This window comes from the organism of the source record quoted next, unplaced genomic scaffold (genome assembly GCF_019419815.1).
Source record: "Pyrus x bretschneideri cultivar Hongxiangsu unplaced genomic scaffold, Pyrus_bretschneideri_v1 Contig31, whole genome shotgun sequence".
Taxonomy (NCBI): Eukaryota; Viridiplantae; Streptophyta; class Magnoliopsida; order Rosales; family Rosaceae; genus Pyrus; species Pyrus x bretschneideri.
Genome location: NW_025999624.1, coordinates 1,712,796 through 1,784,148, shown reverse-complemented (window position 1 = coordinate 1,784,148; position 71,353 = coordinate 1,712,796). Strand labels below are relative to the sequence as shown.

Genomic DNA, 71,353 nt, shown 5'->3' with positions numbered 1-71,353 from the left:
GCCCACCTCACGATGATACGATATCGGCTAGCATTAATAATAATGAGAGAGTACGCTTACTCATTTGCATCTCTTGCAAGTACCCATCTTATTTGGCCTCTAGAGAATGTTGCCTCACAATGATATGATATCGGCGCCATTGCACTTAGTTAAGTTATTCCCACCATGCTTAGTTCATGAAGGGGTTCAAGAATAGCCTCACAATGATATGATGTTGGCCATCCTCGTTGCCTACACTCACCTCATCATATGCGTATAGACTCCTCCTGAGTGTAAGCATGCACTTTGTACTCCCCCATGATAGGGTGAAGCCGGTGTACAAGTCACAAACGATTGGAGCCTACCACGGTGGAAGGCCACGAAGAGATATTCAAAGCATCTCTCGCTTATCAACTTAATAATGGTTTGGTTGAGGGTTTTAGGTCTCATCACATAAATATTCATTTTAATCTAATTAAAACAATTTTGGTCCTATTACAACTATTGGTCCATTTGATTGATTTAGTTGTATATAATACTCCCACTAAGCTTTTAAAACGGTTTTTAAAGCAAGAGTATATGATACTACTAACATAAGGTTTGCATTCATTGATGGACTATATAGTTGCCTTAGGGTCTTAGGATGACTATGAACCTTTAATTCGATTCAACACGAGCCTAGTGTTGAATCTCGGTCTAGGGATGGTGATTGATTTTAGTTACGTGTTTAATCACATTAAGGCGTGTTGTCTTATTGGGCGTTGGACCCAACTACTCCAATTTCATGCATATCGAATAAAACAAGAAAGGAGTACTTCAAAGTAAATAAGAGCTTATGCTCTTTTACAACAATTGATCAAATCAAATTACTTTAAAGTAAAGAAGAGCTTATGCTCTTTTACAACAATTGATCATATCAAATTACAACCAAAATTTAATCTACACATTCCCATGGTTCAAACAAATTTGAAACGGCCATTCACATAGCTCAATTATCGTAGGCTAAGGTTCATAATCACCCTTTCTTTAATTAATTAACGCTTTAACTAATTAAACTTGAATGCAACATTTTCATTTGGTTTTTGTATCCATAGAATTGATTTAAATGGAGCTAAATGAAATGAAAATCCAATTCTCATTTAAAGAGACAAAACAATTTTGTTCTCTACCTAATTTGGGCCAAAATGCTATGACCTCAACTTTTGGGCCATTTTGCAAAACTTAAACTTTTGGGGTCACTTTGTAAAAACACAAAAGTCCACTACTTCATGTAATTACAACTAGAACCCAAAAATTTCCACAAAAGCTAAAACTTCATTAAAGGAGCAAAACAATTTGTCCTTTTAGTGATTTTGGACCTTTACGTAAAAACGTAATCTTTTGGGTCAAAGTACAAATACACAAAAGTATCAAAACTTTATGTAATTGCATAAAAGCCCCACAAGGACCCTAATTGAGTAGGGTGGCCGGTTTTGAAGCAAAGTAATAAAAAAAATTTCAAAGTTTTTGTAAGTGGGGTGTGTGAAATGGAATAAATCATTACACACCTACCCACTAAAATTTCTTTAATTTTTCAAAACAAATATCTAATATATTTAAACATAAGAAATATTTCAAAACAAAACTTTATGAAATAAATCAAAACTTTGAATCAAAACACCAAACCTTTTGTTCTTGGCAAGAACATATCAAGAACAATGAAGAACATCCATGAAAACCCATAAGAGCTCCATGAACATTCTTCACCCAAAAACATACCAAAACCACTCAAACTTAAGGGAAATAACATACAACCATACTAGGGTACATAGGGGTTCCAAAAGTCACTTTAAAACACTTTTAACAAGTCAAACAAGAACCCAAAAATCCACCCTTTGGATTTGGCCGAATTTCCCCAAAAACATGGCACCAAATTTTAGCTCCAAAATTCATGCTCATATGAACTACATCTACAACATTTGAGATGGCAAATTTTCTAACAAAATTTACATTCAAAGAAGCAAGAATAAAGCTTGTAACAATTACAACATTCAAATCACAAACTATGAACTACAAAATCCAAAAGGATTCACCAACTACTAGACTTAGGCTCTGATACCACTTGAAGGAAGATTTGTGAAAAACATGTTCATTTAAGCAACATCAATAGCATGCAATTAACAATTAAAAGGCGGAATCATGCTTGTATGCACTTAAAAACAAAACATTTACCCATGAAATTCAAAGCCTAGTAGATAGGTGAACCAAGACTCAACTCAAAACAAAGTGAGTTGAGAAATCAATACCTTTGTAGATTCCTCTTTGCATAAGCAAAGGCTAATCACCCAAAGAGAGGGCCTTCATTCCTTGCATCTTAGATCCATGGATTTGGATGGATGAAAAGGTTTCTCCAAGTTCCCAAAATTGAGAACCTCTAATGATTCATCACCAAGGCATAATGAAGAAGAAATGAGTGACCTTGGAGGAGTTTGATTGCTAGATGATCCCTCCAAGGTGGCCGAAATTTTAGAGAGAAAGGAGAGCTTGTGTTCTCATCCTTTCCCCAAAAATAACCCTTAGTAAATTTTAGGCTATAAAGTCCTTTATATAGTCCCTTCAAATAAGTGACCTAATGGACCAAAAGCCCTATTCTTTTACACATGGCCGGCCTATAGGTTTATTGGGCTTTCAAGCCCTTTGTTTATTCAAGTTGTCATACAACTTGAGTTAATGGGCTTGACATTCAAATCCCATTGGGCCTTGCGGCCCAAAACTAACCCGAGGTTTTTAACGAACTTATTCGTTTGATTAATTAACATATTAATTAATCCTAGCCTTAGATAAATAATTAAACCATTTAATTATTCTTACTCATCTCCGTTGTTTCTTCAAACTCTACCTTACTCGGTGAACGATCCATTAGGTTCCTTTTAGCGAGGCAGTGGGCGATTAAAACTCTTTCTAATCGATTGTGAATTGAAACTTACTTTCAATTCTCCCGTTAGTGATAATACACTTTTAGGGCTTCCACAAACCATGGTTGACGCCTAGCAGCATGTCATGGTTACCCAAGCTAATCAGAAGAGGTGGAGAACCTATTCAGTTTTAGGATTACAAATGCAATACGGTCTTTCTCTAATACAATACTCTTGACCACATTGTTTGGTTTGATAGTTTATTCATGTCTACTATCCAATGTGAGTCTTGTGCTTATATGATTACCTTGAATGTGATTTGGAACACATTCCTAAATCTCATTCATACTTTGGCCAAAGATTCTCAATCATATCATAGAGTATTCTCCCTCAAACAGTTTGAAGGTTAGAGATCCCTTGTTGCGCATTCACTTGCCTCCATGGCTAAGTGGCTTAACCCCAACGATGCCATGGACACCCTCCTGATGGAGTGACTTTGACATAATCAAAGATTAAGGACCTAACCACAAGACAACTGTGATGCCTCAGGTCAAAAGACTAATTTGCATTATCCCAACCATGAGTTCTCATGTGACATGAATATGAGAACTCTTCGTTGATCGTGTTCAGTGAACTCATTCTCTATTGAGCACCTACGTACTTGTCTTGATGTCACACACACCAATGACTCGAGACTAGTCACTCTCCCTGAGAGAAGACATAACACGTACTGATCTTAACGGACTGTCAATGCCCAATTGACAATCCTATGATCAGGAACGTTTAGGATGTGTCAACGAAAGAATGGTCTCATGAATCTAACTTCTTTAGATCGCATTCTTCCAATCACATATTCCTTGGACTTATCGTTTAAGCATATAACATTTATATGAGACGGCTCAAACAATAATCTTTGCCCTTTACATTTAAACTACATTAGTTTGAAATGTCCGTAAAGTATCATCATATGATTGGTTTTAGGGCACATTTCCAACAATCCTGCCCGGGGCCCCCACCACATCCTGGGCTCAACTCCACCGTAGCACGATATTGTTCACTTTGGGCCTTGACCACGCTCTTACGGTTTTGTTTCAAGGAACTCACACAAGAACTTCCCAGTGGGTCACCCATCCTGGGAATGTTTTCGCTCAAACTCGCTTAACTTCGGAATTCTAATGGAACCCGAAGCAAGTGAGCTCCCAAAAAGCCTCATGCTAGGTAGAGATGAGAATATACATATAAGGCTTACATGATCCACTCCCTTGGGCGATGTGGGATGTTACAATTCACCCCCTTAGGGGCCCAATGTCCTCGTCGGCACACTTCCAGCCAGGAATTGGCTTTAATACCAAATTGTCACATCCTGGCCCGGGCTCCCATCACATCCCGGGTTCGACTCGACCGTAGCACGATATTGACCGCTTTGGGCCCCGACCATGCCCTCACAGTTTTGTTTATGGGAACTCACACGAGAACTTTCCAGTGGGTCACCTATCATAGGAATGCTCTCATCCGAACTCGCTTAACTTCGGAGTTCCGATGGAAATCAAAGCCATTGCGCTACAAAAGGCCTCGTGCTAGGTAGAGATGGGAATATACATATAAGGCTTACAGGATCCACTCCCCTGGGTAATGTGGGATGTCACAAATTCGGCATGTATACATATCAATTTAGTAAGCATACATTTTAATTCGGGATGAATAAGTTTTAATTTTGCATGGGTACGTTTCAATTTGAGAATAAATTGTGTTGGTACATGTCAATTTTTTTATTTTAAAGAACGATAGTACACTTTAATTCAATCGTACCTGAATTTCTAGAAACGAAAATAAAGAGTAAGAAAGAACTATCAACAACAATAATTATAGACTTACCGTAATGAAGCAAAAAGTTACAAACAATTTTTGTATAAAACAAAGTTACAAATAATTTTTTGAAATAAAGTGACAAATAATTTATGTGACAGCCCGTCCCGGAAATTTTAAAAACGTACGAGTGAAAAGACGATTTTGCCCCTAGCGTGATTTTCGTTGTGTGGTTGTTCTTTTTGGTTTGGTGTGGCTGGTTTTGGGCCACACATATTCCCCCACACACTCACCCTCACCATTTCATGTTCCCTCACCCCTGTCCCGTGCCATTTCCCTTCCCATTCTCCCTATAACGTACGGACACACACACAAACCACCCAAATCGTCACAGATCGAAGTAACAAAGTACATATCCATGCTCGTGAGGCTTGTAGGAGTCCAACCATACCCATTTCAGGTAAGGTTACCTTCGTTTTCACGTCGAACTCGTGATGTCCGATTTGAGGTATTGTTCATGCACACGTGATTTCTCATGGTTTAGGGAATTTCAAGCTTGTAGAAAGCTTGGTGAGGTGCCTAGGAGGCTCGGGGTGGTTCGTTTAAAGGTTTTGGACGTCGGGATAGTGAGTTTCAAGGTTGGCTGGAATTGGAGGAGTTTTCCAGGTGAGATTTCGTGGATTTTAGCACTTGAAAGTGGTATGATTTTGTTCCTCGTGTTGTAAGCTTCAATTTGGTACCAATTTTGTGAAATTTGGTTGAAAAACGAAGAAGATATCGCGATTTGAAATTTTCCCGATTTTCCGGCGCCGGAGAAGACGACGGAATATTCCGTCAAATCTGACGGAATATTCCTGACGCCATTGACGGTTACCGTTAGGGATAACGGAATATTCCTGACGGCGTCAACTGACGCCGTCAGCATGCCAGGCACGTGCCTGCGCGTGGCCGATGCGTGCGGCGGTGGAAAATTTTTCTAAAAATATGGGGGTGTTCCTGAGGTTGAGTAGATCACGTTGGTGTATTCATACACCCCATTTGAGCAATGTATGAGAAGTTATTTCTAAAGTTTGGTTATGTGCTTTAAAAGTAACGTTTTTATAGTTGTTTCGCATATAAGTGAGACGTATCCCGAGGACGAGCGTGGTCACTCGAGGCAGGGGGGTTACGACCCTTCTACTTACCAATGAGTGGGCTTTTGGTTTTCCGTATATACCTATATACTTATATGTTTCCCAGAAAATGAAATAAAAAATGTTTTTACATTATTATGCCATGGTTATTGGTTGCCATTCGTTTATGCATTATTGGTTATATATATATATATATATATATATATATACACATGTGTATTGGTGCCGTGGATGCACAGGTAAGTGCCAGGTGAGTATAATTTATATTTACGTTCAGTAGTGATCCTAGAGACTTAGAGAGCTCGTAACCTGCACCCCAGTGTTAGTGCTCCCGCCCAGAGTAGGGCACAATCCTTCACGTGATGTTCACCTCCCGCACCACACGCTCATCTTGGATCCAAGTTAGGTGCACAGGCTTGTCGTACAGACCACTTTAGGTGATTCCGACTCGTAGGTGACCCGCGATTATTCGCCCAGCCTTCACGTGATCGTAGCACTAGAGCGTACTTAGATTACACCCAGACCTGTCGTACAGACCACCTTAGGTGGTTCCGACTCGTGTGCAGGTATAGTTAGTGAGACGGAGATTCGAGCTCTAGATTCAGCCGTACAGGTCACGTTAGGTGACTCCAGCTGACAGTTACATAGTATTGATCTGATGTTTCCTGAGCACTAGCATATTACTTCGAGACATGTTACATGGCACGTTTTTCGAGCATGACTTATATATATATATATATACTATTTTCTGGGAAGTATACAGGTTTTACGGCGAGGGGTTAGAACTTATTTATTAAATTGGTTTTCGAAAAGCTTTGTTTTTGCCCACTCACGTTTTTGTTTTGCGCCCCTCCAAGTTCTAGTTGGCTAGCATGTTTGGTGGCTTCCCTGAGGATTTTCCCGGCATATCTGACAGACCACCACCAGCGTAGGACCACCTTCGGGTGTGCTTTTGTGTCGTCATTCCCCTTTGGACTGCATTAGACTTTATGCTCTGAACTTAGTGTCGCACTTACGCTTGTACTTGTTTTTATTACTTGGTGTAAAGCTAGTTTTTATTTATTCGTACCATTTATATTACTATTTTATTAGCTTCCGCACTGTGCACATGGTTCCGTCACTTTCACGTGACGGCCAGCATGCCCTGATCTCGATCGGGGTGTGTCAATTTAGATATATTGAAATTTCTTAAACCATTTAGATATATAATTGAATCCTTAAATTAAGAAAACGGATGAGATTCCATAAAACAAAAAAAAAAATGAATTTAGGAAACACTTAAATAAGAATATACATGAAATATAGGGTTTAATCAAAATGAAAATATTTTAATTTGAAGTTGGAAAGTAACAAATATTTAATCTAGAAAGTCTAAAAAGAGGCATCTCATTCTAAATGTTTTTATTTTTATATTAAAATAAATCAAACGATCTTGTCAAATCGAATCAAACTGATTCGAATCCACTAAGTGCAACTCCAGCATTGCAAAGGCCTCCTAAGGCAACTTACTATTAAACACAGTGAACAGTAACTGCCTTTAATAAATAGTAACTGTCTTTTGCATCTCTACCCTTAAACTAAATAGCCATGACAATAGGCAATAAAATATTAGTATTTTTTTTTTTATAAAATAATAAAGAATAATTTTATTTCAAATTTTGGATATGATTTTTAATTGGTCTCGTTGTACCACGTTTCATTAAATAAGAAATTACAACCCAAAGTATTTGAGAAAATATAAAATTGTGGTGTAAGGTGGAAGATAATGATAAGATAGTTATAGAAAAATTAAATCTTTCTTTTTATAATTTTTTTAAAAAAAATTGGATTTTTTATTAATTGTTTAAATTTTTTTTAATTAATTTTTTATTGCTTTTTTACATTTTAATTAATTTTTTACTTTTTTTTAATTAATTAATTTTATAATGTGGCTGACGTCAGGATGGCCTCAGGCTCTCGGGTCACCAATTTGAGCTGGGCCTTTCACTCAGCCCTCCCCTAAGCCCCATTGCTCCCATGGGCTGGAGCAGATTGTTGGGGCTATTAGGTCATTTTTGTCGCTGGTCCATTGGGCTCCAGCTCCAGCTGGAGTTGCTCTAAGAGCAAGTCCACCCCTAAAAAACATGCACCAGCATCCAGCCTATTTAATCCACTCAGTGAACAGTGATAAACCCTAATGAACAGTAATAGACCAAATGCATTTCCACCCCTAAAACTAAATAGCCTAGTCAATTTTATTAATAATTTAATTTTTAATTTCTAACTTTATAGTTTCTGAACTCCCCAAAAATGCTCCTCCAATGAAGCAGAATAGAGCACGCCAACCCACCACCAATGCCGTCAATCCCCACTCCTTTCTATGACGAAACGACCCTTCTCCTCCCTTACCACCGCCACCTTCATCATCATGACCGCCACCATCCTCTTCGCCATTATACCACCACCAGCTCATGCCTTAGGTTCCGGCTCCACCCTTACCGTTTTCTCCACCTCCAGCACTGTTTGCGGTGTCGTGTCTCAAAAGCTGACAAATGATGCGATAATTATACGCACACAAATTAAACCCTCTTTTTATCAATTGTAGTAAGTATGTAAGTAGGGATCGTTCTGGACCGGGGATTAGGAGGGATTGTTAATCACTTGGATTTCACTCAAAAACGTAAAAACACAATATAAAACACTCTACTAGACTCAAAGAACGCAAAACTAAACTTTAAAACACTAAAACAAACCAAAAGACTCAAAACAGCACCAAAACACTCAAAACTGCCTTAAAAACACTTTCTGGGCAGTTTTGAGCACTTTGAGTACTTTGGACGAATTTGGGTAACAAATTGAATCAAAACACTTATAAACACAAACTAAAACACTTTCTAACTAATTTGAACAATACAAAGACTCAAAGGACTCAAAACAAGTTCAAAAGACTCAAAACTGCCTAAAAACACTAACTAGGCAGTTTCTGACCTTAAACCCAAATTTGGACGAAATTAAGTTGTAACTTGACTCAAGACTCTTAAAAACACAAACTAAATTGATTTCTAACTAATTTGGACATTAAAGTAAGGGGGGATTGAGTTTTGGACGAAATTAAACTAATTGCACAGATTCTAATTAAAAACAGAATGTAAATATGAATGTGATGGATTTGAATGGATGGGATGAAAAGCTAGCTAAGGGGTTCATCTCCACATATGTTACACTTGCATATAAAACGATTTCCAATTGCATTTCAAAAAACCATGAATTCTCAACACCCCAAGTTAACCGTGATGCACTAATTAACCTTCAAATCTTCCTAACGTTATTGAATTGGATGATTGCATACGACAACCCAAAACATTCCCCACAAGTCCCCTACATGATTGCATAATAGAGATACAAGCAAGAATCATTACGCTCTATGAAAATTATAAGTGTTGACGAGGCATTCGTTACTATGATTGCATGAAACTTATGCCAAGAATTCGTTTAACGCGATTGTTTATAAGCAACCTCCACTACTTGTGAATATAAGTTCGTAACTATTAGGTGAAACTCACTTATATTCTAGCGTCATATTCATGCATGAAAATTAAGCGTATACTCTCAATAAACATACATAAATAAGTTATCAATCAAACAGTTAAACAAATTGAATCCACAACTTATGAAACGCAATTAGAAGTAATCAAATCAAAATGCAAGCATAAACATATATTTCGAATCCCCCCCTAGCCAAGGGGGGGTTTAGTTCCTCATACGTACAAAACAAAGAGAATTGAAATTAAACATTGGAATCGAGGAAAAGAAACACCTAAACATTCCAACAACTCAAACTTGAATTGTATGAACGTTTAGGCACTCTTCTCCTCCTCTTCGTTGTAGCACAAGGTCTAAGGATAGGTTTGGAGGGATGGGGAGTTATGGATGGTGTAGAATGATGTGTTTAGGATAGGGATGGATGTAGGGGACCTCAAGGCTTCTTTTTGGGCAGAAAATATGAAGAATGGTGAAGTATGGATGTGTTATAGAGAGGGGATGAATTTCTGGCGTGAATGGTGAATGAATTGTGTATGAATGGGAATGAATGAATTGTGGCTGCAATGGATGCTTATTTATAGGTGAAAAGGAGGGAATATGACAGCTAGGAACTTGGTGGAAATCTGGAATGGTGATGGGAGATGCATGTGGCTGATTTATGCATGTGATTAAAGGGTAATGACAGCTAGGTTATGATGATGAATGCATGTGCAAAGTTGGTTGAATGATTATGGGTGCATGTGGCTGATTTATGGTGCAATGATGAAAGGCAAAGTGCATGTGGCTGATTTGTGAAGGGAATGCATGTGGAATGAATGTGTGAATGATGGCAGATTGTGTATGTGAATGATTAGGGTGAATGTGCATGTGCTTTGACAGCTAGGTTGAATAAATTAAAGGGAGTGCATGTGGCTTGGCTAGAATGATTGGAATGCAATCTGAAATGGGATGTGTTGGTGTGAATTTCTGGTACAAAGGGCCTCCTTTGGTCTTCAATTTCGTCCATCTACTTGGCTTCAAGTATATGCAATCCATTTAACGCCCCAAACTACTCCAAAATGCACCAAAATGCACCATTTTGCATACTTTGCCCTTAGAACCTGAAAACACACAAAAGAAGCATAAAGGACTAAAATAACTAAAGAAACATAACGTAAATGCACGAGAACAAGCCATTTAAGTCGCATGAATATGCTCCTATCAAATACCCCCACACTTATCTTTTGCTAGTCCTCAAGCAAAACAGAAAGAAAAACAAAACAAAACGAAACGAAACAAAACAAGTAAAACACAACCTAAACCTTCCAACAATCGTCTTAGGGATTTCCAATGCACATGACATGTTAAAAATCATCATTCCCACAGATTTTAGTCATCTTCACACTTAATTACATTCTTAATCACAGTCACCACATACTATTTCACAATTAAGCATTTAAAACCATGTTTTGAATGTAGTAACATGCCTTAGAGAATTTGCTCAATTCCTCACAAGATATGCACTCAATTTTTACTCAGATTTTCTGACTACACACCCTACACTAAGTATATGTGAGAAGATTGATGTAAACATGAAACCGAACACTCAAATATATGTATCACAAAGAACGCAATTTCTGGAGTTAATAAGCATGTTTAGATATGATCTCATGAATGGAATGCTACTACTTAGACGCGAGAACCAGTGACACCATATGCTCATACCAAGTTCAAACTCCACAAATTGAAACACATAACACTCAAGATTGAAGTCACGGGTTGTAATGGGGTTCGGGGCGTGTGGATAACAAAGAAGGGATATGGAAAACAAAGGTTCTTAAAGAAATAGTGAGCAAAGCACTTGAATCAACTTAGAATTCACTTTTGAATGAAAACTCAACTTTTGAACAAAAAGGGAGAATTTAGACAATTTACGGCCAGAATTGGTGTTTTGGACCCTTTCTTCAATCACTCATTCTTTCATTTTTTTTTTAAGTTTTTGTTTTTCTTTCTTTCTTTCTTTTCTTTTTTTTTTTCTTTTCTTTTGAATCTCAAAACATACATAAACACTTAAACATTCTCTCCCCCACACTCATTTTCTTTCATAATGTAACTCAAAAGGAATTCAATTAAGTCATGCTCACTATCTTTTAAGAACAAGGGTGGGGATTGTCCTAAACTAGGCTAGGTGAAGAAAATGTGGGTAAACAAAGAATAAAGGCTAAACAAGGCTCAACGGGGTTAAAACTTACAACATATACGAAATATGGGAAGTAAGGCTATTTGGCTATGGTGGTGGTCACTACACAACTTCTTCTTGAATATGTGTTATGCAAATCAATAACATGCTTTGAATGAAATGGGCATGAGTTCTAGCATTTGGAACTATATGATGAAACGCCTTCTAAGTAGTAACCAAGCAAAGAATAATGAGATCATGCAACGACTTTAGAAAACAAGAAATCACAGATTATACTCTCCAAAGAACGTTATAGGCTCAAGTCTCTCAGGGTTGTAGCGTTTGTTTGAGTTCCTTCCTTCAGGCATGTTACAAAAACTAATTTTTCTTTTATGATTGCATGTGAAGTCATACATTATAACCATAACCAAGCATATACCAAGAGTAAATCAAACTTTTCTCTATGTTTATAACTCTTTTTAACAGTCATGCAATTAAAAACCAAATCCTGAGGCAAGTGTTGGAAGGTACCTACGACACAAAAACGACTCAAAACACTCTTTTTAGGCTTTTCAAAACATGTTTTTCAAATTTTTATGTGATTTTCGGAGTTATAACACAAAACACACTAAAACACTCCAAATCAGTTTAAAAACATTTTAAAACAGCAAGGAACAACACTAGAAGTTATGGGTGATAAAATCCCGCGAATTTGCATCAAATATACTTAGTTACCCCCCCACACTTAAATCAAACATTGTCCTCAATGTTTTAAGCTTAAAACACACCAAACAAAAGTAAACACATAAACAGCAACTAAACATACTAAACATGGCAGAATGTATCTAACAAAGAGAAGAGTTTAAAGATGCAAATCTGGTTATGAAATGTTCGTTCCATCTTCTCCTTGGTGATTGCAGTGAGGCTTGGATCTTTTGTGATTCCACAGGCTTACTCTTGAACTGCGCTGCTCCCATCGTTGATTTTCCTTTGTGCTACTCTTGAACTGGGCAGCAGGCTTCCTTTGGTCTCCCCCGAAGGTCTGAGCTTCCTCCTCTTATCTGTTTCTTTGTTCAATCTCTCCAATTCGTATTGAAGAGGGTTAGAGGATAGCTCAGCAAAGCTAGGTAAGCAACCAGGGAATAGAGTCCAGATAGACTCCAAGTGCCGGCTGATTGCTTCTTTAACTTTGCCATGCAAGTAATATCAAGGACAAAGGAAAAGACAGGGAAAGAGCATGATATGAGATACCTTTGCTTTTGCCTTTGATGATATGAGATACCTTTGCTTTTGAAGAAGCGGTGAATGAATCAGCACATGTATTTGTGGTGCTGTTTCCTCCTGGGTCATCTGTACTCCAGGCATCTGGTATCATCTTTGGGGAAGAAGAAAGAATGGAGTATTTCGAAAGGCTTTGCTGGGAGTGCGCCCTCAGAGGTGAGAAAGAGTTGGGCATTTTCTTCAGTTCTGTCTTGCCAAAAAAAAAATGAAGGTCGACATATATAGGGAATTCAATAGCAAGTGGTGATACTGTTCTTTTACTGTTGTCGACAAACATTTTGATCCCGCAAATCCGGCATTTTGGAATAGTGACGACTCTTCGATCTTTGAAGACGCCTCTTCGATAAAGCTGCACGCGTTTTCTGAAAAGCAGATAAAGCGTCGCCGAACTTTGCGCTTGTCGGCTAAAGACGTGTAGTTGCGATGATGGCCTCCACGTGTTGAACGCGTTTTCTGAAAAGCCGAGGCTTTTTGAATCGGTGGACGCGTTGCCTTGGCTTTTTATAGAGCTATCGATCACCGCCAACTTACACACTCTGAAGATTTTCCATTCTTGAAACTCGTCTCCGGCCCTTTGAAAATCTACTCCGTCCACCCCTTCTCTTTTAACTTCGTGAACAATGGCTAGCTCATCCAACCCATCGAACCTTTGCTTAGATTTGAGTCTAAGCAGTGATCCGGTTGCGTCTCGTCAGGGTAAGGTATGGTGCCCGTCTTTCTTATCTTCCCATGGCCCTCTTACAGATGAGGACTCTGTGATGACGGATCCCACAACGGCTACGATAGTGGCTCGGAACCTCCTCACTCCCAAAGACAGTCAGCTGCTTTCAGGACGGTCCGATGAGTTGGCCGTTCAAGAATCCCTGGCTCTGAGTGTTCAGTGCGCTGGCTCTGTGTCCAACATGGGCCAACGCCTTCTTGCTCGCTCCCGACAGGTTGAATCCTTGATGGCGGAGGTGGAGAACCTGAAACAAGAGATCAAACAACTTAAGTACGAGAATAGAACTTTGCATGTGCTTGCCAATAACTATTCGTCGGGCATGAAGAGGAAGCTTGATGAGATGCAAGAATCTCAAGGTCGGATGCAAAGTGACCGTCAACGGCTTGCGTCTTTCTTCCAGGGGCACCTCTTTCCTGGGTCATCCAGCGTTCCGCCAAGTATTGGGGCCTGGAATGCTCTATATCCTATGCCTCCCGCTCCTATGCCTCTTGCTCCGATGCCTCTTGCTCCGATGCCTCTTGCTCCGATGCCTCCTGCTTCGATGCCTTCTGCTTCTAGAGTTTTGCCTCGTGGTGGGTCTTCACGCAAACAAAAACAAAAACAACCTTTGTGAAGCTCCATTTGTTAGATACATTTGTAATTTCTCGAAAATTAATGAAAAAGCTTTGTTTTATTCACTGTATTGGGTTGCCTCCCAAGTAGCGCTTTCTTTTACGTCTTGTAGCCGGACGAAGAACATAATCATGCCTTAATGGAACCCACGGCATGGAGTTGATCATTGAATGGATGATGATACTTGAAATGTTCCGGCAATGGTTGAATTTCAAGAGTGGGTGCCCTAATCATTGACATCAACAACATATTAGTCAAAAACGACTTTGGATTTTGAGTTGGTGGCTTACCTACATGCTCCAATAAGAATTTAAGTACATCCTCCACGAAATGCTTCTCAAAACATTCAAGAATTGGATCTTTGTATGGAGTGGAATAGAGATCTGTCCTAAGATCCATGTAAACTCTTTCACCAAATTGGATTTGAGTAGGTGCCTGCAATGAAGAATGTAACACACGATTAATTGAAGTGGGAATTGGAATTTGAGTTGGTGGCTTACCTATGGGCTGCAATATTGGCTCTAAAGTCGCAGCACATTCAACAAATGCACAAGGGATGTTTTCATTCAGATTGGACATTCTGAAGGTTGTGGCTGTGTGATCCACTCCAATTTCCTCCTTGATGAATTCAAGATGCTCCTCAACCACTTTTTCCTCGTGAATTGTTGGAAAGGTGTCCAAGATGTCTTTCTTCCCCTCATCTTTCATGGATTGCATGAACCTGCCAGGGAAGGGTGCATTTGGGGGAACAAAGTTAGAAATAATTAAATTTGGAACAACCTTACTTGAATGGGGTGGTGTAGGAATATTGGGAGGTTGCGGCAAGGGTTGTTCTTCCCTTGCCGTGCCTTGTGCATCCTCCTCCTCTTCGAGCAGTAGCAATTCATCCATGGGCTCATCTTCAACCATTTGTTCTTGAATTTGTTCCATGCATTCTGCATTCTGCCTAAATTGACTGTTCCACTCAGCCAACTTTTTTGCTTGATAGAAATCCTCAATTGGTCGCCAAAATGCGTCTTGTTGAAATGGTTGAGCTTCCCTGCCCTGCTCCACAGAATTCAGTTGTTGAATAACTTCCTTATAATAATTTGATATACCTGAATTTGGATGTGAAGATTGAGGGGAAGGCTGTGGTGGTGCATATGAATCCTCATATGGTTGCCAATATGTTTCTTGGTGAGTCTCCTTAGCTTGATTTTGTGAACCCTGCACCAAAGAGTTTAATTCATTAAGAATTTGATTATAATCTATTGACGAACCTGAGTTTGGTTGGGCATATTGAATATGAGGTTGTGGTGGATGCATAGACGTTGAATAGAACTCCTTATAAGGCTGCCAATATCCTTCTTGTTGAATATGTTGAGGTTCCCACCATATAGAGTTTGAATGATCACTCCAATCGGAATTGTAAGTATTGGAAAACACGTCGTTCCTTGATTGATTATGATCAAATGTACCAACTCTTTGCGTTTGGTACTCTTCCATAAGCTGTGACAAAAGAGAAGCACTATCAAGTGCCATGTCTTGCTTCTAAAATCAATAAAACTAAAAATATATACACACAAACGAAAAATAAAACAATCCAAGAGATTAGCAAAGTTGCTAATCCCCGGCAACGGCGCCAAAATTTGATGCGATAATTATACGCACACAAATTAAACCCTCTTTTTATCAATTGTAGTAAGTATGTAAGTAGGGATCGTTCTGGACCGGGGATTAGGAGGGATTGTTAATCACTTGGATTTCACTCAAAAACGTAAAAACACAATATAAAACACTCTACTAGACTCAAAGAACGCAAAACTAAACTTTAAAACACTAAAACAAACCAAAAGACTCAAAACAGCACCAAAACACTCAAAACTGCCTTAAAAACACTTTCTGGGCAGTTTTGAGCACTTTGAGTACTTTGGACGAATTTGGGTAACAAATTGAATCAAAACACTTATAAACACAAACTAAAACACTTTCTAACTAATTTGAACAATACAAAGACTCAAAGGACTCAAAACAAGTTCAAAAGACTCAAAACTGCCTAAAAACACTAACTAGGCAGTTTCTGACCTTAAACCCAAATTTGGACGAAATTAAGTTGTAACTTGACTCAAGACTCTTAAAAACACAAACTAAATTGATTTCTAACTAATTTGGACATTAAAGTAAGGGGGGATTGAGTTTTGGACGAAATTAAACTAATTGCACAGATTCTAATTAAAAACAGAATGTAAATATGAATGTGATGGATTTGAATGGATGGGATGAAAAGCTAGCTAAGGGGTTCATCTCCACATATGTTACACTTGCATATAAAACGATTTCCAATTGCATTTCAAAAAACCATGAATTCTCAACACCCCAAGTTAACCGTGATGCACTAATTAACCTTCAAATCTTCCTAACGTTATTGAATTGGATGATTGCATACGACAACCCAAAACATTCCCCACAAGTCCCCTACATGATTGCATAATAGAGATACAAGCAAGAATCATTACGCTCTATGAAAATTATAAGTGTTGACGAGGCATTCGTTACTATGATTGCATGAAACTTATGCCAAGAATTCGTTTAACGCGATTGTTTATAAGCAACCTCCACTACTTGTGAATATAAGTTCGTAACTATTAGGTGAAACTCACTTATATTCTAGCGTCATATTCATGCATGAAAATTAAGCGTATACTCTCAATAAACATACATAAATAAGTTATCAATCAAACAGTTAAACAAATTGAATCCACAACTTATGAAACGCAATTAGAAGTAATCAAATCAAAATGCAAGCATAAACATATATTTCGAATCCCCCCCTAGCCAAGGGGGGGTTTAGTTCCTCATACGTACAAAACAAAGAGAATTGAAATTAAACATTGGAATCGAGGAAAAGAAACACCTAAACATTCCAACAACTCAAACTTGAATTGTATGAACGTTTAGGCACTCTTCTCCTCCTCTTCGTTGTAGCACAAGGTCTAAGGATAGGTTTGGAGGGATGGGGAGTTATGGATGGTGTAGAATGATGTGTTTAGGATAGGGATGGATGTAGGGGACCTCAAGGCTTCTTTTTGGGCAGAAAATATGAAGAATGGTGAAGTATGGATGTGTTATAGAGAGGGGATGAATTTCTGGCGTGAATGGTGAATGAATTGTGTATGAATGGGAATGAATGAATTGTGGCTGCAATGGATGCTTATTTATAGGTGAAAAGGAGGGAATATGACAGCTAGGAACTTGGTGGAAATCTGGAATGGTGATGGGAGATGCATGTGGCTGATTTATGCATGTGATTAAAGGGTAATGACAGCTAGGTTATGATGATGAATGCATGTGCAAAGTTGGTTGAATGATTATGGGTGCATGTGGCTGATTTATGGTGCAATGATGAAAGGCAAAGTGCATGTGGCTGATTTGTGAAGGGAATGCATGTGGAATGAATGTGTGAATGATGGCAGATTGTGTATGTGAATGATTAGGGTGAATGTGCATGTGCTTTGACAGCTAGGTTGAATAAATTAAAGGGAGTGCATGTGGCTTGGCTAGAATGATTGGAATGCAATCTGAAATGGGATGTGTTGGTGTGAATTTCTGGTACAAAGGGCCTCCTTTGGTCTTCAATTTCGTCCATCTACTTGGCTTCAAGTATATGCAATCCATTTAACGCCCCAAACTACTCCAAAATGCACCAAAATGCACCATTTTGCATACTTTGCCCTTAGAACCTGAAAACACACAAAAGAAGCATAAAGGACTAAAATAACTAAAGAAACATAACGTAAATGCACGAGAACAAGCCATTTAAGTCGCATGAATATGCTCCTATCAACAAACTTATTCACTCTTTTGAGCAGCTGCTTCTTTTTCATTCCCTATACCAAACCACCTTTTCAATTGTATGCTTCTCAATTCAATTCATATTCTACCTGAAACACTTACTCTTTCGATGTCTCGAGCCTCCAACCTCGATTCAAAAGGCGTTTGGATTGGAAATTCTAGTAGGTTGGAAGATCAATCGGAGGTCGTGGCAAAGACTGTAGCAGCCCATCGTCTGCTACTGTTGTGGACAAATAGTCGTAGTCGAGCCCAACATCTCCTTCTCTGCCATCTCCGACGAACGAACCTCTGTTAGGACCTGGCGTAAAAGAAAGATTTTAGATCATGACGTCAGCTTGACGTCATGTAGGCTAGTCTCTAGCTCAGCCCATTTTGGGCCAGCCTATTAGGCTGGGCTGGAGCAAATTAACTGGGTGCCGGCCTAATGGCTCCCGATGGACTTGCTCTAAGTAGACGAACCTTAAAATAGACCCATCTGTAAAAGTAACGCCGTTAATTCCACGGAACAATTGCGAGTGGTCAAGCCACCCTCGCTCGCTCTGCTTCCTGCGGAGACAAAAACGCCTAAAAAGGGAGCCTGAACCCTTCTCTCTCTCCCCCTCTCCCTCTCTCCCTCTCTGCTGCTGCTCCGATGGATTTCCAAGTGGTAGTCTTAGCCGGTGGCACCTCAAAGAAACTTGTCCCTCTAGTCTCCAAGGTCCCCCTCTTTTTCTACGCTCTTTGGTTCTCCGGAATCCCATTCGATTTATATCTCCAATTTTTGTTATGATTTCTTACTCTTTTTTATTTATTTATTTTTTTAATTTTTTTTTATGAATTGGAATGGCAGGAGGTCCCAAAGGCTCTGCTTCCGGTGGCGAACCGTCCGGTTATCTCCTACGTTCTGGAGCTCTTAGAACTCAGTAACCTTAAGAACCTCATAGTTGTACGACTTCTTCTCCTCTCTCTCTCTTCCTTAAGGACCTCATAGTAACTCTTATGCTCTCTGCTTGGTGAATGGTTGCTCATGAGTAAAGGGTTTTCTTGTTTACACTTGTCCTGGCTTTGTTGGGTTTAATGTGATGCCAATTTTTCGTTTCCCCAGTAACCAAACAGGGCTAACTGTGGATTTTCTAGGTTGTTGAAGGGCAAGATGCAGCCGTACTCGTTGGAAGTTGGATTTCAGGGGCTTATGTCGATCGTTTACATGTTGAGGTACTTACCCTACTTTCATTTCTTCTATATTTGTTTTGATTGTTAATGTTTTGAATTTCATGCTACTTATTTTGTTTCTGTTCCAAGGATCTAGTGTAGTTATATAATTAGTAGTTCATTTATATATGTGTTGCGTTGGGGGACACTTTATGCATATGACGCTTGTCAATGTTGTACTCTCTAGTCTCAGTACGTGTACACTTGGATTTATAACAATTTGAAACGATAGCATCGGTGTAAGTAAGTAGACATCACAAGTATTTGGGGAGCAACCCAGGGACCATTACCTTTTGGGATGCAATTATAGAAAATGTGAAGAGGGAGGCTAGAAGATTGGAGGAAGGCATTTTCGTAGAGAAGGGGAAGGTTGGCATGAATCCAATCGTTTTTGGCCTCTGTGCAGGAATCCTAACATTGTTGCTTGGAGGTTTGATGAGGAATTTTCTGTAGGAGGTGATGGTGTGGTAGTGGAGGGGGAAAAGGGCCATTTTGTAACATTTGGTGAATTGAAGCATAAATTGGAGAATGGTTATGAAGGTTGTCAGTTATTGAGGAATTGCCTTTGGCATCGTGTTATTAGGTGCATTAAAATGGGTGGGGTTCTAACCTTGTGCTCGCAGGTTCAAGTCAATGCCCCTGAAATGCATCTCTCGTAGTCTTAATTCTTTCCTCTTATTACAGTTTCGATTGGGGTGGGAAATGAGGAAAGGTGAGGTTTTGGGAGGAGGGTTTGTTAGGAGTGCATTTCATTTAGGCACGTGTGCATGTAAACTGAGGTCGTTAGTATATAGTTTTATAGCCACCGTGATACAGAGCAGTCTTTCTAATCAACTCCACGAATGGGTCTTTTATCTAAGAATTTCATGTAGAGATGCATTGCATAATTCGGCATAGTGCAGGTTGCGGCAGTCCCTGAGGATGTTGGAACAGCTGGTGCACTTCGGGCCATTGCACACCACTTGACTGCAAAAGACATTTTGGTTAGCATCTATATATTCTTTCTAGTATTCTGGCTTCTCAAAAGTTTCTTCGATTAGCCTTCAACTCCTTGCGTTGCTGCAGGTTGTGAGTGGTGATATTGTCTCTGATGTTTCTCCTGGTGCTGTAGCTGCTGCTCATAGACGTCATGATGCAGTATTAACTGCAATGCTTTGTTCTGCTCCTGTAAGTGGACCTTCAGATTCAGGATCCTCTGTTGGAAAAGACAAAGCCAAGAAACCAGGGCACTACAATATCATTGGGCTGGATCCGACAAAGCAGTTTTTACTGTACATAGCAACAGGTTAGTTCTTTTAATTTTCCCTTTCTGTAGCATGTAATCTTTTAAATTCCTCATCTATCTTTTGGTCCTTGCTAGGAGCGGAACTTGAGAAAGATATTCGAATTCAGAAGAGCATACTCCGTGCAGTTGGCCAGGTAATTGGTTTGCCCCTGAATAATTTTGTTTCTTTTAGTCGACACTTTCCAGTAGTAAACAACTACTGGACTGGTGAATTTCATTGAGATATGCTTGGCACTCAACTACAACCTCACATAACATCTGAAACCATTCTCTTAATTTGGACAGTATCATATAAAAATTTAAAGTTACTATTTTAGTTCGTGCTGTTCACTACTAAATTTGAAATTCATTCATGGATTTGATTAGGTGCTTTTCAGGATAGCATTCTAGCTTTAACAATCATGGATTCTTAATAATTTTTCTTGTTTGAAGAAATTATACCAATGCTCTTGATCTTTTAGGATGTTAAGATTGACCCCCTAATCTTTTTCTTTTTTCAGTGTACTCTCTTGGTTATGCATGTATGGTAATTTGGGTTCTCTGTCCAATTAAATTCTTTGTTTCTTATTAAAAAATAAAAGAGACAATTAAGTGTTGGTCTCCATTCAGTTCCATCCAATAATCTGTTAAGGGCATTTGGTCATTCTTTTTAAACTCTCTCTCTCTCTCTCTCTCTCTCTCTCTCTCTCTCCTCTCTCCTCTCTCTGTGCTTATGCTTGCGTGAGTTAATCGGATTTAGGGATTGGCGTTTCAGTGGGTTTGGGTGCTAATGGCCACTGGGTTTGGTAGTGGGCTGGGGTGGTTTTGATAGGTTGTTGGGGTTTCCGGGGATCTTTTGGCTGGTGCCAGCTGAGTGTCTGTTGAGTTGGTTTTGGTGTTGATGCTTTATATTTCAATTGGGGGTTTCTTTTATATGTCAGTGTGAGCTGAGTACTTGATTATTTTATTTATTTGTTGTTTTACTCATCGAAATTTTGTTTGATCAGGTTAGAATAGACGGTTGGTGGCGGGGTGGGATTTGTGGTTTCATAATGGGCGGAGAAAGAAGAGAGAACCAGGGAGAGAAGAGAGAAGCAGGGTGAGGCAGTGAAAGTGAAGACATAAATAAAATTAAGAAAACCGCATAAAAAAGCAAGTCTTCTGCACAGAACATGCCAAATTTAACAGAAAAATGAATGGTAGTTGGTAGAACCTCACATTAACATTCGGTGCATAATCTAGGGGGTAAACTTTTTTTAGGGGGATATAAATGTCATTAACCGTGATATAAGGTTTATAGGTTTCTGTTTATTCTTACACTTGTATTTTCCTTGTAGATGGAAATTCGATCTGATCTCATGGATGCTCATTTATATGCGTTCAAGAGGTTATACATCTTTCCGTTTTGCTGTCAAATGATGTTTGTCATATACAAATTGATCTTTATACATGCAGTATATTTTTCCATTCCCTCCTAGGTCTGTTCTACAAGAAGTTTTGGATCAAAAGGATACCTTTCAAAGTTTAAAGCGCGATGTATTGCCTTATCTTGTTCGTCGCCAGCTGGTTAGTCCAGTGCAGTTCCTTGCTAGATTCCTTTAACATGCAGGCCTTTCTAAAACATCTGACTTATTCATATTTCTGTGTTTGAACATTAGAATTCAGACGTGTCAAATGGTGCACCACAACCAGAAGAAAATGGAAATGAGAAGGCTAGTTCTCAGAGCAACCAACTAGTGATATCTCGAATCCTGGCTAATTCATCCACTCCAAGCTTCCATGAGCTCTATGCACGAGGTTGTAATGGCTCTACTCCTGCACAAAGAACCCATAAATGCTGTGTTTATATTGCTGGAAACAGCAAGTACTGTGTGAGGTTAAATTCCATTCAAGCATTCAGTGACATTAATCGAGATGTGAGTTCACGGTTGAGAGCTTTAGTTTGCCATTTTTCCGTGAAAATTCTCTTCTGCATTCATTATGCGGATAGTTTTAACATTTCGCAAATTCTATCAGGTCATAGGAGATGCTAGCCATTTGTCAGGGTATTCATTCTCTGCACAAAATAACATCATCCATCCATCAGCAGAACTTGGATCTAAAACGACTGTAAGTCAAATTGTTTACAAACCAAAACGATTGATTGTCAATTCAGCAATAAATCTTAGGGCTTTTCTGACAGTTTGCGAAGGTCTAGGCCATTATGCTGGGTAGCTTCATTTTAAGGTCATTACTTTTCTTCTATTTAGGTCGGACCACATTGTATGCTTGGGGAAGGTTCACAGATGGGTGACAAATGTAGTGTTAAACGATCTGTTATTGGTCGTCACTGCCGGATAGGTTCTAATGTGAAGGTAAGATAATTTGTTTATCATAAAACGTTGGAAGCTAAAATATAGTATAAATGCCTTTTTATTTATTGAAATATGAATTGATTCCTGAATGAATAGAAAAACTGAGATTTAGAACTCAGATAATAGTCAATTCCTTTTTTTTTTTTTTTCCGCAGGTTGTGAATTCAGTTGTTATGAATCATGTTACCATTGGCGATGGTTGCTCAGTCCAGAATTCAGTTATTTGCAGTAACGTACAGCTCCAAGATCGTGTTGTACTTAAAGATTGTCAAGTAAGCATGATCCCTCATTTCTCTTGTTGCCCCCTTCCTCTTCTGTCCCATTCAGTGCACCGTATCCCATTATTTACATTTTGTTGGCTTCCAGGTCGGTGCAGGTTTCGTGGTTCCTGCTGGAAGTGAGTGCAAAGGGGAGGCATTTGCTAAGAAAGAGAAATGATTAAGACACAGTCCGTGGCTAGAAATGGAAGGTCGGCAAGTTTTCGTTTCTGCCCTGTGCTTCAATAGATTGGAATAGATTTTGTCAATTGAGAGGAGACTAGGTTAGTTTTCTGAAATAGTTGCTCATCTCGGAACAAGTTGCGGAATAGAAAGCCTCGTTGTATTCTAAGCTTTGATTTTTATCGACTCTACTTTTATAATACAATTTTAACAATCTGCTGTACAGAAACTGGACTGAGTGTTTTGGCCAACAGGAGGTTAGAGTCTAAAGCCTAAACCAAAAGAGGCCTAAGGGTCTGATTTTCGACCTCCAACTCGACTATGTGACATTGTGACTAGTCACTAGTGTGGTGATGAGAAATTCTCTCTTGCCCGTGTGGGTTGTGCGCATGACCTGTATTGATAGTATATTGACAACATATTTTTATTGTATTGATAGCATATACATAGTGTATCGTTGTTATACTGTCAATATGGCGAGGATATGTTGTCGTTAGGAGTAATGGGCGATCATGCACACAACGCACATGAATGAGAGAATTACTGGTGTGGTGATGGGTGATACAATCAACCATCTGTTTTTTCTCTTGTCTAGCGAAAGAACTCTTTGGGCCCATTTGACATACTCGTCCTCAAGCATGGTTTCGCTCATCTATTTCCGAGAGAAGCTTCTACAATGAGGGGGCTTTTCTATGGGGGAGAGATTTATAAGTGTGTCGGGAATATGGCTCTGTACATCAAGTGACACACCCTGACCGAAATCAGGGCATGCTGGCCGTCACGTGAGGGTGACGTAGCCATGTGCACAGTGCGGAAGCAAAATATAATAGTAAAAGTATGAAAAATAAAAACTAACTACAAAACAGAGTAGTTAACATACAAGTGCAAGTGTAAGGGTGAAAAACAATATTCAGAGCATAGAAAGCCTAGTGCAGTTCAGAGGAACAATACTAACTAAACACACCCAAAAGTGGTCCTACACTGGTGATAATGTGTCAGATATGCCGTGGATTCCTCGTAAGCCACCAAAAGAGCAACCCAAACTAGAACCTGGAAGGGCGCAAAACAGAAAGTGTGAGTGGGCAAAAATAAAGCTTTTCAAAATCATTTCATTATCAAAAGTTCTAACCCCTCGCCGTAAAACCTGTATAGTTCCCAGAAAATAGAATATACACATATATCGAAAACATGCTCAGAAATATGTCATGTCAAATGCCTCCACGTAAAATGTAAGTAACCCAGGTAATGTCAATCAATGCAAGTAACATGTCAGCCGGAGTCACCTAACATGACCTGTACGGCTGAATCTAGAGCTCAAATCCCCAACTCATTAACTATACCTGCATAAGAGTCGGAACCACCTAAAGTGGTCTGTACGACAGGACTGGGTGTAAATAAATACGCTCAAGTGCTACGATCACGTGAAGACTGGGCGAATAATCGCGGGTCACCTACGAGTCGGAACCACCTATAGTGATCTGTAAGACAGGACTGTGCACCTAACTTGGATCCAAGATGAGCGTGTGGTGCGGGAGGTGAACATCACGTGAAGGACTGTGCCCTACTCTGGGTGGGAGCACTAACACCGGGGTGTAGGTTATGAGCTCTCAATGCATCTCATGTAACCATAATTCGCAATCATAAACCATAAACTTACCTGGCACTTACATGTGCGTCCGCAGCACCAAACATACATATATATGCAACCACTAATGCATAACTAAATAGGCAGACGCTATGCATGGCATTTAAAACATATAAACATTCTATATCATTTTCTGGGAAAAACCACAAGTATATAGGTATATATAGAAAACCAAAAGCCCACTCACTGGTATGTGGAAGGGTCGTAACCCCCTTGCCTCGAGTGACTGCGCTCATCCTTGGGATAGGTCTCACCTATATGCGAAACAACTATAAAAACGTCAATTTAAAGCACATAACCAAAACTAGGTAATAACTTCTCATACAATGCTCAAATGGGGTGTGTGAATACACCAACGTGATCTACTCAACCTCACGACCATCCCCATATTTTTAAAAAAAAATTTTAACGTCTCACGCACCCCCAAGCACCGGCCACGGGCAGGCACATGCCTGGCACACGGACGAAATCCCTAACGGCGTTAGGGAATATTCCGTCCAAAAGCAAGCATATTCCGTTAAAACTAACCTGACGCCGTTAAGAATATTCCGTTAAGTTTAAGAATATTTCGTTAACTAAACGGAATATTGTGACATCCCACATCGCCCAGGGGAGTGATCCTTATATGTATATTCCCATCCCTACCTAGCACGAGGCCTTTTGGGAGCTCACTGGCTTCGGGTTCCGTAGGAACTCCGAAGTTAAGCGAGTAGCGCGTGAGAGCAATCCCATGATGGGTGACTCACTGGGAAGTTGCTCTTGAGTTCCCAAAAACAAAACCGTGAGGGAATGGTAAGCCCAAAGCGGACAATATCGTGATACGGCGATGGAGCGGGCTCGGGTTGTGGTGGAGGTCCGGGCTGAGATGTGACAATTTGGTATCAGAGCCTAACCCTGGTCGTGGTGTGCCGACGAAGACTTCGGGCCCCTAAGGGGGGTGGATTGTGACATCCCACATCGCCTAGGGGAGTGATCCTTATGTGTATATTCCCATCCTTACCTAGCACGAGGCCTTTTGGGAGCTCACTGGCTTCGGGTTTCGTAGGAACTTCGAAGTTAAGCGAGAAAGGGGCTAGAGCAATCCCATGATGGATAACTCACTGGGAAGTTGCTTGTGAGTTCCCACAAACAAAACCGTGAGGGAATGGTAAGCCCAAAGTGGACAATATCGTGCTACGGCGGTGGAGTGGGCTCGGGTTGTGGTGGGGGCCTGAGCTGAGATGTGACAATTTGGTATCAGAGCCTGACCTTGGTCGTGGTGTGTCGACGAGGACTTCGGGCCCTTAAAGGGGGTGGATTGTGACATCCCACATCGCCCAGGAGAGTGATCCTTATATGTATATTCTCATCCCTACCTAGCACGAGGCCTTTTGGGAGCTCACTGGCTTCGGGTTTCGTAGGAACTCTGAAGCTAAGCGAGAAAGGGGCTAAAGTAATCCCATGATGGATAACCCACTGGGAAGTTGCTCGTGAGTTCCCACAAACAAAACTGTGAGGGAATGGTAAGCCCAAAGCAGACAATATCGTGCTACGGTGGTGGAGCGGGCCCGGGAAGTGATCCGCCTCAGGCGGGGATGGATTGTGACATCCCACATCGCTCAGGGGAGTGATCCTTCTATGTATATTCTCATCCCTACCTAGCACGAGGCCTTTTGGGAGCTCATTGGCTTCAGGTTCTGTAGGAACTCCGAAGTTAAGCGAGAAAGGGGCTAGAGCAATCCCATGATGGGTAACCCACTGGGAAGTTGCTCGTGAGTTCCCAAAACAAAATTGTGAGGGAATGGTAAACCCAAAGCGGACAATATCGTGCTACGGTGGTGGAGCGAGCCTGGGAAGTGATCCGCCCCGGGCTGGGATGTGACAAATATTACTTTGTCTTCTCCAGTGAGTTCGCCGGCCGCCGCCGTCTGCGTTGCCGGAAACTGGAAAATTTTCAAAACTTCATATCTTCTTCATTTCTCAACCAAATTCCATGAAATTGGTACCAAATTGAAGCTTACAACAAGTAGAACAAAACCTTACCACTTTGAAGCCCTAAAACCAACGGAATCTCGCCGAAAAAACCCAGGATATTCCGACCAAACCTGCAACTCACTAAAACTGGGCTTCCCGACGTCCAAAACGCTTCAACTTTCTTCCCCGAGATTCGTGAGAGTGATCTAAAACTTCCTAAGACCTTAGAAACTTCTAAAAACTTCACGATCACGTGTGCATGAACATTGCACAAAATTGGGATTCCCTGGTTCTCGGGTTTTCGAGGGTTTCACGTCCAACAATTGGTATGGATGAGTTCCTGAGCTTGCTAAAAGTCCAAAACCCACCTTCAAACCTTCGATCCGTGCGTAGATAGTTGTCTTCGAAATGGTCCATACACCTTGTAAAGAAAATGGAAGAAGTCCGAGAGAGAAGAGAGAGAAAGGTCACGGGAGTGTGGTATGGGTGTGTGTGTGTGTGTCTTGTAGAGTCAACCACCAAAAAGAACAAAACAACACCCCACAACACCAATTAACGAACAAGGGCATTTTAGTCTTTTCACACATACGGTACAAATAATCCGAGACGGGCTCTCACACCAAGTGTAATAACACAATTGGTTGGAAAATTGAACAAAAAAATTTTGACCAATTGTATGATAACAACATTAATTAAATATGGAGACTTCTGCCAATACTCGAGGCGACAAACAAGTAGCAAGTATTGGCGGAGCCACATTTAGATTTTCGAATGTAGTCCACCATATATTTAGTCACTAATTTGAATTCTCTCGGTTTAATTATATAAAATTATATAATACAGTTTACAAACCGTCTCCTTTTCTTACATCCTTTTTCTCATCGTTTTTTTTTTGTACATGTACAAGTTTGAATTTGTTTGAATTTTAGCACGTATTTGTTTAATAATGAAAATTCTTGGCTCACCTTGTAATGCTAGTTGATACTGTGAAAAATGCAACATAAAGTTTCTTTGTTTATAAAGATTTAAATCTTTTAGCTAGCCCATCCGATGAAAAATTATTAGCTCCGCCATTGGTAGCAAGTTGATATTCTCTTTCTGCAGATGGTGGAATTTTGTATAGAGGTTAAACTCATAGTTTTGTTGATTGGAATGTCTCAAGTTTTTTATTGGGTAAATTACATTTACATACATCAGGTTTGAGACCTATTTCAATTTCTTACAACATCTTCAAAATATTTTACTTTCATACCTTAAGTACTATTTTATTTCAAAATAATATATCTGTTACATTTTCCATCCATGGATCCGTTAAGTGCTGACGTGACTGTCACATATATGCCATGTGGCTGCCAAATGTGTGCCAAGTGGCAAATTTATTTATTTTAATTTTAAAAAAAAGCCTGAATTTTCTCAAAAAAAAAAAAAAGAGAAAGGTGAATTACACTTTACCACCTCAGGTTTTGGGTCAATTTCAATTCCTTACAACATCTTTAAAACACTTCACTTTCATACCTCAAGTACTATTTTATTTTAATATAATACATCTGTTAAATTTTCCATCCATTGGTCTGTTAAGAGCTGACGTGGTAGCCATATTTGTGTCACGTGGCAAATTTTTTTATTTTTTTTATATACATTAAACAATAATTAATTAAAGAAAAGTTTATAAAAACAAAAACAAAAACGCAGAAACCCATCCCTTTCCCCGCAACCCCCACTCCTCTCTTCCACTCTGTTCACCTCCCCCAACCAATCCATGCCGTTGACTTCCCACTCTTCAAACCCTACGCCCCCAAATCCTCAAAACCCTCAAAAAACCCTATTTCCGCCGCACCCTCTGCCCCTGACCTCCAAATCGAAATATCCACAAATCCTAACCCCGACTCTGCCGCCACATTCACCCTGAAATCCTAGCAGGCCTGGACGTGCTGGGCATCGGCTAGACCGGCAGTGGCAAGATGACGGCGTTCGATCTGCCGATTCTGCAGCGATTATCTGAGAACCCTTTTGGGGTTTTTGAGATCTCCCTTCTCTCTCCACGCCCGACGCCCAGAAGAACTCACACCCAAATCCCACAGAAGAACTCACGCCTGACCCCACCGTATGCGTCGCTCTATCGGAGGCGCGCATGTGCGCTAGATTGACCAAGGCGGCGGAAGATGGGTTTTTGGAGATCATTTGAGCTGATGCGGCGAGGCTGAGGCACCCCGGGGTGGTGCACGTGGTGCAGGCTCTGGATGAGAACAAGAATGCCATGGCAATGGTGATTGCTGGATCTGAGCCGATCGAATCTGTTTATGGGGTGCAGGTGTTCGTGACGGAGGCGAAATCGTCGGTTCTGAAGCACTAGGTGAGGGGTGCGCATGATAAGGGGTGGGGTGGGGGGGGTTGGGAGGTGGGGGTGGGGTAGGATGTGGGGGTTTGGGTTGCGAGGAAGGGGAACGGATTGGTTAGGGGAGGAGATGGGGGTTGAGATGGTTTTCTGGGGGGTTTTTGTTTTTTGTTTGTTTTTTTTTATTTTTTAATTAAATGCATAAATTTTTTATTTTGCCATGTGGCACAAATTTAGCAGCCACGTCAGCACAAATGTGGGTCTCATATTTGCCACGTCATCACTTAACAAATGTAAGAAATTGAAATAAAATGATAGTAAATGTATGAAATTGAAATGCTTTAAAGATGTTGTAAGGAATTGAAATCGAGCCCAAACCTGAGGGGGTAAAATGTAATTTATCCTTTTTTTTTTTTCAATTTTTTTTTCTTTTTTTGAGAAAATTCAGGTTTTTTTAAAAAAAATTAAAAATATATTTTATTTGCCACGTGACAAACATTTGGTAGCCACGTGGCATATATGTGGCAGCCACGTCAACATTTAACAGATCAATGGATGGAAAATGTAACGGAGATATTATTTTGAAATAAAATAGTACTTAAGGTATGAAAGTGAAATGTTCTAAAGATGTTGTAAGGAATTGAAATAGATCCCAAACCTGAGGTATGAAAATGTAATTTACCCTTTTTATTTTATATGTTATACAACAATATTAAGGTTAAGGTGGGTAAATAAATTTGTATAAAACTTGCCATTTACAAGATTCTCACTTTATTTTTATTTTTATTTTTTATGTACAACTGAAGAAAAAATATCATTAAAACATAATATTAAATGACAATGACAACTTAAAAGTTTTAGAAAGAAGAAACAAACACTTATAGAGGTTGGCTGATGAACAAAAGGGCTTTTTATTTGTTATTTTTGTATTTTATGTAAAAGTGATTGGGTTTGAAGTAAGTTTCATATTTTCAAATTTATCAAACTGCGTCTATGTGATACGTTCATCAACTAATCTAGATGCATATCAACAACAACGAAGAACAGTACAGTTTGATTTTTTTTTACCTTAATTCAGAATTTAACAAATTTAATACTCAATTATTATGAAGTTTTAACGAAAAACCCATGGTATTGTTCACTTTAACGAAAAATCACATTTTTACACTAAAAAGTCAATCATGATACTATTCATTTTATCCTTTATTTTGTCCTTAACATTAAAACTCAAAATTTTCAAACCACTTTTATTAATTTTCCTTAATTATTATAGCTAACATGTTACGTTGCGCTAAGTCCAAGTGCTCTGCACCTTAAAAATACTATTGATTTATTTTCCTAAAATTGCTAAGCCACGTATGCGTAGTAGTTACAAGTTACAATTCTTGGACATTTCAGACAGGACAAGGAGCAGTAGCAAAATCTGTGCTGAAATTGATCCCTTTTCGTTCCTTAATAAGTAGCGGGTACAGGAAAGCCCGGACACTGAAAGCTTCAAGCTTGAGGCCCTTTGCTCTTGAAATATGACCATGGCCATTGCTTCCTCTCGTTTGCTCTGCCAGAACCCTCCTCCTACCTTCCTCCACCATTCCCCCAATTTTGTCGGAAATAGCAGCAGTAGCAGCAGCCTCAGGCTCTCTTGGCTCAGGTCACAGTCGCATAGGTGCTCTTTTTCTCACTCAAAGTCTGGAAATCAAAGGACCCCCAAATTTGCCAGAAAACAAGTAGAGGTTGGTTGTCCTGCAATCTAAAGTCCTCAATAATTATGGTTTAAATTTTATATGTTTTGAACTTGTTTGTTAATTGTTTGGTTTGGTTTGGTTTGGTTGGTACTAGATAGTGTATGATCCTGATGAAAGGATAAACAAGTTGGCAGATGAGGTTGAAGAGAAGGCCGCTCCGGTTTCAAGGCTCACCCTTTTCTCCCCTTGCAAGGTAGTAACTGCATTATCTCATATGCCAATTGGGTTTTCCATTTTGTTTGATTATTTATTTTTGGTTGGAATATAACTTGAATTTGTTGCAGATAAATGTTTTCTTGAGAATAACTGGCAAGAGGGAAGATGGGTTTCACGATTTGGCATCTCTCTTTCATGTCTGTTCACTTCACTCATCGTGTTTATATTTAGGCCTCAAACATATACAAAATATCTCTTACTCCCCAAATGTGTCCTGGAATTTTGATGATTTTTCTGCAACTAGGTAATAAGTCTTGGAGATGTAATTAAGTTCTCTTTGTCACCCTCAAAAACTAAAGATCGTCTTTCGACCAATGTGTCTGGGGTGCCCCTTGATGATAGAAATTTGGTAAGCCACCAACTCTTATCTTCGTTTTGCCTGCAACTTGTTATTAATCTTGGCTGGCACATTGTGATTGGGAACTTTGTTTCTGCAGATTATTAAGGCCCTTAATCTCTACAGGAAGAAGACGGGTAGCAACAATTTCTTTTGGGTAAGGATTTGTACTTGGCTGATTTAGGACATTTTGAGTTTTCTTTGAATTTGATCAACTTGACGTTCCACACATTTTGGGGCAGATTCATCTTGACAAGAAAGTGCCAACAGGAGCAGGGCTTGGTGGTGGAAGCAGCAATGCTGCAACTGCGCTATGGGCAGCAAATCAATTTAGTGGTCTTCTTGCCACTGAGAAGGAACTCCAAGAATGGTCGAGTGAGATTGGTTCAGATGTTCCCTTCTTTTTCTCTCAAGGAGCAGCCTATTGTACTGGTCGGGGTGAGGTATGTCTGTGTTACAGCATAAATTTTGGTCGGTTTTTTATTATCTAATTCTACACAATTTCACATGACGGGTCTGCAATATGTTACAAATGATTTTCCACCCCTATAACGTGTACGAAATAGTTATCTCTAACATGCACAGAACAATTTTGACTTTCGTGAGGTGCATTTTGTACCATATAAGAGATTATGTCCTCAAATTATATGATACTGCCATTAAAATACTTGGAGAAGTGTTTGTGCTTCATATCATGGTTCATAATCTGTAAGAGTTCACATTTTAGTTCTGCTTTTGATGTCCAGGTTGTTCAAAATATTAGTCCAGCCTTACCATTGGACATTCCAATGGTTCTTATAAAGCCCCAACAGGCATGTTCGACAGCTGAAGTTTACAAGGTATTGCACATTTAAAACTTTTGACAGGATTATTATCTACAATATATTTCCTCATCTTCTCTAAGAGAACTTTTTTATTTTATTTTTCAGTGCCTCCAATTGGATAAAACTAATAAGGTTGATCCTTTAACACTGCTGGAGAGAATCTCAAGGCATGGAATATCACAAGATGTTTGCATAAATGATTTAGGTATGTATTAATGAAGATAGTAAGATACATTGTTTGTTTGTTATAAAGCTATTATTAGCCCATGTCCTAATAGATTAAGCTTTTCGAATAGGAACTAAGAGAGTTTAACATTTGATTAGAGTGGGAGAGAGATCTTGTGTTCAAATTCATGCAAGTTAAATCTCCCAGTTTCTGATCTGTACCCTTTAGTGGCGAGGGAGATTTACATTTTAGGAGTGTTAGAATAAAACCATTGTTGTGAGGATGTGGAGTGCTGTCATACATTGCTAACTTAAGGGACCTTCGGTCTTAGTGCCCCTAGTGTTGCTTTCGGTCTTAATGCCATAGGATGGCTTGAGTGAAAAAGAGAATAGGCGTGTCATTGTTGGAGGCTGCCAACAGGCAGTGTTTTATAAGATTTGCGCTTCGATCTGACCTCTTAACCAAAACGATTGTGCACTGAGTGGGACGCTAGTTTGGTTAGGTGTCTTTTTTATGCCTCTAGTGAACGAGCACTTGGAATCCAATGTGAAAATATGTTTACTAGTAAATGAAAATAAGATGACAATGAAAGCAGAAAACTAAAGGTAATCATTTCATGATTGAATCCAAGATTACAAACGTTTATAAAACAAACTTTTGGACTGATGAGCCACTTTACAATAACTGGAAATTAAATAGACTTCAAAATGTAAAGAAAGCTGTAATTGTTTCATGATTGAGACAAGATTACAAATGTTCATTAAAGAAACTTGTGGACTGATGAGCCACCTTACATAACTAGAAAGTAAATAGACTTCGAAATGTAAGGAAAGCTGAAAAACTCTAGCAAGATTCGAGCCATAAGAGTCAGGATAATGCTAGAGAAGTCCATTGGTCTCACTAGTATTGGGCTGCATTGGAGAAAATATAGCCTCAAGGAGGTAATCAGGTTGGTTGGGATGTTTGTCAACCGAGCTCTCAAGAGATAGCGGCGCACTTGGAAGTGGTCATCTCGAGCCCTAGATGGCCGGTCCAAGTTGGGCTTGGTAGTTAGTGGGCGGTGTAGCACGCCTTCGTTTAAATAAAAATAGACTGCCCCATAGCAGGCCCTATTTTTATTTTATAGCCCAAACACCTGTTTTGTCCTTTGTTTTGCTACTTCTTTTACTTGCTTTTCATTTCTAAGAGCATATTTTGCAGTAGTTACTTCATTAGGCTCTCAGAATGCGGAATTACAATTGGGATTCTTAAACGTTCCAATTTGAGAATTCCGTCTCTGTGGATCACTATGTGCCTTTGATTTGACTGTATTTGGGAATCTGGAACAGCCTTAGACTTCAGTTGTATAGGAAACACTTTTCTCTGAACACTTTAGGGCTTAATTTGATTTTTGTTTATGGGAATTATGAACAGAATTTCACTTCAATTGTAATAGGAGACAGTGATCGTCTTGTCTATTTGGAGTTTAACATTTGATTGGTTTTGAGAGTTTTGGAACTGCCTTAGATTTATAAATGAGTAGAACAAACTGCTTGTCTGATCTCTTCGGAATTTAAATTCTGGGTGTTGTTTTTCTTATGTTCTTTCTATTGTGAAAGCTGACTTATAAAAGATTAATAAAGGTGAATCTTGATTATATTGATCTGTTGGGGGGTTTCGTACGTATATGACTCCAGAGGTTCATCTAGGACATCTTGCTTGATTGGATTTTAACTTTTTTTGCATCTGGAATTATTTTAGTACACATTGGAATCGTTATCATTATTGTCTAAACAATCTTCCGCATGTGATTGTTGTTCAAATGTATTGCACAGAACTTTGACCTGGAATGAATTTTTAACAGAACTAGAGAAACTAGCTTGTTTCTGAAAGTAGATCTCAAGTCTCAGCTGGGTCAATTAAGTATCAGACTGCTACGGGACCATCTTTTATCTAAAAATGACTCCATTTGCAAACTTTTTATTTGTAAACATATGCAGAACCTCCAGCATTTGATGTTCTTCCATCTCTTAAAAGATTAAAGCAGCGAGTACTTGCCGCTAGCCGTGGACAATATGACGCTGTTTTTATGTCTGGAAGGTACATTGATTATAGCTCTTATTGGCATATTCAATTAAATGGCTTTGACTGTTTTCTCATGAAATAATTATCTGCATTGATCATAATAAGTATTGTTACTTGAATATCTGCATGTAGGCTTTGAATTTGTTGCCTAATTTCACACACAAATCAATAGTTTCCTACTCTTAATTTTTCAAATGAACTCAATATTAGCCTCCAAGAATTTAGACCAACAATATGACTAAATTTTTTCGGTCAGTTCTGCTCACCTACTGGACCACATGCCACACATATCAGATGACTTTTCTTTCTGTTTGTTATCCTTCATTCTGTCTATCTTTGCTCATTCTTGTTGTTTGGAAAGAGATCTTCCTCTCTTCCTACTTCCTAGTGATCATTATAGGTCGGAGACTCGGAATATATTATTTCTTTTTTTTGTTGAAAAACTATTGATGGTGGTGTTGGAGAAGACTTAACTATACGGAGTATGAATAAGTATCTCTCCTCCCATCATCTGTGTTACACAAAAGGGGTTTTAACGTGAAATGGCCCAAAATGAAAGCCGTTGCGGAAAAATGCCACATTGTCAACTTTTGTATGAAGAACATATATTCTCTAGTGCAAACTCATTTTACATTTCCATTATGTCCATTTCCTCAATATTCTTAATGCAGTGGAAGCACTATTGTTGGGATTGGTTCTCCAGACCCTCCCCAATTTGTATATGACGATGATGAATATAAGGATGTATTTTTGTCAGGTCAGTCCAATGTACCATATCTGATATTTTTACGGCATTACTGTATCAACATTATTTGCAGTGCCATGATACTAGCAATCTTAATGTTAAAGAAATTCATCAAAAGATTGTTTATTAATTGTGACGAAATGCATAGCTGGAAAAAAGAAGATAAAAGTAATTGATGAATTCATCATGCTGCCGCCCATGCGGTCATTTGAACTATTTGTGTATGTAATAGCTATAACACTTCCCAAGCTTGATATCCATGGGGAAGCATGAAATGAAAAGGGCAAAAAAAAAAAAAAAAAAAAAAGATCAAGCAATTCATGGATGGTTGCCTAACGTTTATGATCACCTAGTCGAAATAATTTTAGACTATGCTTAAAGGAGTGAACCGTAAAGGGCTTTAAATATCCTTTTGAAGTATATCAAGGATTGTTGAAATGATTGTAATTTTGCTTGGATTTGTTACCTTATGCAGAGGCGAACTTTCTTACTCGTGAAGAAAATAACTGGTATACGGAACCTGCTTCGAGAAGTGCTTCTGGCTCATCCTCCGAATTTTCCGGGTCGATTGAGTGATTTACTCCTTTACTAAGAGAAGTCTGTAATGGTTCATAGTGTTGAATGGTTTTCATTCTTCAATACGAAATAAAGAAACGTTGATTGCAAATATTATAGGTTGAGGATTCTGAGTCTTGCTAAATACAAGGATTTTGGGCATTAGAAATAGGTTTTGGCATGCATTGAGGATTCTCTAACCTTGGAATGAGTTTGAAATGTAATGATGATTCTCTAGAACGTAAGCATGTGAGAGCCTATGTTGACTGTATTTGGCATTTTGAACGTAAGCATCAACCTTGTTACAACAGTAATAGTAATGTCATTTTGCGTTCTTGAAATACAAGATTAGGAGAGAAGTCGGACGTTGTGATTTTCGACTATAAACTTTCTAACGATTCGAATCGTCTATTTTGTATGTTTCGATTGATAGATTATCCTTGCAAAAATTCAATTTAACGTGAAACCATTTGTCTATATTAATTATCATGATAAAATTTCATTGGTTTCTATAGAATTATGCGTTCGTCAATTTCTTTGAACTTAATTAGATGTCTTAGATATTTTCGATTTAGCTAATATTTTGTAAGGATGATCTATAATGTGCATCTTGAAAAATAAACAGTTCAAAATGTTATATTTACACTTAGTGGAGGGATGAATTTGTATTGTACTCATCACCTATGAGATTTGAACAAAAAATCTCTCGTTTATAAGTGAATAGAATATCACTATGCTACAAGTGAATAAAATATCACTAATGGAACATAAAATAATATTAGCAAAGAGAAACATTTTCACAATCAAGTCATTGCAATAAATTAGAAATACCATCTGTTACAAAATTGGCTTCTCTAACGACACGGTGCCAAGAAATTGAAGCGAAAGATGTTCGAAGAGTCTTCATATCTTTAATAACAGAGTTAAGCCACCAGATACAACTAATTTCGAATCCACCAGACTAGGGGATCTTTTGTAATTTTCAGAAAGTTAGAGGGCCAAAGTGAAATTACAAAAACAACTTGATTATTTTGGTTGGCGGGCGTTGGTTGCTCATCGTCTACCTAAAGACTAAAACTAGAGAGCAAAAAAAAAAAAAAAATAAAAAAAAAAAAGGAAAACCAACAAAAAGAAAAGAGAGCACAAGGGCAATGGCAGCAGCATTCTGTCGTTGTGTTTCTTGGGTTGTTAGTCCTCCGTGGTGGTCGTCGTCGTCATCGTCAAGGTTGTCGTTGCATTATTCCGCTTATCGTCCACTACCCCTTGCACGTAGTTATTCGACATCATATACAAAGACGAGGAGGAGCAAGAGCGATTACTCAAGTCCAGGTGAAAGAAGAAGAGTAGTTATCAAATGCCTCTCAAACGAGAGTGAGACGGAGGCCGAGTTTGAGTTGCAGCCGCGTCTCTTTTCCAACCTCAACCAAACCACATTGAAGAGAGAACCTGGTCAGTCACCGTCACTAGTCAATTATTATTAGCATCAAATATCATCATTTCTAATTATTATCATATGGGTAACCTAATCCACAGGAAGTCTAGCCAGCGCTATTTTGCTAGTCGCAGGGACAACGGTACTCTCTCGCTCTTCTACTTCTACTTCTACTTGTACTATCACCTATCACCTATCACCTATCATGTATGTCAGATATTGCAATTGTGACTTCACCGTTGGCATTTATAATATAGAAAATTCCATTTGAATTTTAGGTGGGTGCCGGCATCCTTGCAATTCCTGCAGTCACTCAACAATCTGGATTTCTGGCTTCTGCACTTACATGCATCCTTTGTTGGTTATACATGGTATTATTTTGGAAACGACCTCTATTTAGCCCTGGTTTTTACTCTCCAAATGTCTGCTTTGGCTGTCGCTAACCGCAATTTGTTCCCTTTCAACTGCAGGTTGCAACAGGACTGCTAATAGCCCAAGTCAATGTAAACACTATGTGCGAATTGGGTTCCGGCAGTGTATCACTGGTACTTGGATTTTCTTTCTTCTTTTTCCCATCAATAGTTAAACAGACACTTGTCACACACTCATGTTGTGTTCATTTCAAGTGCAAATATATGGTTATTATAGTGGCACAAGTAAAGGTGTCGATCTATATGGACTGATTAGACCTCTACAAACCGCTAGCTTTATGTGAACCCTAACTGCACAATAGAAATAGCATATTGAATTTGGGTTTTGTCTTGAAAACTAAAGTGACTTAACATACAAGAGAATGTAAATATGAATGATAGATTGATTTAGAAACAATGAAAATGAGACTAGGGATCTCGATTTCACCATTACAGACCAACTCCATGAATATTAAGTCCAGACGTAGCCAACTAACCAATCTGCATCTAGGGTTTGTTTTACTTATTTATGGTCATCCATACGATGTGTAGTTATGATCAAGTACTCCTTATCTGCAATCTATTTGTGATCTTAAACTTAGATTTCTAATTAAGAATTCATTAAGAACAAGAAAACTTCAAAGAACCAAAGAAATCACATGGAAGGATGTGTGCATAAGCAGTTTCTTCATTCATTCACGTGTCCACCAAGATTAAGCATGATGTACTATAACCTTGATAAATAATTCATAAGCAAGCCTAATGGTGATCAAACATTAAGATTAATAAACAAATCAAACAATAGAATCAGTGAATGAAACAAGAAAACAGATTGGAAGTTTGAGCACTTTAACTTATTAACATAGAATAGTTTTGCAAGGCTACATAGAAATCCCAGCTTTGAATTTAGCTACACCATGATTGCTTAAAATATAAATGTAATACACAACATGAATGAATTAAACTTATAGAAGAAATCTCTGAAGCAATTTTGAGGTGGAACTCCTTCAAGCACAACGTGGCTGCATGGTTTCTTTTGTGGCAGTGGATGGTGAAGGGAAATAGGGTTTTGTTTCTGATTCAAAAGCAATATAAAGAGAGAATGGAGAGTTGCGGTTCTCCCCAAGAGGGAGGCTATGTAAAAGTGATGTCAAACCCCTGTATTTATGTGCTACCAGAGATAATTTACAAACTGTGCCCTTATGTTAGTTTGAGAGTCGGAATCTGTGTACGTTGTTGTTCTTATTGGGAGATGCATGTGTACTATCTTTCCTTTCGCTATTTATGGATAGAGTCGATAGACCACAGTTATACATAAGTGCTAAAGTGATTTTTGACCTAATTAGGCTCACCATACTAACTCGGTTTAATACAAGCTTATACAATGGACCTCTGAACCATAAACACTATTTCCCATGAGCATTATTACGTGCGATATTCCCTCTCTCTACAGATGTATTTGATACAACACTATAGGACGTATGCTGAATTTTTCTGAAATAATTCTTGGTGTGCTTTCTTTAGTCGCTCTTTGTCCTCTTGGCACTTTAATTTTGTTTCTTTCGTCGGTTTACTTGTGAGAAGGAGATTAAATTCACAACAGTTTGTCCTGCGATCGATTTCAGGTGTCAATGGCTATGAGGACTATGGGGAGTGTGGGAGTTCAAATTGTTTGGTAGGGTGATATCTGACAGACTTTTCAAGCATTTTATAGCTAATTGCTGATCTCAACGTGCATACTTTGGGTTTTTGTTTTGTTTTGTTTTGTCCTGAATACTCTGGATTCTGTTTGAACATTAAAGTAGCATATTAGAAATTTTCGTTTAAGCTTTTTATTTCAAGTCAGTGTTACCTTCCTTGCTTTCAAGTGTAATCTATCCAAATTTTCCTTTGAGGACTAACTGTGAGACGAGTTATTGTCTTTAGATTTTTCGGTTTTTGTATCTAAAGAGTTGTAATAGGTAGTCATTCTTGGCAAGGTGCATCTGTTTAATAAGATGTTTCTCTTCTCTTCTTTCCTTTTTATTTTTTAGCTCTATCATCAAACCAACCAAATGATTTTGGATTTCTAAAGTGACTAGCTGAGGTGGGATTGATGGTAGGTTTTTTCTATGTTGCTGTCGTAAATTCGATGTTGGTAGAAGGAAACTGAGCCAAAACGTTTACCAAAAAATATTATGGAGAGAGGTCTAAAGTTTTGGTAGACATCTGTTGAAGGTTCTGTCCTCTTTCGGCAAGCCCTTGAAAGAAAATAATTGAGATCCTGCCACCGGAACCAACCGCTGGAATCGGCTTTATGCATACTGGTGTCATAGAAGAAGCCATGTGAAGAAGAATGAAGGCCGGCTTCACAGGATTCACCGTCAAATGAAAACCAAGGTAACTGTAGTCCGAGCTGGGTGGAGAAGATCAACTTGGACTGATAGGTCATTGGACATAGACATACTCAATTATTTCAACATAGAAATGACCTTCATTTTCTTGTTTTCATTCCATTTTTTGTTCCTTATGTTTTTTATGATTCTCTGGGACGACCTCGAAGACTTGGACCGATGGATAAGCCCATGCCCATGCCAAACTAATTGCACCCATTGAGATAAAAGGAAGGTCTTTCTACTTGGGCGGCAAGTTTAGAGCTGTAAATTTTATGAATCCAGTGGCTGAAAAGGTTAAAAAAAATTTGAAAGTTGCACTGGAAAGCATTTCAGTTTACTGTTTGCCTTTATTTTATAGTACTGGAAATCATTCCAGTTTACGATGTGAAGGCTCAAGTCGAAGTCCATGGAAGGATATCGTTTCACAAGAGCATGTTGCCTTTCTAGAAAGTTGAAAATAGTTTGTGGCAATGGAGATATGGTTTGGTTTTGTAGGACTTATGGGTTGGGGAGGAATTGTTGAAAGATCAGTTTACCAGGTTCTATAATTTGTCAAATTACAACAGTTTAGCGGTTTTGAAGGGTTTTTGAGATGTAGGAACTAACCTTCTCTGTTTGGGACACTGAAAGTGGTGCAAATTGATAACAAACTCTACCGGATTGAATGGTGTGGAGGCTATATAATCTGCAGAGCTTTTCAGGTAAATCATATTTCAGATGTCTTGTGAGGATGTTACTAATCCGAAATTTCAACCAATTGCTGATTTGGAAAATGAAAGTTCCCCTCAAAATTGAAGTTATGGCTTGGGCTGCAGAGAGAAGGATATGTGTCCTATGCTTCGTACAGAAGGATATGGCTTGAATTGCAAGAGAGATAGGTAAGGGAACCAACAGAGAAGTAAGCTAATTTGATAATGTTTTAAGGTAAGGAGTGCCCGATGAAATAATTCTCTTCAATACAGCCGCATCCCTTTTTGACCATGGCTTCTACATTAGGGTTAGATATGTCTCCTATTGTTGAAGAACCTTTCCGAGTGACACTCTTACCACTCCTATAGTTTATAATGTGAAAATGGTTACTGATAAAATCTGTATTATGCTTCTTTTGTTTATTTCGAAACAAGGCGTTTCTTCTTGTAAATGCCTATAGGTTCAGTTTGCTCTTATGTATTTCCTGTACCAATAGTTATTTAAGCATGGTCTACCAGTTTGCATTTATTTTTTTTGTTTCTCCACCGTCCAATAGCTCTAAATTTGTTGGTTTTTATTATTTAAAGGAAAAAAATTATTCAAAGAGACTGGAGTGAGTTGGTATTTCCAGAAGGGTGCCATTAGTCTTGTTGCTTTTGGTAGAGTTAAGAAGGCCAGTGTGTTTTGAGGCTGCTTGGGGATTGTTGTTTTGTGGGTGTTTTGGATGGAGAGGAACAGGAGAATTCTTGACAACTCTGGTAGAAGAGCTTTTGGAAAGGATGACGATTTTGTCGTCTCTGTAGGCTTCAGTTTCCTCATAGTTGAGGAATTTAACGTTCTCTTCTATTTTGTTCTGTTGGAAGACTGCTATAGGATAACTTGGTTTTCGTTGTTTTTGGTTGTAATTCTCTGGTAATCAGTCATTCTTTGTTACTGGTGGATTCTTTATCACTCTCTGTAAGTACTTTTCATTGCTTTTTAATAACTTTTGTTTCTTCTCAAATAAACATGGTCTATCATGACAATAACCTACGATTCTACAATTTTGTTTGCAGTTTTCTTTATCGGTTTCTGATAACAACTTCCATTAACCTGCAGTTGGTCATACATTTTTATACATTACGCACTTCTTGTTGCCTATGTAGCTCGTTCTTCAGAAATTTTGACAAATTTTCTCGGAATTCCCTTGTAAGGACCAAAATCTGTAGCATTGCTTATGCGCCCATCTGTTGGGCAAGCATCTTGTTTTATCGCATTTTATTTTTGGAGCACATTCTACCTTTGTTAGGTATTGATGGCAGCATTGTGGTTGCAGATGGGAAAGTGCAACCATGTTTTCAGTTCTGTTGGGAGGCATATGCTACTTCGGAAGGTTTGTCTTTACACTCTTGTAACCTGTTGGTTTATATTGTAAACTAAGCTCATCAAAGTAAACCGTTCTTTTCCTAGACTCTAGTAAGAAAAGTGAATTTATGCAATGCTTGTAGAGATATATATTTTGAACGAATCGTTCGTTAGTTTTTAGACTCTAGTAGTCGAGAATGATGATCATTATGTTTCCAAAAGCTCAAATTGTTGGGGAATGAACCAATACTTGTGTATATCAAGCTACCATTTGACTGTAAACCTCTCTCTCTCTCTCTTCTCTCTCTCTCTCTCTTTCTCTGTGTACATGTTAAGATTTGACTGTAAACTTCTCTTCACATGTAGTCAACGCTTCATTGGTGCGGTTAATGGGGTTCTGGTATTTGGAATCATCATATCTTTTGCTGCTCTTGTAGTAAGTCTCTTTCTCTCTTCCTCACTTAAGTGAATTTCTCTAGACTACGGATTGTTGCTCTTGCCCATTTTACACCAAATTTCCAGCACATTAGTCATTAGAATATTTCCCCTGAAAGTGATTAGTCGATTCTCATAGGCATTGCTGTGTACAATTCTATTGTTCTGGATATGTGTTATTTCTGTGCGTAACATCGAGCTTTCTATCTTAGGCAGTTGCAGGTGGATACCTACAATGGGATGAGCTTTTGAAGGCCAACTTTCAAGCTGTTCCCATGAGTATACCCATAATCGTTCTGTCGTTTGTTTACCAGGTGACATTACTAACTTACAGTTATTCGATTCTGAATTAAACCCTATAACATTCTGTATCTACTTCTTCCAGAATGTAGTGCCTGTTCTTTGCACGGATCTTGAAGGAGACCTGTCAAAAGTAAGGTGATAACTTTTTCTTTTTACAGGAAACATATTATTAATATGGGATAGTTATAGTCAAAGTCACAAATACCCTCAGCCCAAAAAATCCAGGCACCGGACATATACAATAACTGAACAAAGTCCACCCATCCATATAAATCCAGAAATTGTAGCTGCTTAATTGACCCTCTAAATGTAAAGAAATAAGGGGTGGTCTCCCACAGATAAGGGGTGGTCGTCCTTTGCCTCTCCTAGCTTCTCGTAAATCGCCCAAAAAGGTTTCAGTACACTGCAACTCATTAAGACCTTAGCCTTCTCTCCACTATCGATCAAAGCACCTAAACAGAAAAGAGGTACTTAAATGTGGCAGCATCCAATTTAACCTAGCACCTGAAAAAATTAGTACCAGAAACTTGAAACCATTGGACAATCAAGAAAATGACAGTCAAATCTCAGTCACAGCTTTGCAATATGTTCCAATGCGGGATAATTAACGTATGGCCTTTTCCATTGAAGAACCTCACATGTTTTCTTTACGCTTATAAAAGTTTGCTGTCTGATAGAGTTTTGTTATGCATATATAGTTTATACTGTATGTTGTGTATGTAATCAAGTTGTTATTTTGCAGGACTGCAATTGTTCTAGGTACAAGTATACCACTTGTTTTATTTCTAGTCTGGAATGCTGTGATTCTAGGAACCATCACGAATGTCGACATGAGCTCAGATAAGATCATGGATCCATTACAACAACTGCAAGCTACCAACGAAGTTGTTGGAGTACGTTTATCACAACGATTCTTTAGTTTCTTTGCAAGTAACATATGGTATTTAAAAGAATGAAGTTCTATTTTCCTTTCTTTTGTTTTATATGTTTTCTACTTTTTCAGCCTATTGTTGAGGTGTTCTCCCTTTTTGCTATTGCAACGTCGTACATTGGATTTGTTTTGGGCCTCTCTGATTTCCTTGCCGACTGTAAGTGCCTTCTTCTTCTTCTCCACCACTATATATTCATCTTTAAAGTACCTATTGATGAATTTTCGAAAAATCAGTGTTCATCTTTGGTTTTGAATACCCAGTGCTGAAACTCCCGGGTGGCCAAAGCCGGTCTCTGCCATACCTAATGACATTGGCTCCACCGGTTGTGCTGTCATTGCTAGACCCAGAAATATTCTTCAAAGCCTTGGACTTTGCTGGAACTTATGGAGGTGTGCGTGTGCCATATCTTACGTAGCTTTTGCAGTTAACAGATTATTGTTTTTGCATTAGATAGATAAGTTAGATGCATAAAACGAACGATTAGTGCTAACAAATTTCTTTTTGTTTCATGTTTTTGATAGTGCTGGTGCTGTTCGGAATTGTTCCAGCTGCAATGTCTTGGTCCGATAGGTACTCGTCAAGTTCATCATCCGTTGGTATGAAGTTGCCACAGTTGGTTCCAGGAGGAAGGACTTACTCTTTCACTTGTGGTTGGAGGTGCTGGATGTGTCATTTTCTCCGAAATTCTTGACAAGTTGGGCCACCCATAATACGCGACTTGACTTTCTGAGTGAGTTTATTTCAAGAATTGGAGAAGTGGCCGCGGAATTATGAACCAATTGTAACTTTGGTCCATGAATTAAAAATTTGTAATGTTTAGTCCCTAGTGAACTTGATTAGATATCAAGTGTTGTGTCAAATTTTATGTCACTATGCTTAAGATGCAGGACAAGTGAGACCTCCAATTGTGTTAATATGAGTGCCATGTAGAAAAAAATTACTAAAATTAGAAAATAATCTAATTTTTCACATATATATGTTTCTAAAAAATAAAATACTAATTGTTTGTGCTGCAAAATAAATTTTAAACGTCCGGAATCAAACGATCCATAATTTAAGATAGTTAGGACCAAACGATCCATTATTTAAACGAAATGATCAATACAAATTCCGCATGAAAAATCCAAAATTTCAAAAGTTGGGCTATGCGGCGGTCCAATTGCACGTAAGAATAGGCTGCTAGAGCCCATGGCTCCGAGGCTGGGTTCTCGGCCTTTAATATAATATGTATAACATAATAATTTCAAAATTTTAATTTTTACTAATTAATAAAACACTTGTTATGAAATTACCAGTTTAATGGTGTTCCGCATACCATTACAATTGCACTTACAGTTACAATTTACAATTTATAACAGAGAGAGAGAGAGCGAGCGAGCGAGCGAGCGAGCTTTGAATTGAACTCAAGGCAATGGAGGTCAGTCCAGCCCCAGCCCCAGCGAGTGATGCAACCGAAACCAAGGGCCTGAAACCCCTCATCTCGCTCTACTCCAACTGTCTCTGGAACCGCGTCCGCCGCTTCCTCCCCGCTTCTGATTCCAATTTTCTCCGGAAAATTCCAATTCTTGCTGGGGCTGGGGGGGAAGCCAGATCACGGAAACGACGAGAATGTCTTCCCCTTCCGCTGCCTTTTAATCCACTGGAGTCATCTGGGTATGCCTCTTATTACATTACTTTACTCTCTGTTTTGGTTGCTTTTATGCATTTTCTGCACTTTGTGTAATCCCAATACACCAGTATCCTAAACCTGGATTTACATATACACGTATACGTATATACATGTACGTACACGCACACGCACACACGCACACACGAGCCCCTGCATCACTTAATGTGCTCGCCTAGTGTGTTCAATTGGGATTTTAATGGAGTTTAAAAGATTAGTTTTATTCAGTTCAGGTTTTTAAAAAGAGTCACAAAAGAGTTTAGGCGTATTATAGTCAAATTTTTATGGAACCTATAAAAGGTTGGGTCTTTTCAACAAAGAATTTTAAAAATATATTACATAAAGTAATGAATTTTGGTCTAGCCCTTTCCCCTTCACTTTGGTGGATTTAAGATGCCGACCCTGCTTGTGAACATGAAGGATTTGACTGAATTTGTACAACGTTTGAAGACACCATCGAGGGTAGGACCTGTGTGCACACCTGCATAAATATTTATTGAACCTACAAGTTACAATTGTCTAGTGCCATATTGCTTACTGAAATAATCTTGACAAAATTGCTTGTATAAAAAGGAAAAAAATGAACAGTAGAAAATAAGATTATTCTGAGCTGGTGGTATTACAGGGGCTAATGATTTGACACCCTGCTAGCAAGGCTTGTACTTCAACTTCCTCTCTGTTCTTTTCTTGTTTGTATGCGTTACAAACTTACAAGTTTGCCTTTTGGTGGGGTGGGGGGTTGTTAACCGAAAAAAGAAAAAAAAAAAAAAAGTCTGTTTTCTATAATTGTAGTTCGATATTTTGCTTACCCTATTAATTTTTATTTTCACTATGCGTATTTTTATGATCCTTTTCATTATAATAATTGTAGTTAATACCTTCCAAAATAGTGACTAGGGGTGATTTTAGTGTAATCCAGAATGTGTATATGTAATGTTAAATAGTTTTTATTTTTATTTTTTTTATAAATAATATAACTGCCAAAGTAAGCATGACAACAGTATTCTATTTGACCGTTAAAATTCCATGAAAATCAAGCCTATAAATATATTTCAAACTCTATGTTTGAAGTTTAACAAACTTCATTAAATTCCACATACAATTCAGTCAAATTCTACGTAGTATAGAAATCAAATAAAATTCATGGACTCCATGAATTTATAAAATCTACGTAACGCCCTTGTACTGAAACATGATGCTTGAATCAGTGCCCACAAATTATCACTTTTGTTGTTATGAGATGGTTAAATTTATTTTGATCAACAATATCATGCTTTGTTGGAAGAATGCCATTGTTTATGTACTATTGGATCATATTAGTGATAAATGAAAACATTTAAATGTTAGTTTCTTTAAATGTGCAGGGTATCGACAGAGGCATCTAGAGTTTTTGATGTTCTACATGATATGTTGGAACACATCTTCTCCAATTTGCATAATATCCAGAAGAACTTGCAGTTTTGGCAATCTAGGGCTGAGGTGAGAAATAAAACACAACATCATTAATTACATTATAGATTACAGAAAGAGGGGAATGCAAATAAAAACATGTGAAAATATAAACAAAAACAAGTACAGAACAACCCAAGCACCCAAGCACCCAAGCAACCAATGAACAAAAAAGAAGCATATCACGAAAGAACCTATCAAAATGTCTAAACTACAGAAGCTTCCCTATTTGATGAATGACATAGAAAGATGAGTTGCCAGCCTTCTCTGAGTTTACTGCTGAAGTTCTGCTGGAAGCTAGGATTTGGGAGGTTAAAGCCTTTTAGGTGACACGATTTCATGAGCAAAAAGTTGTTTTTGAGAAAAATAAACAGATTATATACTGAATTACTGGAAATAAGCCAGTTTGGGAAGGTTCAAAATCGGTTTTGACAAGTAAGTGATGAAGGATCTGTGCCACGGGATGTATAAATTGTTTGGTCATGATGGTTCAACAACTTTTGGTGGAAAGGGTTCGCTTGGTATCAACCAGGCCACATTCAAGGACCTGGAGATTATTAGAATCAGCAGGTGTTTTCTTTGTGTTAGTTGTTTTTCGTATTTTTATGTTAGGTGGGGCAGTTCCAAATTTTCACCAAGCAGGTTCACATGGAAGGCAAAGCTTCCTCTGTTATTCAAATAAGAAAAGTCCTTTCCTGCTCATGCAGGAACTTTTTGATTTCCTTCACTCTACCACTTTCCCTTAACTTTTCTTTATTAACACCAACCTTAAATCTTTGTGACATTGAGATTGTTTTACATAATTTTAAATCGTTCCTATCATCATATTGTGTATAAGCCATATTGCATAGCGTATAGTTAGTTAATTTGCTTGTTATGTTGTTAAATTGAAGATAAGCTACATATAAGCAGTTGTCTTTGACTATAGCTTGTAGCAGGTAATGCATCTGTTCACAACTGGGTAAAATGGTAACATAACAATTGATCTTACCAGCCACATTCTGTTACTAGAAATAAAACAAATAAAGCCAGTTTACTTTCTGGGTTTTCCCCACACAATGCAAATCATGGCTACGTTCCTGCATTTATGCGTGTCTGTCTGTGCTGGCTATGATTTGAATAAACCATGCACAAATATTGATGTTATATACAAATGATACACAATCACAGACTTATGTTTGATATTTCTGATTTCAGGGATCTAATGCTCAAAAAGTAAAATTTATGGTGTTAGAGAGAGGGCCACATGCTTTTATTGAAGGTGCAATTCAGCTGATACGTGGATGCATTGCTGAAGGTTCTTCTATACAGAGTATATCCCTCTCTGCATCCGCTCACATATCTGAACGGATAACTATATTAACTAGCTTGAGATGTTCTCTCGCCACATTTTTGGCCCAGGTTTGCTTTACCTTGTTCATATATTGTTAATTTGAATATGGTCTCTAATTTTTTGAGGAGAGAAAGATGACCAATTATAGCCATTAGCTTGTAGTCAAATTCTCATATTTTCTTTTCAGCACACACACGAATATATACACACATACATACAGTGAGAGCTTCATAAGAGGGTTCCCTTCTACCAGAAAAAGGATTGTAGGTGAGCTCAACCATCAAAGCTATCCGTTGATCCAAATTGTTTAACTTTGAGGACTTCATTCAAAGATTGTCCTTGCAAAAAATCACCAAAATCCAAAATCATATAGTCATCAAACAATAACATAAGAAATAGACGGACACAATCTTTCTTCTAAAAGAACTAAATGTATGATAATCAAATTGTCAAACGATTTTAGATTTCAATGATTTTTTGTAGGCATGGTTCTTGGATCGAGATCTAAACTGTAGTCAGTTTGGATTATTGAATCTCATTGTGGAGTGTCTGGAACAACCCTCTCAACTATTCTTCCAAAGGGATCCTCTTAAGAATACCCACAACATGCGCACACACAGACACACAGACACACACACACACACACACACACACACACACACACACATATCTGAATATGATGTATGTCAATCGTGGTTTGTATAGGTTTACATGGAAATTGACAAGTTTGGAGACGGGTTAGTGAGAGATCCAGAGAATTCATTGCCTTCCTTACTAATTAGAATTAATGACTTATTCTTCAAACTAGAGGCATCTGTTGGCCATGTGCATGCAATGCGGCAGGTAGCTGCTTGAACATTTGAACTTGATTTTATTGTGGTGGTAGCCTTATTTTCAAGATTGTTTCACCATCTGAAATTCAAAAAGAGAATAAAGCACAAAACATGAAAAAGCCATTGTAATATGTATATTTAATTGCTATGCAGGTTGACTCGTCTGTTGAGGGCAGCTATTCAGTTCCACTACTATTTGAGAAACTCCCGGAAATAAATCAAGAAGGATCCCAGTGGACAGACTGTGAAATTAAGGATGCTATCAATTTGGTTTATCAGAATCTGCACAAGCTCGATTCTTACTTGTCTTCTATTGTAAGAGCTTCTGCCACATTTTCTATATCGAATTGAGTATAGCTTTTGTTGGGTAAGCTGGATGACATGATTATCTGGCATACGTGTAGTACCTTGTAATTTTAAGCAGCTGATAGATCATATGTGTATCAACTGGCTTATGATTGGCTCTTGTTTATATACTTTATCCATCTTTTGAGAATATGCAGGAAATAGTTGCCTTTCGTTTTTTTATTTTAATTTATTTTATTTCCTGTTTTTCTTTTTCGTATACTTCTTTATACTTTTTCTTTGATTTATGTATGTGATAGGTTTGCAAACATCGTAAACCAAGGAAGGTAACACAATATTGGATCCGTTATACATGTGGTGCGGTTGGCCTCTCAGTTTGTTCTGTGTGGCTTATAGGACATAGTAGTCTGATGGGAAGTCCTGACATTGACAATTGGGTTCGTGAAGCGAGGGATTCAACAGTCAGCTTCTTTAGCGATCATGTGGAGCAACCGGTATATTTATTCAACTTATATCGTGCTTTAATTTTCTACTGCTCAAAAAAATATTTGTTATGCTATTTGACTGAAAGTGAAGGAACCTATGGTGCCATATAACTGTCTTGACATGAAGTTTATATTTTCAGATGATCACTTTATAAATTAACCTTTGATAGAAGTTTATCAGAGGCTTAAATTTGTGATATATTTCCATGGAGTCTATGTAATTTATTTAAAACTCCATCAAAATCTGTGGATTTATAATTCCATAAAAATCCTTTAAAATCTCAATTGAAAACACCCTAAGGGTATTAGCTTCAATAGTGCTCAGTGTAATATTTGTGAAATGGTTCAAAGGAGAACACCTCTTTTTGTGTCTGTACTGTCGACATTGGTGTGTGAATTGTGATAAAAGATGCTGAGAATGGGTCATCTGTTTTTGCACAGTCCAGTAGCATTGATTGTTTGGCTGAGGGTATTCGTGAAGGCTAATTTGAGCTGGGAGATTCCAGCTACATGTGTGGCATTATTTGTAAGAAGCACAAGTAAGTTGGAGGAAGAAAGAGGCATAGTGATAAAAAAAGAATTTGGTGGAAAGGAGTAGACAGATTTTGGGATGTAGGCGGGTGAGAGGTGGATTATTTGTTGGAAGGGGTTATGTTTCGAGCTTTGGTATCTTCAGATATTAGGGAGAGTTCATTTTCTGTTATTATTTCAAATTGCAATGCTGTTTCTCAATACCTTCATTTTTTTTTATCTTGGATATGTTGTATAGTTGCTATGGTGAATGTGGACGATGCTTCTGCTTTTTTGTCTTCACCATTTTAGAGGACATCTTCTCCTCGGTTTTTATTAATTTCTCGCGTCTCCTCTCTGAAGAGGTAAAAAAATAAAATTCAGAGTGCATCTGACAGCCAGATAAATTCTTTTACTCTTCATGGAAGCTATAGCAGACATTAGCAGTTCAAATACCTGCGGTATTTTGTTTCTTAAGTTGGATGGATTATATTATCGATTAAGAGCTCGAATTTATTTTTCGGTATCACTAAGGGAACCCATCTTGTCAGCCATTACATGAAAACCCCAGGTAGATATATTCGAAGATTATGCTAGAGGCGGTTTAGGAGACCTAAGGGATAGAGTTCAGTTTTTGTCTGCCCTTTGGGCCTCAGTTTTCCCAGGAATCTCTCTCTATAATTTGTTTAGATTGGAAGGGGCAGCCTAATAATTGGTGTTTGGGTGTTTTAGCTTTTCTGGTTGGCTGTGGTTATTCTGTTTTCTGTTTTGGGTGATTTTCTTCTTGACCGCCCTCTTTGTTTTCCCCTTTCTTCTTATAATATCGTCTCTTTATAAAAATAAAAAATTGCATACTGAAGTCATTCTTTAGCCTTTTGAAGTCCTTTTTTACTACGTGATTTGCTCCAATAGCACCTCAGAGAGAGGTTCCCCTTGTTGGCTTTTAGATATTGATCAAAGTATGCTCGTGTCTCATTTTGCCAGAGTGCCTGTTAGCCAAACCCCTCTCAGTTTCTCCTATCATAGATTGCAGGAAAAGATGTGAAGAGTCCACTTAGCCCATATTGTTAATTGTTGAGAACCACAATGATCTTTTCCATTTAAAATTTTAATTCATCCAGCCTTTAATGTGCATCCTTGAGAATTAAGTGTATTGTAATTGTTCTGTTTTTACTCTTAAGTTTTGGTTTGAAGTATTATCTCATTATTAAAAAGATGGCACTCACTTCTGACCTCAACCTTAGTCTGTCTCTCCACCACCACCCCGCCCCGCCCCCACACCACCACCACAACACCCCCCCACCACCCCCCACCCACCCCCCGGGGGGGTATATGCAAATAACCTTTTTCATATTTATATAAACATCTGAATATTCTAATGACTTTAGCTATATGTTGACTCAATTTTTCCTAGCTTCTGTCTATTAGAGACGAACTCTTTGAGACATTCAGGAAAAGACATAAAGGAATGATGGATCATGAAGAAGTGCAACTAACTTCTAATTCTCTACACAGGTTAATGTTTTTATCTCCCCCTTTAATTCATACTTTTACTTACTTAAACTGTGGGTAGTAAAATGCTGATCATGCCATTCACATTTCTCAAGTCATGAAAGTGATCAACATGCAGATTGTGACTTATCAAGTCTTATGTCAGTGGTGGGCAGTTGCCCTTTTTTTTAGTGGAAGGAGGGGATGTTCAATTCACAATTAATGCAGTGGTTTAGAAAACTATTCTTTCTAACTGTTAAATCCTTATACATTTCATTTTTTATTCTGTGGGCTTTGGATCACTTGTGCTACCTGTGACTTGCATTACTAGGTGTAGTTCATAAAGATTTTACCCTTTTAGTTTGGGTGTATTGCTACAATTTTCCCTTTTTGTTTTATGCAGAGTGTTTCTCAAATTAATCAAAAAAAAAGTGTTTTTAAGAGGCAGAAGGGAATATTACTATATCCTTTGATTATACTAACGAAACTTATTCTTTGCAGATCACTGGGTTTGTGTTCTATTTATTTATCCTTTTGTCACATTCACATAGCACATTGAGCGTTAGTTTATTTTGCTAAACTGGGTTGATGCCTTTTATTTTAACCTAACATTTCTATCGGCTCGTTTGTAGAATGTTACTGGCTTTCACTGAGCAGACAAAAGGCCAAAAGTTCCCAGAGAATGCATCAGATCAGGAAATGCTTGAAATAGTCATGGCCAGGTTGGTATTTATAGTTGCTTGCTTCTGTTGCGTCTTTGTGCTAGCCTCTTTTTATAAAACATAAAATGTGCTTGTATAAATACGTAGCTTTGGTTAACTCTTGTCCAGAGTCTTGACATGAAAAGTTTTTGTTGAAACAACTTTGAGACTTGTGAATGCAGTAAAACATGATCTATGGAATTGTGTAATAAAATTGTCATGTCTGATAATAAATTCTTGAATGTGACCTATATCCTTGAGTCTACTAAATCAACGAATTTATTCAGATTTGAGTTTCTCATTTAGTGTACATATTTGGAGCTTGGTCTTATCCTCTGAACCTCTCATTTTGTTTCTCTCTTGGAAAATTTTGAAATAATTTGATTTCTTATGATTGAAATGATGGATGCTAATTTACCCCCTTTTTTTTGTTGTTGAAGTTCATATGAATGGAATGGATGTATTTAAAAAAAAAAAAAAAAAAAAAAAAATCCCATTTTTAATATATGTTGTAATCTAATTTATGATTTGGTTGTTTTATTTCGATCTTCTTGAAATTCCAGATAAGCCTAAACAAGTACTCTGCCGGTATGTGTAAAACAGTAGATTAGAAACTTGTTCATGGTTTTGTTAAGATGCATATGGTTCACTGGTTGTTTAGTGTATAGTTCTGAAATCGTATGTGTATGTTTCATAAAAAAAAATACCATGTCTACTTGAAAATAGATTTTTTTTTTTTTTAATCTTATGAATATATAGGTATGAAGAGGAACTTACACATCCTATTCAGAACCTTCTTAATGGAGAGCTGGCTCGTGCTATGCTGATCCAGGTAGTATCCATTACCTATTATCAGTACTGTTACCACTGTTTATATTATTTCTCATGTTATAATGCCTGGTGCCACACAGGTTCAGAAGCTAAAGCTGGATATTGAAACGTGCGTTTCTGATCCTGGTGTCTTGGTTAATACGCAAGTTTTTCAGATGCACCATCTTATTTCATGTTTCAGTTCCTAAAGATGATCTTATTGTGAACAGGGCGATGCTTGAACTCAACCAAATTCTGAGGGCAAATGAGATCAATTTTGCTATTCTGGCGGCTTTACCGGCATTCTTCCTCTCCCTCATTCTGCTAATGGTAGTGCGTGCATGGTTCAAGCAGGTAGGAGAGGTTTCTTAAGCTTTTCTTTTTCTTTTTTTTTTTTTTTTTTAAATATTCTCAAGTTAAATTATGCTAAGTATGTTAGTGCCTGCATGTGAATATTCTCACATGAAGATGTAGTTTCATTTCTATGCATATCCCATATGTAATGGATTACATCATCGACTCCAACTTATTGCGCAGAGTTCAAAACAATTGTTCACAGTTAAAGACAACAGCATTACTAGCCTACTGCAAAACTTTCTAAAACACGTAGAATTCAGTTTTCTCCATAAACTTCTTTTTCCTCTCTTTGACATCCAAAATTCGTATGTCAAATTGTAATTGAGAAATGTTTAACTATTTATTTATTTTGTGGGCTACAAAAAGTTTTTGGTACATTCTTCATAATGTATGCCAGATGGACTTATGAAAAGACATCAAAGCTAAAGTCATCTGAAAATATTTTAATTCTGTAAAGCTCCGTAATGTTTTAATGTTACCATTTGTGCAAATTTGTTCTCTCTTCCTGTTTGTATTAGTTGCTCAATCTCATTTCTACTTATGCAAATCAGGATACTAGAGCAGAAGGAAGGGGAAGAATTGCTCGGATCCAGCGGAGGTTACTGGTTGTGGAGGTTGAGAAACAGATTATGCAGTATCGTACTTTTTACGGTCAAGGGATGGTAAGAATTCAGTTCTAAAACTGTCTATTGTACTGATTGTCAATAGAGAGAATTTATTTAGAAGAGCTTGAAATATAGAACTATACAAATATTAGTATTGGGCAATTATTTCATAGCATACAGGTCTCAAATGGTATTCATCTGCAAGAAAAGTGTTTTAGAACTGTTATCTCACTCATTTAATTCAGGATTATATGCATTGAGAAGGATTGGGAGGGTACACTGTTTGCTCTCTTTATTTCTTTTATGTGCACTTATGCATAATATTGCATTCTGAAGAACATAAATAATTAGATGTGATAAGTAAATTAGACCCCTTAGATTAGATTACAAATAATTAGATGTGATAAGTATATTGCTTGCAAAGATTGCACAGGAGAAGCAATTCACGAACTCATAGAGCCATAAACTTTTAGCAAATCAAATAAGGTAATAACAAATTCCAATAAAATATAGCTAAACTTAGGATAACAACGATAGAAGTCAGCATTTATATGCTCTTTGATTATTCTATTTTTCTTTTTGTTTTTCCATCTTGAAAAAAAATCAATGTTTTAAAAGGCAAAGCCAAGGCGTTTGATTATTAATATATATTATATTATAATTATATATAATTATAATCAACAATAGAGTTGAAATCAAACATATAGAGCCGAAATTGAACATATATAGTCGAAATCAAACATTATAGAAGAATAATCAACAATCAATTCAAAAATTTCTTCAGTATAGGTTAACCCTTACCTTAAAAAATAAAAATAAAAAGAGGCCCCAGCTGATGCCTCAGGTGCCTAGGTGCGCCTCGACCATGCCTAGGTGAGTTTAAGCCTACTCCCGCTGGGCAAGGTGTTTTCCTCACCGCCCCGCTCAAAGGCCGTCTAGGCGCGCCTCAAGGCTCCTTTTTTAAAACACTGAAAAATATATAGAAAAATCTTTGTTGTTTTGTTCTGTTAGAGTTGGGTAATGATCTATTTGATGATTTGTAATGAAAAACTGCAATGAAAACAAGGAATTGAATCTGTAAAATTTTGATAAGAAAGTGCTAATAGTTGCAACCTCTCATTGATTTTGTTATTTGATGAGATCTGATTCTGATTTTTAACATCATCTGTGTGTTGTTTCTAAATCATGTTCTTTTTTTTTTCCTCTAATTTTCTTTTGTAATCACTCTTTGTTTTTCTTTGTGCATAATTTGTTTGATTTCCGGAAGAAGCACATTCACAAACTTTATTATTGTGTGCTTTTTTGTTTGGTTTACGGAAGAAGCACATTCACAAACTTTATTTGTTGGAGAAACAGAGAAGCAAAGAAGTTGGTCTTGATACTTTATCTGTAATTTACAGGAGAAAGAAGCGCAGTGCGTGTATGGATTGTTGTTGTATAGTCTGGATCGACTATACCGTGTTGTGAAGAGGCACGCAAAAGCAACCGGTGAATGGAAATGGTTAGTTTCTTTACAATGTAAACTTTGTTCACATTAAAAAAAAGAAAAAAAAACAGAGAGAAAGAAAGAAAGAGGGGCATTGTGTTGGAGTAAATAATTTATGAGTTGTTATATGATGAACAGGTTGAGTGAGGATATTGTTGACTTGGGGAAGCCCAGCCTCCAAATTGGAGATAAACTCATATTGACCACACGCATGGTACGAGTGTACGACTGTCTGCTTCCTTCGTTGAAACGCCAATAGGACTCTTTTCTTCCCCTCCCCTCCCTCGTATTGACCTCGGAGGAGCATTCTCTTCTTTCCTAATCTCTCTTTCTCATTCTTTCCCGTCCTTTTCCTCCGCCCGCCTATCTTTCACAGCTTAGAAATTTTGTTAGTAGAGAAAACTCTTTGTAAATGTTTGGTTTACATATGTATTATTTTTCCTTTTCCTAAAAAAAATAAGACATTGACACTTATTTCATCACTAAAAAGCAATGTTACAATTTTTAATTTTTTAATGTACACATGGGGTCAGTGACATGTGGCGCCATGTCATGCGTTAGCGGAGCTTTTGACAGAAAGCCTAACATAAGCATGAAGTGTTTTACAATCCTCACTTTAGGTATGAGATTGAGATGAACAAAACTTGTGAAAGTTTGAAAACCACGATGCTTCATGGTGGTAAATTGAAAATAAAAACAGTGAAAACACAACTCATAGGGTAAATTGAAAATAAAAACAGTGAAAACACAACTCATAAAATTTAAACGTGCTTCGGATAACTAAAAGCATACATCAACCCGAAAAAAAAGTACAAAATGTGATCAACCTTCAAACACCAGAGTGACCCCTAAACATTAGATGATTCTCAGTTGCATGAAGCTACCAACAACGATTGAAACCATAGCAAAAAGTGGCATAAGGAAAGCATCATTTTGCCACCTTAATCAAGGCCTGAAAACTATGTGGCCTTGTTTCCACAAAAAAAAAAAAAAGCCTGTGTGGCCTTCCTTTTTGACCTAGATGTAATTAACAAATAAAACATAATAACTTGGCCAAAAACCAAAATCAACTTTGGACGTATCCCTAATTAAAAACTTCCCTTCAGGTCCGATTCTGCTTTGCATCCTATTCGACTCAAGAGTGGGGATGGGCACGGTGCAGTTTCATTCTCAAACCATAATCGGAACAAGGAAATACTAATAGTTCGGTTTGGTGCAGTTCTGCTTAAATTTATTACTAAAATTATTCAGTTCGGTTTATACAGGTTCCGGTTTGGTTCATGCTAGTTTATAGTTTTGAATACTAAATCATTTGAATACCAAATCAAAATGGTATTTAAAGTTTACTTGTTTTCTTTTTCTTGTTTTTTGCATGCTTGTATTCAAATACGACTTCTAAAATGTAAACATCTTTGGCACCAAGCAAACAAAAACAAAATCACAATTCAAATGTACATATACATTCATAATACGAATATACATCCACAAATACAAATATATCCACTATGCAGTAATAATGTTAGTATGAATACAATAATTTGAGTTCAAAGGGGACTTATCAAGATATTAAAAAAAGGCCTAGGAAAAAGGAAAAGAAAAAAGTTGGATGTAACTTAACACATTAAGATCATTATGTCCAAGAAAAATATATCGAAACCCGAATGTCAAATATGGAGATTTAGGAGAGAAAATGACCTCTTTTTTTTAAATATGTGCCTTATCTCAATATGTGAACCATGCAAGTGAAAGACCTAATTGAGAAATGTTCCTATGCAATTGCACCAGGAGAAACCAGTTTGATTTTCACTATTTATTTAGTGACACCTTTATACAACTATTAGATTTAGTTAATTATTTATATTCACGATTCAGTTCGGTTTTAAGCTGTTCTACCAACATGAGAATCGGAACCGGAATGAATGGTTCGTTTTGGTTCTTGTACCTACATTGACTTTTTTTTGTCAACATGTTTCTTAACGGTTTATTTTGTCGTGGTTCAATTCGGTTTCGTAGTTCCACAGTTTTTATGCCCATCCCTAGTTAAAAGTATGCTACCACCTCATTTGGTACCGGAGCTACATTGAGAGGGGGTTAATTTGCTATAAATGTGTAATTGGATACCTCCTACGTAAAAAAAAAAAAAAAAAATTCTATTGATAAATCCTAAGAGCAAGTCCACCTCACTAAGGCAATTACTGCATAGACAATTGGGCAAAAGCAATTACTTAATTCTACACGAGTACATCTCCACCTTGTAAATGAATTGCCCAGGCAATTGGTAATAAAAATTTATTATTTTTTTTTTAAAAAGAAGATAATTTAATGTTTGATTTCAGATAGGATTTTTAACCAATTTCATCACGCCACGTGTCATTATGCAAAATTACAATTTTTGTGGATAGATTTCGATTAGAGTTTTGACCAATCTCATCACGCCACGTGTCACTATTTGTTCAACCAATCACGGCACCACGTGGCATTATCTATAACTTCATTCTTTATTTTTTTCTCCATATAAACCTACATCCAACCTAGAATCACACATCAAATTCAAAATCTCTCAGAATCCTTCTTCACAATGTATAAATCTTGAGTTCTTACAATGCTTTCTTCAAGAAGATTGTTAGAAATCGAAGAGCAAGTGAATGAATAGTTCGATCTCTAGGAGCGAGAAAATGAGTTGTTCGAAATGGAAGAGCGAGAGGACCAAGAACATAGAATGAGATATGATGAAGCAAGAAGAGAAAAAGCCGCACATACCCGTCATGCCGTGCAAGTTGTAGTGGTAATCTCTAGACCCAGTCGTTCCCCGAACCTCGATATAAGGAAGGAATAACAAGGGAATGATCTCTCAAAAATTTACTTTGTCCCAAATAGTGTCTACCTTGGTGCGTATTTAGACGTCGTTTTAGAATGCAACCACATTTGTTCAACAAAATCATGATTGCTATTTGCAACCACAATTCATACTCTGTGCAAAAGAGTGATGCTTTTAATGTATGGGTTTCTTTTCTGAGCAAAAAATTACTGCTACCTTGCGAACGCTTGCATATAGGGCATCGGCAAACCAAGTGAATGAGATAGTGAGGATGGGGAAGTCAACTGTTTTAGAGTCCCTGATAAGGTTTTGCTCTGCAATCGAAGCTATCTACACTAATGAGTACTTTCGGTGACCCACGACAATGGACTTGCAAAGGCTTCTAAAAAATGGTGAGATGCGAGGTTTCCTAGCATGACTGAAGCATCGACTGTATTTAATGGCAGTGAAAAAACTACCCAAGTCCATGGCAAGGAGATTATGGAAACAGAAAATGAACCAAAAGTATCATTTTGGAGTTGGTTGCATAATTTGATACATGAATTTGACATGCTTTTTTCAATGTCTAGGAGCTCAAAATAACCTCAATGTCCTTACCCAATCCTTAGTATTCAATGATGTGCTACAAGGAAAATCTCCTTAAGTCACATATGCAATAAATTGAACCATGTACTCAAGAATATATTACCTAACAGACAACTTTTACCCAATATGGACATCATTTATCAAAATAGTGTCACGTTCACAAAGTGAAAGGACAAACACTGCACAACATGTCAAGAGGGGTGTAAGAAGGATGTGGAGCGTTGTTTTGGATCCTTCAAGCTCGTTGGTGAATTGTTAGGTGGGTTGCAAGATTAATTGATAAAGAGACACTTGATAAGTCACATTTTGCATGCATTTATATCTTCCTTATTTGGCGTCTTTGTGATGTTTTTGGATTAAACTAGTTGCATTTTACATTATTTTGTGTTAGTGTGCAGCCAAGTGTGTATTAGGATCAATGGGAAGGCAAATGAAGTAAAAACATTCCTTTTGGTAGCTGAGCATTATTCCAAACGTGGAGAGGATTCTAGGGAGTTAATTTGAAGTCCAAATGAAGAATCTAGGAAACATTTGGCTGCTGGAATTTCAGGAAAAGATGTGGAAGGAAAGTGGTGCAATTCGGCCATATTGGGTGATTCTAAACAAGGCAAAAACATTGAAGTCAGATTGGGTGGTTCCAACACCAAAACATGCATTCACATGCATGTTTACACACCTTGCCGTGCATTCCCATGCAGTTCCAGCTCACTTATGCACTTCTAGCACCAAAACAGCTCCCTCATGCCCATGCCGTGCACTTTCATACCCTTTCCAGATTTGTACAACCAATTCCAGGTTGTCCACTTCATCCTTGCAGCCATTCCACATGCATCTTCAATTAAAATAGCCATATGCATGCATATTGCCCTTGTGCCGTGCATCCACCATCCCAGAAATCCACTCATCCCATCATCTTCCAGCACTAAAACAACTCATCCCATCAACTTCCAGCTCACAACTCCACTCTTCAAAAGCCAGCTGCATTCTCTCCCATAAACTCCTATAAAACCATGCAAAATCACTTCTCTTGGGACACTTCCATCATTCACACTACCATCATTCCATCATTCACACATCCTAGCCGCTCCATCTCTGTCCATTTGCTCTCCCATTTGCAAAAAACATCCAACCTTAGCCGATCCACCTCATTTACAACACACTCGGAGAACCAACACCAAAGGCTACTCTTAAGGGATTTCGACATCAGTTTTGCTTCAAGGGTTCCTTCTCCTTAATTCTATGTTCACTCATGTTGTCTATTTTTATGTCAAACATTCTGTAAACATGAAGTGTAACTAATCTATTTCTAGGGATTCGATGTAGCCTTGCAAGTTTGCCATGTAGACAAGTTAGAATGCTCAGTTGATCCATCTATTTCTTGTTTCATTCTCTGATTTAATTGTGACTTTGTGAGTTGATTTTAATGTTTGATCACCATTTGAATTAACCATAGGTTGTTTAGCCAAGATTAGGGCACACATCATGCATATTCTTGGTAGATATGTGAATGGATGAAGGGAATGCTTTGCAAACAACCTGCCAAGTGTTACCTTTGGTTTTATGAAAGTTTCTTGTGCGTGACACCTTCTTGATTAGGAACCAAAGTTGCACATCACAACTAGGCTCATGATTAGGAACATGTGATCAAATCCACACATCATATGGTTGATCATATCTAAGTGAAACAAACTCAAGAAATAGGTAGATGGCTGAGTATAAACTAACTTAACAAACATGGACTTGGTTTAGCAATGGTGAAACCGAATCCCTAGCTTCATCTCCATTGGTGCTATCCCATTTTATTAGTTGTTGATTCATTTATTGGTGTTTACTTCATTTTCTTATGCTTTCAAGTTACAACAACAAATCTGCCTACATTGATTAGTTTTATTTCTCTAATAGAGTTCTTGCAAAACAAGTGATTGTATAGGTCCAATTAGTCCCTGTGGATTCGACACCCTTACTTGTGCCATTATACTAAACATATTTTAGCACTAGGAAGGAAAACAAACAACAAAATGGCGCCGTTGCCGGGGACTGATTTCAGTCCCTTATAATTGCTTGTTTTGGTTTTAAACCTTGTTCTTTTCATTTTAAGTAGATTTCTGATTTTTATTCAAACTTGTTTTATTTTGTTTCAGGTAGTATATGTCAAATAGACTTGCTGAGTTAGGCCAAAGAATTGAACGGTTGAAGGGCAACACTTTGGACAACTTTGTACCATCAAGTTCCTCCATTATCCGTGAAGAAGAGGAAGAGAATTCATCTAGTTCAACAAGTAAAGGATCTGAGCACTTTAATTGGGAAAGAGAAGAAGAGATGGCGGGTAACCAAGATGAGCTTCGAGCTTTGGAGGACTTTGCTCAACCAATCATACCAAATTCACCTTCATGCATCTTGCTGCCCACAGAAGCTAGAAACTATGATCTTAAATCTTCACATTTCCATATGTTTCCTTCTTTTTATGGCTTACCTAATGAAGATCCTTTAGCTCATATTAAAGAATTTTACAATGTTGTGAGTGGGTTACCTTTACAGGGAGTAAGTGAAGCAAATCTGAGGATGAGAGTGTTCCCTTACACCTTGAAAGATAGGGCCAAGGGTTGGTTGATGACTCTAGTACCTGGTTCCCTCACCACATGGGATGCCGTGGCTAAGAAGTTTTTGGAGAAGTTCTTTTCCACTCAAGAGACAGCCACATTAAGGGGACAAATCTTCAACTTCAAACAAGATGATGGAGAACCTTTCAACGAGTGTTGGGAGCGCTTTAAAGGCCTTTTGCTGCAATGTCCACACCATGGGTTACCTCTTCACTTACAAATGCAAATTTTCTATGATGGACTAACCCAAACATGTCAATCAACTGTTGATAATGCAGCAGGTGGAGCTTTGAAGAAAAAGAATGCTCAAGAGTCATATAACATTTATGAGATGTTGGGGTCTAATGCTCAACACAAAGATTTAAGGGGTAAGAAAGTTGGAGTATATGAAACAAGCTCTAATCATGATCTTTCTTTGCAGGTAGCTAACCTAGAAAAGAAGCTTGAATCCGTGCTCAACATGGTGCCAAAAGCAAATAAAGTGTGTGCCATTTGCAACATACCAAGCCATCCTACTCATCAATGTCCATCTAGGGAGGCTTACCCCGAGTATGTCCAAGAGCAAGTGAACCTCATGAATTCTTACAATCAAAGGCCAAGGAATGATGTGTATTCCAATACATATAACCCAAGTTGGAGAGATCATCCCAACCTTTCATGGAAGAACAACAATCAATTCCAAAATTTCCAACCAAAACCTGCCACTACTCTTGAGGATACGGTTAAGTTGTTAGCCCAAAATACCTTGCAATTCCAACATACCACAAATAGCACTCTCCAACAACATTCGGCGGCTCTAACCAAAATGGAGACACAATTGGGGCAGATTGCAGATGCCTTGAACCAAAGAGAGGTTGGAAAGTTTCCAAGCTAACCCGTGATACTCCAAAGGAACCAAGAGCAAGCCAAAGCAATCACTACACTTAGAAGTGGTAAGGTTATCAATAATAGAGTTGGCAATGAAGTTACTAATGAATCTGATCATGTGAATGCAGGGGTTACTCAAGGAGAAAATGAGAAACCAAATGAGGAACCAAGCCATGCTACTTCCTCATTTGAAGCACCAAATCTTCACAAGGCCGAGAAACCTTACACTCCACCAATACCATTCCCTGGAAGACTTGCCAAGAGCAAGCAGGATAAGTCATTTAAGGAAATTTTTGATATTCTAAGTAAGGTGAATGTTAACTTACCTTTGCTTGATGTCATTAGGAACATGCCAGCTTATGGGAAGTTCTTCAAAGAGTTAAACAACTATAAAAGGAAAGTATGGACCACATGAGAAGGTGGTGGTGTCCGAGAATGTAAGTGCCGTGTTGCAAAGAAAACTCCCACCAAAGCTCAAGGATCCAGGAAGTTTTTCTATCAACATCACCATAGGGGACAAGAAGGTAGAGAAGGCGATGCTTAACTTAGGTGCTAGCATCAACTTGATGCCTTATTCCGTGTACCTTCAACTAGGGTTGGGGGAATTGAAGGCCACCACCATCTCATTACAACTTGCGGACAGATCCGTGAAATATCCAAGAGGTATAGTAGAGGATATTCTAGTTCAAATTGATAAACTAATCTTGCCTGCGGATTTTGTAGTGTTGGACATGGAAGAAGCTCCTATACATGACCGAGAGTTGCCTATTTTGCTTGGGAGACCGTTTATGGCCACGGCCAAGACCATCATTGATGTGCAAAATGGACTCCTCACTATGACAGTGCTAGGAGAGACCGTTCAATTCAAAGTGTTTGAGTCTCTTTCTCATCCTTCTTCATCTCTTGATTGTTATGCCATTGATGTGCTTGATTCGCTTGTTTTCTCTAAGTTCTTGCAGGTACAATCTAATGAACCATTACTAACTGTTTTGAGTCAATCTCAAGATGAGTTTGATGAAGAAGATGCACTCATGGAAGAGGTAGCTGCCTTGGAAGCATTGGTACCGTATCCTTTGAATGTTTCACCTCTTTTAGAGCCTTTAGAACCATCGAGGTCACATCTAACCCCTTCCACTGTTAAGGCACCAAAACTTGAACTTAAACCACTTCCACCATATCTAAAGTATGCATATCTAGCTGAATTTGAAACTCTTCCAGTTATCATAACTTCTGACCTCACCCCAAATGAAGAAGAAAAACTAATTAGGGTGTTAAAAAAATTCAAATCAGCTATTGGTTGGTCTATTGCAGATATCAAGGGAATAAGCCCTACCATGTGCATGCATAGGATTCTTTTGGAGGAAGGAGCAAAGTCAACCCGTGAACCACAAAGAAGGCTCAATCCACACATGAAAGAAGTTATGAGGAATGAAGTGTTGAAGTTGTTAGATGTGGGGATCATATATCCCATTTCTGATAGCAAATGGGTGAGTGCTATTCAAGTGGTACCTAAGAAGGTGGGAATCACGGTGATGAAGAATGAAAACAAAGAGCTTGTGCCCACAAAGCCCACGGCTAGTTGGCGTGTTTGCACCGATTACAGGAAGTTGAATTCTAGCACTAGAAAAGATTACTTTCCTATGCCCTTCATAGATCAAATGCTTGAGAGATTGGCAGGTTACTCACACTATTGTTTTCTTGATGGTTACTCAGGTTACAATCAAATTGCAATTGCTCCGGAGGATCAAGAGAAAACTACCTTTACTTGCCCTTTTGGCACATTTGCATATAGGAGAATGCCTTTTGGGCTTTGCAATGCTCCAGCAACATTCCAAAGATGCATGTTGGCCATCTTTTCTGACATGGTAGAAAGATTCATTGAGGTATTTATGGATGACTTTTCAGTGTTTGGTTCCTCTTTTGATGAATGTCTTAACCATCTCTCTTTAGTACTTCAAAGATGTCAGGAAACAAATTTGGTTCTCAATTGGGAAAAGTGCCAATTTATGGTGAAACAAGGAATTGTGTTGGGACATGTAATCTCTAGCAAAGGAATGGAGGTGGACAAAGCCAAAATTGACAACATCACCAATATGGCAGCTCCCACAACCGTGAAGGGAGTAAGAAGTTTTTTGGGACATGCGGGCTTTTATTGTCGTTTCATTAAGAACTTTTCAATGATCACTCGTCCATTATGCAATCTGTTAGCTAAAGATGTTGTATTTCATTTTGATAAAGCTTGTATGGATGCATTCAATACTTTGAAACATGAACTAACCTCGGCCCCTATTATTATGGCACCAGATTGGTCTTTACCTTTTGAATTAATGTGTGATGCCTCTGACTATGCTATTGGTGCAGTTTTAGGGCAAAGGGTGAACAAGCTTCCACATGTGATCTACTATGCAAGCCGGACTCTAAATGATGCTCAACTTAACTATTCCACAACTGAAAAGGAGTTGCTTGCTATTGTTTTTGCCTTAGAGAAGTTTCGGTCATATCTTGTGGGATCTAAAGTTATTGTGTTTTCTGATCATGCAGCCCTTAGGTACTTGATGACAAAAAAGGATGCTAAACCACGCTTAATTAGATGGATACTCTTACTACAAGAGTTTGACTTGGAAATTCGAGATAAGAAGGGAAGTGATAATGTTGTGGCTGACCATTTGTCACGGCTTAATGAAAACCATGGAGTTGGACAACCTTTGCCTCTAAATGAATCATTTCCAGATGAACAACTCGTTATTCAAGAAAAAGAACCATGGTATGCTGATTTTGTTAATTATCTTGCTTGTGGTGTAGTTAGAAATGACCTTTCTTTTCAGGAAAGAAAGAAGTTCCTTGCCATGGTAAAGCACTACGTTTGGGACGAACCATATTTGTTTAAATATTGCCCTGACCAAATCATTAGGAGATGTGTCCCAGAGAATGAGCAACAAAGCATTCTAACGTTCAGCCATACATTGGCATGTGGAGGACATTTTGGTGCCAAAAAGACATCTCTAAAGGTGTTACAATCTGGTTTCTTTTGGCCTACTTTATTCAAAGATGCTTTTGATTTTTGTTCTAAGTGTGATAGGTGCCAGAAAATGGGGAACATTAGCCGAAGAAATGAGATGCCATTGAACAACATTTTGGTGGTGGAGCTCTTTGATGTTTGGGGAATCGATTTCATGGGACCATTTCCATCCTCTTTTGGCTACTTATACATATTAGTGGCAGTAGATTATGTATCCAAATGGATTGAAGCCATTGCTACAAGAACTAATGATCATAAGGTTGTTTTGAATTTTCTTAAAGATGTGATTTTTTGTAGGTTTGGAACCCCAAGAGCTATTATTAGTGATGGTGGCAGCCATTTCTGCAACAAACCCTTTGAATCCTTGATGAAGAAGTATAACATCAACCACAAAGTGGCAACCCCGTACCATCCTCAAACCTCGGGACAAGTGGAGATTAGCAATAGGGAGATCAAGAACATTTTGATGAAGACCGTGAGCCCTACAAGGAAGAATTGGTCATTGAGGTTGAATGATGCACTATGGGCATATAGAACAGCGTACAAGACCCCCATTGGCATGAGTCCTTATCGCCTTGTGTTTGGGAAAGCTTGTCATTTGCCAATGGAGCTTGAACACCGTGCATATTGGGCCATCAAGAAGTTCAACTTCGATTACAAGGATGCTGGAATAGCAAGGAAGCTCCAACTTAATGAGTTGGAAGAGCTCAGAAATGAGGCATATGAGAATGCCAAGATCTACAAGGAACGGACTAAGCTCTATCATGACAAGGCCATCCTACGGAAGGAGTTTCACCAAGGTATGAAAGTACTTTTGTATGACTCACGCTTGAGACTTTTTCCAGGTAAATTGAAGTCTAGGTGGGTGGGACCATTCAAAGTGCTGCAAACATTTCCCCACGGAGCTGTGAAGATAGAGAACATGAAGAATGGCACCTCTTTTAAAGTCAATGGGCAGTGATTGAAACCATATTTGGAGAAAGTGGAGGAAGAGCAAGTGTATCAAGTTGTAGATTTTCTTGAGTTTACAACACCGTGAACAAGCTACCATGTCTTGCCTAGACATTAAATAAAGCGCTTGCTAGGAGGCAACCTAGTGTGGTTTGTGTTCTTTCCTTATTTTGTGTTTTTGTTGTCACCATTCCATATTCTTTACCTACTTGCATTGCATACAATTTTAAGCATCGAGGACAATGCTTAGGTTAGGTTTGGGGGTATTTGTGGGATGGAAGGTTTGTTTTTGTGTTGTTTTAGGTGTTAGTTTTGGTTAAGTGTGTTTTTGCTTACTAATACGAATGTATATAAGGACTATGTTTGCAAACAAACGATTGGGTTGCTATAAAAAAGTGTTGCATCTTGTTGTCATTTATAAAGCTGTAACTCTTGGAATTATGATGATAGAGGTACCATACTCAAATTCTGGAAGAAGAATAGTGGAGACTACCCTAGTGAGTTATTTTGAGCCTAATTGCTTCTTTGAGAGGGTTTAAAGTGTTTCTACTCCTATTTTTTTTCTTTCAATTTCGCTTTGAATGATCTCATTACTTCTATTTTGATTAGATACTAAGAATTACTCTTTTTTGCAGATACCATGTGTTTAGTATCATTCATGAATGAACTCAATGAGACGATGTTAGGCTATGCATGTTTTAACTACTAAAAGGCTTAAATCCTATCCCTTTGTGTGCTCCATTCACCCTTGTTGCAGCCAAACACTTTAGCCTAATTCTTTCATCACCCACACCATACTCTACCCATTCTAGCTCATTACAAGCCATACCTTATAGTTTGGGGAATACCAATGTGATGAAGACTAAAAGTAAACTGAGCTTTAGAACAAGATCGTGGCATGTACCGAGGGCACCTATGTTGAAGTTGTTTCTAAAAGTAAAGTTATAAAAAAAAAAGAATCAAAGTGGATACAAGTTCCAAATCTCCTCATTATAATGCATATGACCTGGACGCCAAAAACAAAGAAGAAAGAAGGCGAATGCAAGTGAAGAGCATGATCCTCAAGGACACTTTGGTATGCCCCAAGCTCTAGTATTTCATATCACTTCTTTCGTAACCTATAACCTAAGCCTTACATTACAATCTTGAGAAAGACCTAGCTGATCATTGAGGATGTATTCATGGGTGATGGTAAGTGTGTGTGTTATCTATATTCTTAGCATTTGATTCATTTCATGAGATCTACTCAGAAATTGTGCTTCCATTTCAGATTTCATATGTGAGAATTTTGATTCCCTTTACATAATTTCACTCATATATGTTTGTGGAGAGACTAAAAAACCTTAGGGTTTGAGTAAGAACTTGAGTGGAATCTGTGAGGAGTAGAGTTGAGGCGAATTCTATCTTGAGTATTTGGGTATGGTGACCTTGAAGTTGTAAGACATGGAGAAATATCTTTATACTTTGCAGTTGATACGGTTCTTTGAAGTGGCAAACTTTTGAGTTTGAATGTATGACAAGGTTTTCATTGGTTCTTATTAGTTTGTTAAAGCATGTAGTAACCAAATTGTTTGCAGATTTTGTAGATGTTTGTGGGTGTCATCACTGTAAACCCTCAGGAGACACAACTCCTCCAACTAGGGACACCTAGGGGTTCAAAGGCTTGTTGCACATGCTCAGTGCAATCGTTTGACCAGCGAAAGTGGTTTAGTTAGATGATAGTGTTTTGTGTGTTTTAGTTTCAAAGTTTGCTCGAGGACTAGCAAAAACCAGGTTTGGGGGTATTTGATAAGTCACATTTTGCATGCATTTATATCTTCCTTATTTGGCGTCTTTGTGATGTTTTTGGATTAAACTAGTTGCATTTTACATTATTTTGTGTTAGTGTGCAGCCAAGTGTGTATTAGGATCAATGGGAAGGCAAATGAAGTAAAAACATTCCTTTTGGTAGCTGAGCATTATTCCAAACGTGGAGAGGATTCTAGGGAGTTAATTTGAAGTCCAAATGAAGAATCTAGGAAACATTTGGCTGCTGGAATTTCAGGAAAAGATGTGGAAGGAAAGTGGTGCAATTCGGCCATATTGGGTGATTCTAAACAAGGCAAAAACATTGAAGTCAGATTGGGTGGTTCCAACACCAAAACATGCATTCACATGCATGTTTACACACCTTGCCGTGCATTCCCATGCAGTTCCAGCTCACTTATGCACTTCTAGCACCAAAACAGCTCCCTCATGCCCATGCCGTGCACTTTCATACCCTTTCCAGATTTGTACAACCAATTCCAGGTTGTCCACTTCATCCTTGCAGCCATTCCACATGCATCATCAATTAAAATAGATATATGCATGCATATTGCCCTTGTGCCGTGCATCCACCATCCCAGAAATCCACTTATCCCATCATCTTCCAGCACTAAAACAACTCATCCCATCAACTTGCAGCTCACAACTCCACTCTTCAAAAGCCAGCTGCATTCTCTCCCATAAACTCCTATAAAACCATGCAAAATCACTTCTCTTGGGACACTTCTTGTTGGAAATGTGCCCTAAAACCAATCATATGATGATACTTTACGGACATTTCAAACTAATGTAGTTTAAATGTAAAGGGCAAAGATTATTGTTTGAGCCGTCTCATATAAATGTTATATGCTTAAACGATAAGTCCAAGGAATATGTGATTGGAAGAATGCGATCTAAAGAAGTTAGATTCATGAGACCATTCTTTCGTAGACACATCCTAAACGTTCCTGATCATAGGATTGTCAATTGGGCATTGACAGTCCGTTAAGATCAGTACGTGCTATGTCTTCTCTCAGGGATAGTGACTAGTCTCGAGTCATTGGTGTGTGTGACATCAAGACAAGTACGTAGGTGCTCAATAGAGAATGAGTTCACTGAACACGATCAACGAAGAGTTCTCATATTCATGTCACATGAGAACTCATGGTTGGGATAATGCAAATTAGTCTTTTGACCTGAGGCATCACAGTTGTCTTGTGGTTAGGTCCTTAATCTTTGATTATGTCAAAGTCACTCCATCAGAAGGGTGTCCATGGCATCGTTGGGGTTAAGCCACTTAGCCATGGAGGCAAGTGAATGCGCAACAAGGGATCTCTAACCTTCAAACTGTTTGAGGGAGAATACTCTATGATATGATTAAGAATCTTTGGCCAAAGTATGAATGAGATTTAGGAATGTGTTCCAAATCACATTCAAGGTAATCATATAAGCACAAGACTCACATTGGATAGTAGACATGAATAAACTATCAAACCAAACAATGTGGTCAAGAGTATTGTATTAGAGAAAGACCGTATTGCATTTGTAATCCTAAAACTGAATAGGTTCTCCACCTCTTCTGATTAGCTTGGGTAACCATGACATGCTGCTAGGCGTCAACCATGGTTTGTGGAAGCCCTAAAAGTGTATTATCACTAACGGGAGAATTGAAAGTAAGTTTCAATTCACAATCGATTAGAAAGAGTTTTAATCGCCCACTGCCTCGCTAAAAGGAACCTAATGGATCGTTCACCGAGTAAGGTAGAGTTTGAAGAAACAACGGAGATGAGTAAGAATAATTAAATGGTTTAATTATTTATCTAAGGCTAGGATTAATTAATATGTTAATTAATCAAACGAATAAGTTCGTTAAAGACCTCGGGTTAGTTTTGGGCCGCAAGGCCCAATGGGATTTGAATGTCAAGCCCATTAACTCAAGTTGTATGACAACTTGAATAAACAAAGGGCTTGAAAGCCCAATAAACCCTATAGGCTTGCCATGTTAGAAGAATAGGGTTTTTGGTCCATTAGGTCATTTATTTGAAGGGACTATATAAAGGACTTTATAGCCTAAAATTTACATATGGTAATTTTTGGGGAAAGGATGAGAACACAAGCTCTCCTTTCTCTCTAAAATTTAGGCCACCTTGGAGGGATCATCTAGCAATCAAACTCCTCCAAGGTCACTCATTTCTTCTTCATTATGCCTTGGTGATGAATCATTAGAGGTTCTCAATTTTGGGAACTTGGAGAAACCTTTTCATCCATCCAAATCCATGGATCTAAGATGCAAGGAATGAAGGCCCTCTCTTTGGGTGATTAGCCTTTGCTTATGCAAAGAGGAATCTACAAAGGTATTGATTTCTCAACTCACTTTGTTTTGAGTTGAGTCTTGGTTCACCTATCTACTAGGCTTTGAATTTCATGGGTAAATGTTTTGTTTTAAGTGCATACAAGCATGATTCCGCCTTTAATTGTTAATTGCATGCTATTGATGTTGCTTAAATGAACATGTTTTTCACAAATCTTCCTTCAAGTGGTATCAAGAGCCTAAGTCTAGTAGTTGGTGAATCCTTTTGGGTTTTGTAGTTCATAGTTTGTGATTTGAATGTTGTAATTGTTACAAGCTTTATTCTTGCTTCTTTGAATGTAAATTTTGTTAGAAAATTTGCCATCTCAAATGTTGTAGATGTAGTTCATATGAGCATGAATTTTGGAGCTAAAATTTGGTGCCATGTTTTTGGGGAAATTCGGCCAAATCCAAAGGGTGGATTTTTGGGTTCTTGTTTGACTTGTTAAAAGTGTTTTAAAGTGACTTTTGGAACCCCTATGTACCCTAGTATGGTTGTATGTTATTTCCCTTAAGTTTGAGTGGTTTTGGTATGTTTTTGGGTGAAGAATGTTCGTGGAGCTCTTATGGGTTTTCATGGATGTTCTTCATTGTTCTTGATATGTTCTTGCCAAGAACAAAAGGTTTGGTGTTTTGATTCAAAGTTTTGATTTATTT

At 38.2% G+C, this 71,353-nt stretch overlaps 4 protein-coding genes and 1 pseudogene across 5 annotated transcripts; 4 read left to right on the top strand and 1 right to left on the bottom strand.

Annotated features, from left to right (window-relative positions):
* The first annotated feature begins 18,413 nt into the window (after window positions 1–18,413).
* On the top strand, window positions 18,414–23,400 carry LOC103936886 (translation initiation factor eIF-2B subunit gamma). 2 transcript variants are annotated; one of them, XR_007260478.1, is made up of 14 exons: window positions 18,414–18,634; window positions 18,767–18,862; window positions 19,054–19,131; window positions 20,031–20,111; window positions 20,194–20,413; window positions 20,489–20,547; window positions 21,730–21,779; window positions 21,871–21,958; window positions 22,051–22,308; window positions 22,409–22,501; window positions 22,642–22,746; window positions 22,902–23,018; window positions 23,113–23,301; window positions 23,338–23,400. XR_007260478.1 is itself a non-coding variant. In XM_009346767.3 (13 exons), exons 1-13 carry the CDS (start codon window positions 18,569–18,571, stop codon window positions 23,182–23,184), a joined length of 1,383 nt encoding a protein of 460 aa, XP_009345042.2. In that variant the 5' UTR covers window positions 18,415–18,568; the 3' UTR covers window positions 23,185–23,400. The 2 variants fall into 2 exon arrangements, 1 of the variants encoding a protein (XP_009345042.2); XM_009346767.3 differs by having other exon boundaries at window positions 18,415–18,634; window positions 23,113–23,400.
* A 7,100-nt stretch (window positions 23,401–30,500) lies between these two features.
* On the top strand, window positions 30,501–36,102 carry LOC103936887 (4-diphosphocytidyl-2-C-methyl-D-erythritol kinase, chloroplastic). Its single transcript, XM_009346768.3, has 11 exons — window positions 30,501–30,849; window positions 30,956–31,054; window positions 31,146–31,214; window positions 31,322–31,426; window positions 31,515–31,571; window positions 31,657–31,857; window positions 32,161–32,253; window positions 32,344–32,443; window positions 34,384–34,483; window positions 35,140–35,225; window positions 35,689–36,102. The coding sequence occupies exons 1-11, from the start codon at window positions 30,643–30,645 to the stop codon at window positions 35,787–35,789; spliced, it is 1,218 nt and encodes a 405-aa protein (XP_009345043.2). The 5' UTR covers window positions 30,501–30,642; the 3' UTR covers window positions 35,790–36,102.
* Window positions 36,103–36,832: 730 nt separating this feature from the next.
* On the top strand, window positions 36,833–44,662 carry LOC103936888 (tyrosine-specific transport system). Its single transcript, XM_009346769.3, has 14 exons — window positions 36,833–37,217; window positions 37,302–37,342; window positions 37,479–37,571; window positions 37,671–37,745; window positions 39,236–39,285; window positions 41,774–41,863; window positions 41,991–42,047; window positions 42,386–42,455; window positions 42,667–42,768; window positions 42,840–42,892; window positions 43,500–43,650; window positions 43,761–43,845; window positions 43,923–44,078; window positions 44,211–44,662. Exons 1-14 carry the CDS (start codon window positions 36,920–36,922, stop codon window positions 44,378–44,380), a joined length of 1,491 nt encoding a protein of 496 aa, XP_009345044.2. The 5' UTR covers window positions 36,833–36,919; the 3' UTR covers window positions 44,381–44,662.
* A 374-nt stretch (window positions 44,663–45,036) lies between these two features.
* LOC103936889 (protein DGS1, mitochondrial) lies at window positions 45,037–56,257 on the top strand. The gene is made up of 14 exons (XM_009346770.3): window positions 45,037–45,342; window positions 46,720–46,834; window positions 48,002–48,205; window positions 48,843–48,980; window positions 49,124–49,285; window positions 49,576–49,770; window positions 51,686–51,786; window positions 52,395–52,484; window positions 53,223–53,295; window positions 53,375–53,403; window positions 53,504–53,627; window positions 54,182–54,292; window positions 55,636–55,736; window positions 55,860–56,257. The coding sequence occupies exons 1-14, from the start codon at window positions 45,101–45,103 to the stop codon at window positions 55,978–55,980; spliced, it is 1,806 nt and encodes a 601-aa protein (XP_009345045.2). The 5' UTR covers window positions 45,037–45,100; the 3' UTR covers window positions 55,981–56,257.
* Window positions 56,258–61,817: 5,560 nt separating this feature from the next.
* LOC125480088 lies at window positions 61,818–61,928 on the bottom strand (annotated as a pseudogene).
* Between the last annotated feature and the right edge of the window lie 9,425 nt (window positions 61,929–71,353).

Excerpts from the sequence above, each read along its gene's own strand:
- LOC103936886 (XM_009346767.3), top strand. The coding sequence starts at position 18,569 with ATGGATTTCCAAGTGGTAGTCTTAGCCGGTGGCACCTCAAAGAAACTT. Across the intron at positions 18,863-19,053 it reads ACCTTAAGAACCTCATAGTT|GTTGTTGAAGGGCAAGATGC; the intron begins GTACGACTTCTT and ends TGGATTTTCTAG. Across the intron at positions 20,414-20,488 it reads TTTACTGTACATAGCAACAG|GAGCGGAACTTGAGAAAGAT; the intron begins GTTAGTTCTTTT and ends GGTCCTTGCTAG.
- LOC103936887 (XM_009346768.3), top strand. The coding sequence starts at position 30,643 with ATGACCATGGCCATTGCTTCCTCTCGTTTGCTCTGCCAGAACCCTCCT. Across the intron at positions 30,850-30,955 it reads TTGCCAGAAAACAAGTAGAG|ATAGTGTATGATCCTGATGA; the intron begins GTTGGTTGTCCT and ends GGTTGGTACTAG. Across the intron at positions 32,254-32,343 it reads CGACAGCTGAAGTTTACAAG|TGCCTCCAATTGGATAAAAC; the intron begins GTATTGCACATT and ends TTTATTTTTCAG.
- LOC103936888 (XM_009346769.3), top strand. The coding sequence starts at position 36,920 with ATGGCAGCAGCATTCTGTCGTTGTGTTTCTTGGGTTGTTAGTCCTCCG. Across the intron at positions 37,572-37,670 it reads TCCTTTGTTGGTTATACATG|GTTGCAACAGGACTGCTAAT; the intron begins GTATTATTTTGG and ends TTTCAACTGCAG. Across the intron at positions 42,769-42,839 it reads TTCTGTCGTTTGTTTACCAG|AATGTAGTGCCTGTTCTTTG; the intron begins GTGACATTACTA and ends TACTTCTTCCAG.
- LOC103936889 (XM_009346770.3), top strand. The coding sequence starts at position 45,101 with ATGGAGGTCAGTCCAGCCCCAGCCCCAGCGAGTGATGCAACCGAAACC. Across the intron at positions 48,206-48,842 it reads TCGCCACATTTTTGGCCCAG|GTTTACATGGAAATTGACAA; the intron begins GTTTGCTTTACC and ends TGGTTTGTATAG. Across the intron at positions 49,771-51,685 it reads GCGATCATGTGGAGCAACCG|CTTCTGTCTATTAGAGACGA; the intron begins GTATATTTATTC and ends AATTTTTCCTAG.